General features: G+C 38.7%; 1 protein-coding gene across 1 annotated transcript; it reads right to left on the bottom strand.

The window, feature by feature from the left end:
* Positions 1–10,585: 10,585 nt before the first annotated feature.
* LOC131274537 (endogenous retrovirus group S71 member 1 Env polyprotein-like) lies at positions 10,586–19,028 on the bottom strand. Its single transcript, XM_058281120.2, has 2 exons — positions 18,812–19,028; positions 10,586–13,651 (listed from the first exon to the last, which is right to left on the bottom strand). Exon 2 carries the CDS (start codon positions 13,323–13,325, stop codon positions 12,297–12,299), a length of 1,029 nt encoding a protein of 342 aa, XP_058137103.1. The 5' UTR covers positions 13,326–13,651; positions 18,812–19,028; the 3' UTR covers positions 10,586–12,296.
* Positions 19,029–72,089: the final 53,061 nt, after the last annotated feature.

The raw sequence follows: 72,089 nt of genomic DNA on the forward strand, positions 1-72,089 counted from the left end.
GTGCTTTATTTGAAATTAAGCAGACTTTTTATTTCTTCTTTGTAAATAAAAATATATGATGTAAGCATGGAATGCTTCAATCATACTTTTATCCTTATCACCATGAGACTTAGTGTCACCAGCCATATTTATCTTGATGTTAATGAGAGCAGAATGCTAGAGAAACTCCTGAGTCTCTTCCCAGAGACCTCAACTCAATAATTAAATTTCTTTGTTCAAAATCTATATAAAAGTTGTATGAAAATCCCTCAATAGGGAGGAATATTTGGGATTGTTTAGACCTGTAATCCACCTTCTGATAAAACCACTTTTCCTTCCTAGCCTAGTGTGTCTTCATATTCTGCTGTGCCATGTGATGCTCTGTGGACCATTCTGGTCACCTTCAATTGACAACCAAGATGGACTAGTGTCCTCATGAAAAGCACACTGCTTGATTATCCCCAAGGATTAGATTTTCATGGACTCTCACTCTGTAGCTGCCAGAGTGTTTTATTCTGAGACTTGGAAAATGAGTTTCTTGCCCTGGGTATCTAGCATCCCTAAAGGAAGCCGGGCATGAAGGGAAACATGTTCTTTTCTGTGTGTATTGTGTGTGAGGTTGTACTGTCCTGTTCAGCAGCACAATAGCTCTGGGTGAAGCTGTAAATGGAAATTTGTCATGCTTGGTTTTGTGGAGGTATTACTTATACAGGAGGTGTTACTAACATTGATTACCTAGGCTTCTTGGAACGTGTTTAGCCAAACTATGGAAAGGAGAAATAACCAGAATTTGGAGGGAAAAATAGAGCAACCTAGTAGGCTGCATTATTAAACATTAAGAACAATTTGGGTATGAACTAATGACAAAAAAGAGAATGATCTGTCTTTGTAAATAAATCTGGCCTCAATGTGCATTAGAAGATGAAAAGAAATGATCTGCACAAGGGTCCTTAGAGCAAAATACTGTTCTGCAATTGGATCTCTTCTGAAGAAGGTTAAGTGAATGTGATGAGATTCCTTATATTCAATATTTTATGGAGTTAGTCCAAAATAAAAATGCTGAGAGAGTTTGTTTCAGACACTGTACATTGCCAAGTTAGTCAGGACCTGTATCCCCAACACTTGAAAGTAAAAAATGGAAAGGGTTTACCACACCAACCAGGAAAGGAATTAGTTAATTCAACCTCTAAACCAAAGCAGGAATTAAATAGCTGTAAGGATGACTGAATAAAAGTTAGAAAAACCCTCTCTGGTTCTATCTGCACTGATGAAATTTTATTTCTGATGATGTTTTAGATACCATCGTTTCTAATACATTGATACTTGAGATTGTCACAACTCCAATATCACCTACACTGCCATATAAGAGGGATAGAAATGAGCCTGAATTACCATTAGATCCCCCAAAAATTACCTCCCTACCTTATACCCAGAGGAATGAGACTTTTTTGTCAGGGTGCCTCTACCTTGAAAGAGCAAAGTCAGGGCCAATCCCCTCTTTGACAATTACCTGCAGGATTGGATGAATAAAGACAACCAAGGTGCTATGTATATATCCATTTTCAATTTTCAATAACTGACCTATATAATTGGAAAGATTGAGCCCTACCTACAGAGAGGACACCAGCAAGGTAGAAAATCTTTTTAAATCTATATTTGGATCCACCACAACAAATTGAGCAGATATCCAATCATTACCAAATGTAATTGTAACCTCAGATGAAAGTAAATTTTACTAGAAAAGGATGAAGATCATGCTGAATTTTAGGCAGTAGTAACACTCACAATGCTGCTCATGTCCTGGGGAGTCAGACAGTTCAAATATCTGACCCAAACGGGAATCTAAATGAACAAGGAGGCTGAAATAAACTGGATAATTACAAATCTTGTGTAATTGCTGGGCTCAGGAATATGGTCCGCAATCAGAAACTGAAGGAACAATATCAATATTCAGAATGGAAAATGAACCCCAAAGTGCATAAATCCTAAGAAAACTGTGATACACCTACTATACATAAAGAGAGGATTTTGAGAGCAGCAGAGAAAAGAAATGTATTACTTATGAAGGAATCTAATAAAGCTAAATGCTTTTCCATCTTCAGAAACCATGGAGGTAAGAAGGTACAAAATGATTAAAGTACAAAAAGAAAAAAACACCTGCCAGCCAAGAATTCATTATGTGGAAAACTATCCTTCAGAAATGAAGGTGAGTTTATAGTTTTTACAGACAATCAAAAACAGAGAGTATGTTACCAAGAGACCAAATCTATAAGAGATATCAAAGAATGCATTACAACCTGAAAGGAAAAGACAAGGAAGAGAGCCTTGGACAAGAATGTAGAAATGAACATAAGTAAGAGAAACCAAAAAGGTTAACAGACAGACAATAATAAGATATTACAACAGAAAGCAAAAGGATAAAATGTACAAAATAAGTAATGCTTTTATAGTAGTAAGATTGAATTTTAATGGATTGAACTCAATTAAAAGAGATACACTGGTAGGGTGAGGTATGGGAGTCTTGGATGATGTTATATGTTTGTTTTGTAAGTTCACAGCTATTACTATATATTTATTGTTTATTTATGTTTGTGTATGAGTGATATACTTCAATAAACTTTTTAAAAAACTGTAAAAAAAGAAAGAAAGAAACATCCCCATAAGATCACTCATACATTGGTGGTGGGAATGTCAAATAGGATGGCTGCTCTGGAAAATAGTTTGGCAAGTTCTTTTTAAAAAACCTAAACTTGCAGCTATTGTACGTCCCAGCAATCACACTCTTGGGGAATTTATCCCAGAAAAATTAAAACATATGTTCACATAAAAAACCTGTAAACATGTTGATTGTAGCCTTATTTGTATTAACCAAAAGCTGAAAACAACCTAGATGTCCTTTAAAAGTATAATGGTTAAACAAAGTATACTTGTGTTATATACCTCCATTCTATAGAATACAACTCAATAATAAACTAGAACAAACTATTGATACATGCAATAACTTGGAAGAATCTCCATGGAATTATGCTGAAACAAAAAATGCTATTTCAAAATATCACATACTGTAAGATTCTATTCATATAATATGCTTCAATTTACAGCACATGGAGCTTCCCATTTTAAAAATATAAGATATAAAGAAGTAATACAATTATTAAGGAAAAAATTAAAAACCCAGAATAAAAATGGGAAAGATCTGAATAAACATTTATCATAAAATGAAAAGAAAATAAACACAATCACATGAAAGTGTTCTTAATGTTTCATTTCAGCAATATAAAAATGCAAAACAGTATGATTATCTTGTATCTGGCAAATTTGCAAATATAAGTTTTTCAAAAATAAGTGTGGGAATATGGAATACATGAAACTCTCTTTCTGAGATTGTATACTGCTGCATCCATTTTGTAATGATTTGGCTTAACAAGTAATTAAAGTTGTGCATATTCTATAACCTGGCAAAAAAAATAGAGTGATAGAATTGATTTTTAAAATAAGCCATTCTTGCTTTCTACAGAAGAATCATCTTAGATACCAGGATACAATCAGGCTGAATGTGAAAGGTTGGAATAAGACATTCCATGCTAATATCAATAAAAAAGAGAAGGTGTAGTGATACTAATGTCAGACAAAATAGATTTTAATTGGAAAACTGTTATAAGAGATGTAATATAGTACAATATATTAATAAAAGGAATAATTCATCAAGAAAAATAGCAATAATAAATATTTATCCATCTACCATAGATGCCCAAAATACATGAGGCATATACTAGCAAAATTGAAGGGGGAAATAAATGTCTTTATAATAATTCTTAGACTTTGACACTGACAGTCAGTGTTAGATGGAACATCTGAAAAGGGGATAATCAAGGAAACTGAAAGCTTGCCTAACATGATAAATGAACTAGGCCTAATAGATATATTTTTTTAAAGATTTATTTATTTTATTTAATTTCTCCCCCTCCCCCGGTTGTCTGTTCTTGGTGTTGATTTGCTGCGTCTTGTTTCTTTGTCGGCTTCTGTTGTCCGCTTCTGTTGTCGTCAGTGGCACGGGAAGTGTGGGTGGCGCCATTCCTGGGCAGGCTGCTCTTTCTTTTCACGCAGGGCGGCTTTCCTCACAGGCGCACTCCTTGCGTGTGGGGCTCCCCCACGCGGGGGACACCCTTGCGTGGCACGGCACTCCTTGCGCGCATCAGCACTGCGCATGGCCAGCTCCACACGGGTCAAGGAGGCCCGGGGTTTGAACCGCGGACCTCCCATATGGTAGATGGACGCCCTAACCACTGGGCCGAAGTCCGTTTCCTCTAATAGATATTTATAGAACATTACACTCCAAAACAGGATATATACTCTACTGAAGCACTCATGGATCCCTCTCAAAAATAGATGATATATTGGGCCATAAATCATATCTCCATAAATTTCAAAACATTGAAGTTATACAAAGCACTTTCTCTGATCATAGTGGGAAAATGTTGGGAATGAATAAGAGGTATTAAAAAGGAAAATTCACAGATATATGCACAGTAAACAATATAGTATTAAATAATCAATAGTTTAGAGAAGAAAATGAAAAAGAAATCAGTAAATATTTCAAGACAAATGAAAAGGAGAGCACAACATATCAAAGTTTAGGGGTTCCTGAAAAAGGAATGGTAGGAGAGAAATTTATAGGTTTCAATGCTCACTTAAAAAAAAGAAGTAAGAGCTAAAATAAAAGAACTAACTGCACACCTGGAGAATGAGAAAAAGAATAGGAAATCAATCCCAAAACAAGGAAAGAAATAACAAAAACAAGAGCAGAAATAAATGAAATGGAGAATTAAAAACAATAGAGAAAATTAACAGAACTACAAGTTGTTTCTTGTAAAAGAACAACAAAATCAATAAGCTCTTAGCAAGATTAACAAATAAAAAATAAAATCAGAAATGAGATGGGTGACATTATCCTTGACCCAGCAGAAATAAAAAAGATTATAAGAGGATACTATAAATATCAAAAACTGTATGCCAACCAACTAGACAACATTGAAGAAATGGACGAATTTCTAAAAAACATGAACAAGCCACACTGAATCTAAAAGAAATAGAAAGTGGCCACAGTAGCTGCTGTGGGGAGGGAGAGGGAAAAAGAGATGTGATATGGGGGCACTTTCAGGACTTGGAGTTGTCCTGGGTGGTACTGCAGGGACAGATGCTGGACACTGTATGTCCTACTATGCCCAATGGGCGGACTGGGGGAGAGTGTAAACAATTTACATGTGGTGCAGCAGTGCAGCAATACCATGTGGTGCAGCAGTGCTCCAAAATGTATTCACCAAATGCAATGAATGTGCCTTGATGATGATGAAAATAAATAAATAAAAGAAATACAAGACCTCAACAAACCAAACCAAAACAATTAAATTGAAACAGTCTTCAAAATTATTCCCAAAATGACAGTGGTTGAAAGAGAAGGCCTAAGGACATTTATATTACTAGAAGGAAAGCTAAAAAAATGTAATATGGGATTGTATAAGATCATGAAACCTCATGTAAAATATGAATATGGGTGACATTGCCTATGTAAGACTGTTTTTACAAAATATAAATATAAATAAACTGGAGAGAAGCAAACAATTGCAGTTATGTATGTTGGGGGAAGCACAGACAGATTGAGAGGTGATGAGTTTTGTTGACTTGGTTTTTGTTATTTTAGTTGTGTTATTATCATCAAAATAATGAAAAAGCTCTGGAAGTGATTGGTGTGATGAATGCACAACAGAATTCCATTGATTGTACACTTTGGATAGACTGATATTTTATAAATATGAATCAATAAAGTTCATTTGTTAAAAAAAAAAAGTCCCCAAAATGAAAAGTCCAAGAAAAGATGGCTTCATAGGTGAATTCTACCAATCATTTAAAGGCGATCTAATACAAATATTGCTCAATCATTTAAAGGCGATCTAATACAAATATTGCTCAAATGCTTCCAAAATATTAAGTAGGAAGTAATGCTCCCCAAATCACTCTATGAAGCTAACATTGCCCTAATACCAAGGCTAGGTAAAGATATTATGAATAAAGAAAATTACAGCCCATGTTCTTTAATGAAAATAGATGCAAAAATCCTAAAAATAATTTGCTCACAAAATCCAAAAACACCTGTAAAATATGATATATCATGATCAAGAGGGCTTTATACCAGGTATGTGAGGTGGTTAAACATAAGAAAATCAATCAGTGTAATATACTACAATTGTGGCATTGGTGTGGAGAAAGTGGCCATGGTACCTGCTGGGGGTAGGGAGTGGGAGGAAGAGATGAGATGTGGGGGCATTTTTGAGACTTGGAGTTGTCCTAGGTGATGCTTCAGGGACAGTTACCAGACACTGTATGTCCTCCCATGGCCCACTGGGTGGACTGTGGGAAAGTGTGGGTTATGATGTGGACCACTGACCATGAGGCGCAGCGGTGCTCAGAGATGTATTCACCAAATGCAATGAATGTCTCATGATGATGGAGATTTTTATGGGGGGGAAGAGTGGGGTGAGGGGGGTGGAGGGTATATGGGGACCTCATATTTTTTTAATGTAATATTAAAAAAGGACAAAAAATAAATGTAAAAAGAATTAATGCATTATCTTCTTATTTGTTGCAGAAAAGGCATTTGACAAAATACAGCACCTTTCCTTGATAAAAAACTTCAAAAGTTAGAAATAGGAAATTTTTCAACATGATAAAGTACATATATGAAAAACCCATGGGTAACATGGTACTCAATGATGAAAGACTGAAAGCTTTTCCACAAGAATGCCCATTCTCCCCACTGTTGTTCAATATAGTGCTAGAAGTCCTTGCTAGAGCAATTAGGCAACAAAAAGAAGTAAATAGAATCCAAATATGAAACAAGAAGTAAAATTTCTTTGCAGTTGATATGATCCTATCATTAGAAAGTCCAAAATAATCCAGAACAAAACTACTAGAACTTATAGACAATTTCAGCAAAGGGGCAGGATACAAGATTTATATGCAAAAATCAATAGCTTTCTATGTACTATTAATGAGTAATCTGAGGAGGAAGCCAGAAAAAATTTGATTTACAATATTGATTAAAGAATCAAATATTTAGGAATAAATTTAACCAAGGACATAAAGGATCTGTATTTAGAAAACTATAAAACATTGGTAAGAGAAACTGTGGATGCTCTAACTAAAGGGATATTCTGTGCTCATGGTTTGAAAGACTAAATATCATTAAAATGTCAATTTGATCTGAACTGATCTACAGATTCAGTGCAATCCTAATGAATTTTCCAATATCCTTCTTTGTAGAATTGGAGAAGCCAATTATCAAATTGAGGTACAAATGTAAAGCCCCCAAATAGCCAAAAATATCTTAAAAATAAAAAAAGAATGAAGTTAGGGACTCCCACTTCCAAACTTTATAGCATATTATCTAATTTTCAGTGGTAGAAATATCATGGTACTTGCAGAAAGACAGACAGATTGACCAATGGAATCAAACCAAGGGTACATAAGTAGATCCAAAATCTATGGACTAGTGATTTTTTTACAAGAATGTTGAACACACTCAAATAGGTCATACTTGCCTATTCATTAAATGGTACTGGGATACTGAATATCCATATCTATAAAATGAGGATCCTTATGTCACACCTTATACAAACATTAATACAAAATGGATCAAGGACCTAACTATATTTAAAAAAAGAACTATAAACCTCCTAGAAGAAAATGTAGGGAAACACCTTCAAATTTTGTGGCTAATGATGGTTTCTTGGAATTACACCCAGAGCACAAGCAATAAAGGAAAAACTAGATAAATGGGACCGCCTCAAAATTAAATATTTCTGTTCTTCAAAAGACTTTGTCAAGAAAGTAAAAAGGCAGCCTACTCAATGATAAAAAATCTTGTGAAATGCTATTCTGATGAAGAATTTATCTCCATGCTAAATAAAGAGATCACACAATTTATCAACAAATTGACAAGGAAACCCATTTTAAAAATGGGCAAAATAATTGAACAAAAATTTCTCCAAAGTGGAAATACAAATCGCCAAAAATACATGAAATGATGTTCAACATCACTAGCTACTAGTGGAATGCACATAAAACTCATCTCCCAACATTTAGTATGACTATTACTTAAATAACAGAAGAGTGGTGGTGGAGGGCCCAAACTTGCAGCAGCAGCTCCCCTACTTTCCCCTTTTCCCCTCCCCTTTGCCATTGGGCTCTGCCTGGACCACGTGCTACTCTAACAGCATGCTGCCCATGACTGAGCAAATCCACCTCCAGCTTGGGCTGGTAACTCACTCCTCCCCCTGAAGCCCAAAGGCCAGCTGGGCTACACCACCACCACCCATTGTGCACAATCCCCACATGGATATGCCACCATGCCCCAGCCCAAGGCCCTGCACAACCCTCTGTGCAATGTCGAGATAGGGCCTCTGTCCCTGGGGGACCAGAAGGGAGCCATATGCCCTGCCCTCCCTTGGGTCACTGCCCAACCCACCAGAAGGTGCAACAGCAGTAGGGCTAAGGACCCTGAACCACTGCCACAGGACAATTCTGACTCATTGCATCTTGAAGAGCATCTGTAGAAGAGGAAGAAGGTGGGTTTGAAAACATTTATTAAAAGCTCCTCTTCCCACAGCCAGGAAATGCTTGGAAACCTAAATATGCTACAAAATGATGGGCATTTTAGTAATATCACTATATGTGTCCTGGACAAAATCTTCTGGGCACATGGCTTGCAGTAATTTCTTTTGCTTCAAGCTTGTGGGGCTAGCTGTGGGTGAGAACAAAAATGTGTTGGATTTACATCATGTTTCAGTGACTGGCTTTCTATCCCTTTTAGAATATGCTTACACAGACACTCTGTCAATTAATACAGAAAATGTTATTGGTGTTCTAGCTGTGGCCAGGTACATGTAAATATTTAAAACTGCCAACCCCTGCTCAGAATTCATGAAATCAAGTATTTTATGCAATGCACCCAATAGCCAACCAGAAAAGGGTCTAGATGGTGGACAAGAAAAAATTCCAATGGCAATTCTACTTCCTGAGATGGAAGCATTTTTCCTTTGATTCAGAGTGCAGTGTGGTAGAAAGAAACATTCCTGTTTGCCAAGAGTCCCAGAGAAAGTATAAAAGCTACATAGTTATGTCTCCTTACTTAAAGTCCTGGAAAGTGTAGCAAACAAGTTCTCCCCAGGTATTGAATTCTTTAGCTTCCTACTCAGAAGGTATAAATCAACTAGCTTATTCTTCTTTAGCTTTTCCCTGGACTTTTCCTTTTGGAGTTGATCAAATGATGCAGTCTGAAAAGGTTAAGAAGCAGAAAATATCCAAACTTTAGAATTTTCTGACCCATCTGAAACATGCAGAAGATCAGCTGATTATGTGACTTATAAGAGCACAATAACTACTTTGCCTCTGAATACTGAAAGATGTCTGTGTCAAAGTCAGAAGGTTAAGTGATGAGGAGGTTCATGAGGAAGTGCCCCAGACTGTCAGTGTATCTCATTTTTTACTGAGAGATCAGTAGACAATATTAGGAAGTGAGCAAGGTCAAGAGGACCTTCTCATTAGTCCACAGTCTTCCTCTATAGATGTAATGTTTTCTGTGTTTTTCATGATACAATAAAACCAATTCAGCAAATATTTTTAAGTGCCTATTAGATAGTATGAAATGCAAAGAAGGGTTAAATATGATGACTGGATTTAAAAAAAAATGTTAATAGCCTTATAATTTTTTTTCCATTTACAGAGTGGGAAAGAAAATACAGTTGAACAGCAGCTGATGGGCCAAAAGCATAAGGTATGAATTGTGAATTATTTTCAATGCAAAGAACAAAGAACACCAGTTTAAAAAAAAAGAACAGAAAACTACAAGTGCCACAGAGGATGTGGAGAAATAGGAATATTCCTTCACTGTTGATGGGATTACAAAAAGGTTCAATCTATGTGGAAGATAATCTGGTAGTTCATCAGGAAACAATCTATGTGGAAGATAATCTGGTAGTTCATCAGGAAATGTCATATGATCTAGCAATCCCACTACTAGGAATATATTCAGAAGACCTGAAGCAATGACTTGAACAGATATTTGCATACTGATATTCATATGGCATTATTCACAACTGCTAAAAGAGGGACACAACCTAAGTGTCCTCCAACTGATGAATGGATAAACAAGATGTGGTGTATTCATATGATAGAATATCATTCAGCTCTAAGAAAAAATCAACTGGGAAAGCACATGAAAACATGGAGTAACCTTGAAGATATTATATTGAAAGGTTCAGGGCAGACTCAAAGGGAGGAATATTGCATGGTCTCACTGATATGAATTAAATACAATGTTGCTGAGAGTTGCTATTCCAAGTTAGCAACCCCTGCTGTGGGCTGCTACTCTAAGTTAGCAACCCCTGCTGTGGGCTGCTACTCTAAGTTAGCAACCTACGAGGACCGGGCAGGCTTCCACGGCTCGGTGGTGAGCCCCTAGGCCAACGCGTAGGCCTAGGTTCTCCAGGCGTGGGGGACGCACGGTAAAAACCACGGAGACAGCCTGTGAGAATGAGCTAGTCCAATTTATTGCGGAAATACACTTGATTATATAAGGTCGGGTCAAGGGAGGGGTAGGAATTGGGGCGGGTAAACTACGGGGCGGTAGTGGATAGGCGGAACTGTGCAGGCAGCTATGAAGTAGGCAGTGATTAAGAAAGGGGGCAGATTATGAGTTGGCTAAGTGGACGGGACTGGCGGGAAGGATAGCAATGGCTGGAAAAGGGAGATAACAAAGGCTAGGAGGAGGGGTGAAGGGAGGCAGCAACAATTGCTCCTTTTGTTTTATAAAAAAAAAGGTGTGAGAGAGTAGAGGGATGGGCTGTGGAGGGTGAGAGAAAAAGAGGGCAGGATTGACTGGTGATGGGCAAATGACATATCATTTGGCCAGAATGTATGCATAGCCCTTAGGGTTGGTGCGTGCCGGTGCTAGACGAAATATCTAACATGATGTTGCGCACGCTTTTTTGGGGTGGATAGCGCTGTGGCTGGCTTAACCGCGAAGAATTCTCAGACGTATAGCAATAAAGGGGGGCGGAGGGTGCACCCAAGCCCTTTACGCCGAGGGAAGCGAACCCGTACCGACGGCTAAAGTCAGAGAGCTTCACAGCAAGCAGCTTCACAGGCGGGATGTACAGTGGGAAGGGGGGTGAGGACGTGGTTGAGATTGAGGAATGGAATCAGAGGTAGCAAGACGTTGGTAATGGATTTGAACAAATAAGGAAAATACACTGTCAGCATGATCTTTGGCAAGGCGGATGATTCGTCGAATGGCCCAAGGACCAATGGTGAGACCTAGGATGATGAGCAGAACTGGGGTTAGTAACGGGAGGAGATAGGGGAGGAGGGGCTGCAGAAAGCCCCAGGAACCAGCAGTTTGGGCTCGTTCAAGTCGGCATTGGTTGAGACCTTTTTCAAGTTCTTTTAAGCTGGAGTCTACTAAACCGGTATAGTTGGCATAGACACAGCATTCTTCTCCCAGAGCTGCACATAGGCCACCTTCTTTGAGGAGGAGGAGGTCAAGACCTCGGCGGTTTTGCAGGACAACTTCTGAAAGGGAATTGAGGGAGTCTTTAAGATATTTGACTGCATCTCGGAGGTAGATGATATCAGAGTCTACTGCTTGTCTGAGGTTTTGGAGGGCGGAGGCTTGTGTGGCTAGGGCTGCAACACCAGTGGCAGCTCCAGCTGTAGCTAGGAGGGAAGTGACAGTGAGTACAGCAGTAATAGGTTCACGTTTGTGGAGGTAAATAGCTTCTTGAGTGTGGTCAAAGGCTTCAAAGAAATGTAGAGGAGTGTGATAGATGACTCGAGGCGTGAGGAGGATGAGAGCACACGTTTCTTTGGTCTTGTTAAGTGTGGCAACAGATAAGCATGGGGTAAGTCCGGTGGAAGAGCAGAGCCATTGGGTGGTGTTTAGGGGAACTAAGTATTTGGCAGAGATGTTTGGGGAGGTATAGTTGGTACAGGCAGTAAGGCTAGGAGTGTGGGAAGAACGGGGGTGAATGCATAAACCTTTGGAAGAGATGTGCGTAAAAGTGAGTGGGACATGAGTAGATTGATTCCAATTGCAGGAAGAGGGGGAATCGTCGGTGGAGGAAGTAAAGAGTGGTGAAGGGATAGCAAGTGGATCATAGAGGGGGAGGCTGGGGGAAAGACACAACCAGCAAGAGCGAGTGAGGTTGGGGTGGGAGGCGTTGAGAGAGGAATAGGAGGCGTTTAGGAGTTTGAAGTAGGGACTAGAGGGGATGAGAGGATGTGATTGTATACCTGAAGCGGGGGGGGGAAGTGGGGCTTGTAGAAGGGACGACGGCGGCCGAGGTGGAAGAGATTTTGAGGGGAGTAGATGAGGACGGAAGAAGGTGAACAGTGGGTGAGGGAGGAGGGTTAAGGATGTGGCTGGGACCAATAGCAGAGGGTGGGGCGGAGACAACACGCTTTTGGATTTCAAACAAAGCGCCACGATCATAGTTGCTCATATACAACCGGAGTCCATAGGGGCGAGCGGCCAGCCATGTATCGTCGTTTGGGTTTTTTACTGTCAGCGAAATGAAGTCCCAACGGGAATTGTTGGCTACTTGGAGAGAGAGATACGGGTCTCCGTTGGGGGCGCCGGACCATCCATGGGCCATGGTCACACATCCCCAAGAGGGACAGTAGAAGTGTGATGGGTCATGACAACCTCGAGCACTAGCAGGACAGATGTAAAAACCAGACACAGGGTTAAATTGAGGGCCAAGGAGACGATTGTTTTGAGAAAGCAGGCATGCTGTATTCCCGCCTCGACAGGATGAGGAATGGTGGAAGCCTACTTTTGCTTTTTTGATGTTACTCACTTGGCATTCGGGACGGAAGGAAATTCCAGCAAGAGGGCAGATGTGTGTGAAAAAGGAGGGAGCGACACTAGTAACATTATAAGCGAGAACACGTTTTTCTGGAAATGTCTGCAGGATCCAGTTGAATGGCTGATGGGAGGAGGAGCTTTGGGCAGAGGAGGCTAGAGACAACATGAGAATGAGGAGATGGATGAGGTAGGGGAGGGTAGGGGAACAGGAGGCGGGGGGATGAACAGAGCGGGCTCGTCGGAGGAGCTGGAGAACTTGGCGCTCGATGGGGTCATCATCTTCAAGGGAAAGACGGCTTAGGCGGCGGGCAAAGAAACGTTGTCGACGTCGTTCGCGGCGAGAAAGAGCTGGTGTGGTTCCCATGGACGACGGTGTCGGAGAGGTAGACTCGGGTGAATTTACCTGGGGGCGTATAGTGGTCATGGGAGAAGGACGACGAGAGAGGTGAAAGTGCCAATTAAAAGTAGAAAGGCGACAGCGAGGAGGAGGCGTTGACGGAGGTTCCAATCTGTTGGGGCTGTAGCTGCGAGGCAAACAGCTGAGAAGATTGTTAAGAAAATGAAAATTACAAGAAAGAAGCAGAGTAAGAGTGGGTGCGAGGGGAGCTTGAGGAGCATCTGCACTGAGAGTTCTTTTCTGATGAACTATAAAGCACGTTTTGGTGAAGGTCAGGCACTTTTCAACGGCGGGTTGCGGAGGTAGCAAAGGCTTTTCTTGTGGAGTATGCAGAGTTGGGTCCTTTGAGAGATCTGTAATGACAAAAGAAGGAGAAGAGAGCCCTCATAGAGGAGGGGCAATCAGCAGAAAGAAACTCGGAGAGAGCACTTATTTAAATATAAGCATTTCAGGGAGGGGCTGGTTGGTGCTGAATTTGAGCAAATGGGGCGACATCTGGGCCTCCGCTGTCAATGATGTCTCTCACGGAGGGCATAGGGTACTTATCATTAAGGGGAACCTTGGGGTCGGTGGCAGGCCTGATATAGCGCCCAGGAACCCAGAGTGGTTGTGGCTCAGAGTCTGGGAAGATACAAGCAAAACCTCTCCCCTGTGCTAGCAAGGGAGCCGGGTCCTGCCAAAGATTTGTGGCAGGGTCTTTCCAGTGAACAAGAGGGACTTGCGAGGGTTGCCACATGGGTCCCCAATGTTTGTGGGTTGGGGAAAGTCCCTTGTCATCGAAGGTCAGGAGATTGTGATGAATAAGGCAGGCAGTGATGACGTCAGCAGGGGCTTTATGGGGGGAGGAAGCTCTTTCTTTTTGAATGAGTAGCTTGAGCTGTTGGTGAGTGCGCTCAACAATTCCTTGCCCTTGTGGATTGTAGGGGATGCCAAAATGGTGTGTGATGTGGTACATTTGTACGAAGCTGGCAAAGGTGGCACTGCGATAGGCTGGTCCATTGTCGGTTTTGAGATCCCAGGGAATTCCCATGAATAGAATGGCTTGTCGGAGTGCTTTGATGCAATGTTTAGCGCTCTCTCCTGTGAGGGGCACGGCGTAGCACAGGTGCGAGAAAGTATCAACTGCAACATGAAGATACTTAAGGCGTCCAAAGGCGCTAACGTGTGTGACGTCAAGTTGCCAGCGGGAGTTAGGCCGTAGGCCGCGGGGATTAGCTCCGCGAGGCTGCAAAGGTCCAAGAGGCAGCAAAGGTGCACATGTTTGGCAGGAGCGCACAAGATGTTTGCATGTTTCAATGGGGAGGTCTGGGAAGAGCTTTTGAATGGATTGCGCTGAGAAGTGGAATTGAGAGTGTAGGAGCTTAGCTTGGTTGACAAAGTCTCCCAGTCTTGTTTTGTCAGTGAGGTTTTCTTGAATGGCAACTGGGCATACATGGCGGCCGGATGCTAAAGCGTCGGCGAGGGCATTTCCTTGAACTAGCGGTCCTGGCAGGCCAGAGTGACTTCTGATATGAGCAATGAACCAGGGTTGTTGCCTTTCTTCAAGCAGTCGCTGTACAAAAGCGAGTGCTTGGTCAATAGTTAAGTCACTGGGTAGGAAAGTAGCAAGCGGGAGGCTGCGACACACTTGTAAAGTGTATAAGCTGTCTGTGAAGATGTTAAGAGGCTGGTCCGGGTAGAGATTGAGGACTGCGGCGACAGCTAAAAGTTCACCTGTTTGGACAGAAAAGTCATTAGCAAACACCAATTGTCGTGGCTTAGGTTCTCTTGGCGTATATATGACAGCAGCGAATGCCTTTTTTGAAGCATCGGTGAAAGCAGTGATGGCAAAAGGAATTGGCTTTCTTGTGGGCAGCGGATGGAACGGGTTGGAAAATGCTAATTGAGATACTCCTTGTAGTAGTGGATGATGCGGATAGTGATTGTCAAAAGAGCCACGAAAGAATTCTATTAGGCCTTGCATTTGGGCATTATTCATGATGAGAGAGGTAACTTCTTTTGCATCAAAGGGCCAAACGATGGTGTGTGGCGGGACGCCGTACGTTTGTATGGAGAGAAGTACTAAGTCAGTGGCTAATGTGATCCAAGCCCTTGTAAATGGGCAGATTTTTGGGAGTTTACTTTTTGACGTGTGTAGAAAAAGAAGAGGACCATCTTGCCATAGGAGACCCGTTGGGGTGACTGGTGTTGGCAAAACTAAGGCAAGGATTGGGAGATCGGGAGAGAATCGCTCTAGGCGGCATTGCTGGAGTGCAGCATTTACTTGTTGGATGGCTTCTTTGGCAGCTGGGGTGATGGTGATGGGGCGAACGACTGCAGCGGATGGACTGCACTTAGTCTGCAGGAGCTCGAAAAGGGGTTGCATTTGTGCTGTTGTGATGGGGAGTGCTGATCGAAGCCAATTGATTTGTCCGCAAAGCCGTTGGAGCTCAGTCAGCGTCATGTGATCAGAAACATGGATTTGCAGGCTGGTGGGCCGAATATATTGATGAAAATGAAAGCCTAAGAACTGGAAAGGTGGCTGGGGGTTGACTTTGTCAGGTTGCACTATTAATCCAAGACTTGAGAGGTTTGTCGTAACTGCAGAGAGTAGATCATTGAGAAGTGTTTTAGAACTTGCTGCTAAAAGAAGGTCATCCATATAGTGGATGATGTATGTGTGCTCTGAATGGAACTTAGAGCGTAGCGGCTCAATGGCATGATTGACATAGAGCTGACATATAGTTGGACTGTTCCGCATGCCTTGTGGTAGTACTCACCATTGGAATCGATTGTTGGTGCGTGGGACTGTAAACGCAAATCATGGACAGTCTTGCGGGTGAAGAGGGATAGAGAAAAAGCAGTCTTTGATATCGATGGTGGCTGCATGAAAATGCTGAGGGACTGCAGTGGGATGCGGGCAACCAGGCTGAGGTGATCCCATTGGCTTAATATGTTTGTTAATTTCTCGAAGGTCATGAAGGAGGCGGAACTTGCTCGTGTTCTTTTTATTGATGACGAAGACTGGCGAATTGTAGGGACTGGTAGACGGCTCAATATGCCCTGCTTGTAGCTGTTCTTCGATGAGGGCAGAGAGAGCTTGCAGTTTATGAGTTGGCAAGGGCCACTGCTCGACCCAGATGGGCTCCTCTGTGTCCCATTCCAGAGGGATAGGGTCAGGTCTTGAGATGGGAGCAGTGGCCCCTATAAGGGGGGGTGGTGCAGCTATGAAGGCTTCTGTGGTGATTCGAGCTTTTAGCTGGCTGAGTACATCTCTTCCCCACAGGATGGTTTGGACTGAAGAAAGGACGAGTGGATGAATCTGGCTTTCGTGACCTTCTCGGTCACTCCAATGCAGAGGCTGGGAGGTTTTCCAGGAGGTAGCAGCTCCCGTGGCGCCGATGACTTGAGGGCCGGTTTCGAGGGGCCAATGATTGAAGGCGGTGATTTCAAAGGGAATACAAGAGATTTCAGCACCAGAGTCTAAGAGCCCTTCAAGCCATTGTCCGTTTATTTTAAGCTCTAAGGAAGGTTTTTGGTGACGTTTGATAGGCATTGTCTACATTAAGGTTTTGGAGCTCTCTGGAGGGCCTCTTGGGGGAGGGGCTGAGGCCTGCCCCACTGGAAGTTTAAAGGCTGGGAGATACGTTGCAATGAGCGGCAATCGCGGGCCCAGTGATACCCCTTGCCACAGCGCGGGCATGGTGTGGGGGGGCCTCTTGGTCTGTGCAGTGCTACGGCAGGGCGGGGAGCTGCCTGTTGAGGGCACTCGCGGACAAAATGACCGGGCTGACCGCATCGAAAGCAGGCAGAAGTGGAGGCAGATGACACAGCCATGGCGGAAGCGAAGGCAGAAGTAAGTGCTTTAGTCTGTGGGTCAATATCTCGACAAGCCAATACCCATTCATGTATTGGCTTATCACGGATAGGAAGAATAACGGCCCAGAAGGGTGCAAGGCACCCATCGAGAATGAGTTCTTTTGCTAACACAAACTGAGCATCTTCGTTAGTAATTTTCCGCTGGCATGCTTCTAAAACGCGTGCGACAAATGCTGGAAAGGTTTCTTGCGAGTCTTGAAGCATTTGCGTAAATTTGGTGGACTGCTTGGTAGAAACTAAAGAGAACGATCGCTGGACAAGAGCTTTTACTCGGTGCCAAAACCCTGGATCTATGTTTATATAAGAACGAGGGTCAGCATAGTTGTTAATTCCTGTGTAGGCATCAGCTGGATCTTGGATACCTGCCTGGACATTTTCTACCACTTGCTTATCAACAGCTACTTGATAGTAAGCATGCCATTCAAGGAACTGGCCTGGCGGAAGGATGGAACGGGCTAGAGAAATCCAGTCATAAGGAAGAGCAAGTTGAACCCCTAACTCTTCTATTAATTGTTGGACATATGGGCTACCTATGCCGTCTTCTTTAACAGCTTTGCGAAGAGTTTTAACTTCTTCGGCTGTGAAGGGAAGCCAAGTCTGAGGGCGTTGCTGCGTGGGCAGCGGGTTGAGCGGGTATAGCTGGGGGGCGGGAGAATGTGCTTCGCTAGAAGCAGGTGGGGAGCTGCTGCCATACGGTGGTGGCGAGGGATGAACGGTAGCGGGAAACAGATGAGAGAATGATGGCTTAGCAGCGTCAAGGTGGCAACAAACTGGCGGCGGGATATTTTTGGGCGCTGGACAAGATGGCGGAGCGGCGACATCACTTTTAGGCGCCTGCCAAGATGGCGATGTAGTTACGTCATTTTTGGGCGCTGGCCAAGATGGCGGCGAAGTCACGTCATTTCCGGGGGCCGGCCAAGATGGCGGCGAAGTCACGTCATTTCCGGGGGCCGGCCAAGATGGCGGCGAAGTCACGTCATTTCCGGGGGCCGGCCAAGATGGCGGCGACATTATGTCCGGGGCAGGGCCGGAAGATGACGAGACAGGGAGGGGCGGGTAAAGGTGAGAGGAGGCGCCTTTGTTCCCGCCGGCGGGCTCGGACATAGGTGAAGAAGAAGCCGGAAGTGCGCCATTTTGGGCAGAGGTGGAAGAAAAAGGAGAAAGTCCGCTATTTTGAGGAGCTACTGAAGCGGCTTCTGCGGGCCGTGGGGAGCGCGGGCGGGGAGGTTCGCGCTCGAGAGCAGCGGCGAGCTGGTCAGACAGAGAATTTGGGTCGCCAGGATCATCGGGCTCATAGTCATTGGGTTGCTTAACTGATTTGTCTCGGATGGCTTCTGACGGTGCACCAAGGAGACAGGCGCGTATGGCTACTAGAGCAGGCAGCAGGCCATGCGGAAAAGACCGCTTTTCATGCTCTATGGCGGAGGTGACTCGATCTATGAGTCGAGAGTATGTGTCTGGGCTCCAGAGCTGGCAGGTGGCGAGCCACGGATTAAGAGGGAGTAGCAGGTCCCAATATTTTTGGAGCTGTTTTAGGGAAACGCGGACTCCATTGGTATCAAGCAGGGCGGCTAAAAGCCGAACCTGAGGGGTATGGTGTGAGGAGAGAGAGGTGCCCATAGTGGGAGAAGAAAAGACGGCGATGGGGTCCCTACCTGGAGAGCTGAAATGGTCGCCAGTAGACAGCAGCAGCAGCAGCAGAGAGGGGCCGGAGGGCGGTGGAAGGAAAGGATCCCGGGCGAGCCCCCTGCTGAGTGTTGCTATTCCAAGTTAGCAACCCCTGCTGTGGGCTGCTACTCTAAGTTAGCAACCCCTGCTGTGGGCTGCTACTCTAAGTTAGCAACCTACGAGGACCGGGCGGGCTTCCACGGCTCGGCGGTGAGCCCCTAGGCCAACACGTAGGCCTAGGTTCTCCAGGCGTGGGGGACGCGTGGTAAAAGCCACGGAGACAGCCTGTGAGAATGAGCTAGTCCAATTTATTGTGGAAATACACTTGATTATATAAGGTCAGGTCAAGGGAGGGGTAGGAATTGGGGCGGGTAAACTACGGGGCGGTAGTGGATAGGCGGAACTGTGCAGGCAGCTATGAAGTAGGCAGTGACTAAGAAAGGGGGCAGATTATGAGTTGGCTAAGTGGACGGGACTGGCGGGAAGGATAGCAACGGCTGGAAAAGGGAGATAACAAAGGCTAGGAGGAGGGGTGAAGGGAGGCAGCAACACAATGTGTAGACTTATGGAGTTGGACAACGAAGTGAAGGTTGGTCAGAGATGGAATGGGATAAGGGAGAAAAGATACTGGATGTATGTAGTATGTTTAATAAGGTCAATGTAAATATGTATTGGTTGGAAATGATAGTAACACATAATGAATGTAACAAACACTTTTGGCTTATGGATGTGATTGTGGCTGAAATGAGTAGTCTAAGAAAATTAATGTTGAAGGAGGTGGGGTAAGATGGCATCTGATTGAGTGCATCGTATAATCTCTCCTCCAAAGAAGTGGCTGAGTAGGGTTGAAGTCTGCTGGACCAGGCTGTTTCAGGTGTTTGCAGGGCAGGAGGTGTCTGTACATCAATTTAGTGGGATGGTGACAGAGGAGATTCTTGTAAGAGATAGAATTTTGGGTCTCTTTCATGGAGGTTGGGGTTGTGCCAGGGAGGGACACCTCACCCTGGGGCTGGCAGCCCAGTGGTGGTGATTCCTGGAGGATTTGCTGTACTGGGGAGTTCCCAAGCTCTAAGCGGGCTGTTTCAGGGGCTTGCAGGGTGGGAGGTGTCTGGAAGTCGATTTGGTGAGACAGTGACAGAGGAGATTCTTGTGAGAGGTGGAATTTTGGGTTTCTGACTCAGAGGTCAGAGATTCTGGGTGGAACCCCTGCCCCTAGGGCTGGTGGCCAGGCTGTGGTGACCCTTGGAAACTTTATTGTGTGGGGAATTCAGGGGCTTGCAGGTTTCAGGGGCTGGCAGAGCAGGAGGTGTCTGGATGGCCATTTGGTGAGAGAGTGACAGAGGAGATTCTTGTAGGAGGTGGAGCTTTTGGTTTCTGACATGGAGGTCAGAAGTTCTAGGAGGAACCCTTCCACCTAGGGCTGACAGCCTGTCTGCGATGGCCCCTGAACTCTCTGTAGTACAGCAGTACCCCCAGTAAGCTGTTTCCAGGGCTTGCAGGGCAGGAGGTATCTGGATGTCAATTTGGTGAGATGGTGACAAAGGAGATTCTTGTGAGAGGTGGAATTCTGGGTTTCTGACATGGAGTTCAGAGGTTTTGGGCAGGACCCCTCCCCTGGGGCTGGTGCCCAGTTGCAGGGATCCCTGAAGGTTGTGTTGCACTGTGGTGCTCCCAGGTGCCCTGTTAACTGGATGCATGGTTCCCTGGTCTGTATCCCCTAAACCCTGGTGGCCCATACTCCAGAGACTCACACACATTGAGTCTCCAATATCACAGACTTCCCATCCCTGAATCCACCACACCCTGAGGTCCATCTGAGGTCCTTGATTATTCTAGCCCTTGGTGTTTGTGTTTTTTCTTTTCTTTTCTTTTTTTTTTTTTTTGGTCTTGGTTGCTAATACTGCATTACCTCCTGGTATTTTCTCCCATTTTCTCCCCCAAGGTCCTTTTTCATTTATTTAGTTTTTTCCCTTCTTTTTTTTTTTCTTGCTTGTTTCCCTCCCTTATCTTTGCCCATGCCCTTTTTTCTCCTCTTTTTTTCCTCTCTCTTTTTCTTCTTATTTTCTTTCCTTTTCTTTTCTTTATATAGTAGGTGCTGCAGGGGGTGCTTCACATTTGCTGTTTTTCCTCATCCTCCATTTCCTCTTTTCTGTGTGAATTGATTTTGGCTACCTACAATATTCCCTTTCCCCCACATCTTGCTACCATCCATCATCTACTGTCTCTCTTACATTCCACCTCCCTTTCTTTGGCCCCCAAATTGTCTGACTTTTAATTTCTAATACCTTTGTTCTGTTTTCTGTCTTTTATCCATTCTTGATATATATTGTCTTTCTTTTCTCTTTCCCTCTCTCATGAAAACACTGGCTTTTTAATTCATACAGTATTCCTCCCCATATTCAGTTGACTGTCTCATTATAGGTACTCTACTTACTGCTATAACTCTACACAACTTACATGAGTCTAATATCCATTCTCCCAGATCCCACATTGTTGCGCTGTTAACATTTACTGCCAATACTACATTACACATTTTCTTTCCTTACTCATTTTGCTTTCCCAGGCCCTAATATTTCCCTTCAAAGTGAACATAGCCAGCAACAAGAAAATGGGGTAAGAAGAACAAAGTGACAAAGAGAAGACATAACACTTATGCAAGGACAACTAATTAATCCCCAAGACTAGACAAAGAAGGTAAGGAACTGATTAAACCCATGAAGATAAAATGATGACCATACAACAACAAAAAACTACAAACCAAACCAATAATCAGGAAAACATGGCTGAATCCAATCAACAAACTAAAAACCAGGAAGTAGAGGAGAACATCAGACAAGTAATCAAAGATCTCAAAACATATATTAGAGACCAACTTAATGAAGTAAAGGAAGAGATTAACAATATGAAGAAAACACTTGGGCAGGAAATTGCAGACATATGCAAAAAGATAAAAGATATGATGGAGATGAACACCACAGTTCAAGAAATCAAAAATACACTCTCAGCAAATAGCAACAGATTATAAGAGGCAGAGGAGAGAAGTAGTGACGTGGAAGACAGTACATCTGAAATCAAACAGATAGTAGAACTAATCGATAAAAAGATAAGAGAAAATCCAGCTAGGACTTATGGACCTGAATGACTATGTAAAATGCATAAACATACATATTATAGGCATCCCAGAAGGAGAAGAGAAGGGAAAGGGGACAGAAGGTGTGTTGGAGGAAATAATGGCTGAAAACTTCCCAAATCTACTGAGAGAGATGGATGTACATATCCATGAAGCACAACAAACCCCAAACACCATAAATCCCAACAGACCCACCCCAAGACATACACTTCTCAAATTTTCCAATGCTCAAGGCAAAGAGAAAATTCTAAAAGCAGCAAGAGAAAAGAGAACCATCACATACAAGGGAGGCTCCATAAGATTAAGTGCTGATTTCTCATCTGAAACAATGGAGGCAAGAAGGAAGTGGTATGATGTAGTCAAGGTACTAAAAGAAAAAAATTTCCAACCAAGAATACTCTACCCAGCTAAACTAGCATTCAAAAATGATGAAGAGTTCAAAATATTCACAGATAAACAGAAATTGAAAGAATATGCCAACAAGAACCCTTCCCTTCAAGAAATCCTAAAGGGAGTTCTGCAGGAAGAAAGGAAAAAATAGGAGAGGCAGAGATGGAGGAGAGTGTAAGAGCAACAAATAAGACAAAAAGAGAAGGAAAAAAACAAAATATGACAGACCCAAGTACAAACAAAATATGGCTAACATAAATAATTCCTTGAAAGTAATAACACTGAATGTCAACAGATTAAACTCACCTATCAAAAGATTCAGACTGGGAGATTGGATAAGGAAATATGACCCATCTATATGCTGTCTACAAGAGACACATCTTAAACTCAGGGATTCATGGAGTTTGAAAGTGAATGGTTGGAAAACAATCTTACAAGCAAACAATAACCGAAAAAAGGCAGGAGTAGCTATATTAATACCAGACAAAATAGACTTTAAATGGAAAACAATTGTGAGAGACAAAGAAGGATACTACATAACAGTGAAAGGGACAATCTTTCAAGAAGAATGACCAATCATAAATATTTATGCTCCTAGGATGGGCAACTCCAAAACGTGAGGAAAACACTGGAAAAACTAAGTGAAAGAATAGATGCCTCTACAATTATAGTGGGAGGCTTTAATACACCACTATCACCTTTGGACAGAACATGTCAAAAGAGAATCAATAAAGAAACAAAAACTTTGAACAGTATATATTAGAGGAGCTGGATAAAATATATACATAGAGAACATTATACCTGAATACAGCAGAACATACATTTTTCTCAAATGCACATAGAACATTTGCCAAGATAGACCATATGCTAGGCCACAAAGACTCAATTAATTCAGAAAGATTGAAATCATCCAAAATAATATCTCTGACCAAAGTGGAGTGAAGCTGGAAATCTGCAATGGCCAAAGGCCCAGATTTCACACCAAAATATGTAAATTAAACAGCACACTCTTAGAAAAACAGTGGGTCAAAGAGAAAATCTAAAAAGAAATTAATAACTACCTTGAATCTAATGAAAATGACAACACAACATACCAAAACTTATGGGATGCAGCAAAAGCAGTACCAAGAGGGAAATTTATAGCCATAAATTAATACATCAAAAAAAGAAGAAAGAGCAAAAATTGAAGAACTGCACATGTGGAGGAATTAGTAAAGAAAACAACAAAGTAATCCCACAGGGAGAAGAAAGAAAAAATAACACAAAGATAAGAGCAGAACTAAATGAAATAGAAAATAAGAAAGCACTTGAAAAAATAAACAAAACCAAGAGCTGGTTCTTTAAGAAGATTAATAAAATTGACAAACCCTTAGTGAGACTAACAAAGAAAAAAAGAGAGAAGATGCAAATACACAAAATAAGAAATGAGAAAGGCGATATCACCACTGACCCCACAGAAATAAAGACTATCATGAGAGGGCACTCTGAAAAACTATATTCCAACAAAAATGAGAATTCAGAGGAAATGGACAAATTCCTAGAAACACATAAGCAGCCTATATTGACAAAAGAAGAAATTGATGATCTCAACAAACCAATCACAAGTAAAGAGGTAGAATCAGTCATTAAAAACCTCCCAACTAAGGAGAGCACAGGGCCAGATGGCTTCACAGGTGAATTCTACAAAAATTCCAGAAAGAACACCAATCCTGCTGAAACTCTACCAAAAAATCAAAACAAAGGAACATTACCAAACTCATTCTATGATGCCAAAATTACCCTTATACCAAAGCCAAACAAAGACACCACAAGAAAGGAAAATTACAGACCCATTTCTCTAATGAACCTAGATGCTAAAATCCTCAACAAAATACTTGCTAACTGTATTCAACAACACATTAAATGACTTATACACCATGACCTAGTGGGATTCATTCAGGGTATGCAAGGATGGTTCAACGTAAGAAAATTAATCAATGTAATACACCACATAAACAGATTGAAGGGAAAACATCACATGATTTTATCTATAGGTGCAGAAAAAGCATTTGACAAAATACAACACCCTTTCTTGATAAAAACACAGCAAAAGATTGGAATTCAAGGAAATTTTTGAACATAATAAAGAGGATATATGAAAAACCCACAACCAACATCATTTACAATGGTGAAATCTTGAAAGCCTTCCCTCTAAGGTCAGGAACAAGACAAGGATGCCCACTCTCACCCCTTCTATTTAACATTGGCTTAGAAGTGCTTGCTCAAGTACTGAGGCAAGAACCAGATATAAAAGGCATTCAAATTGGAAAGGAAGAATTCAAAATTTCATTATTTGGAGATGACATGATCCTGTTCATAGAAAATCCTAAGAGGTCTACAACAAAGCTTCTAGAACTCATAAATTAGTTTAGTAAAGTCACAGGTTTTAAGATCAATGCACAAAAATCAGTAGCATATCTGTACACCAATAATGAGCAAGCTCAGGAGGAAATCAAGAAACAAATACCATTTACAATAGTCAATAAAAAAACCAAATACCTAGGAATAAATTTAACTTAGGATGTAAAAAAGTTATACACAAAGAACTACACAAGACCGTTCAAGGAAATCAAAGAAGACCTAAATAAATGGAAGAATATTCCCTGTTCTTGGATAGGAAGACTAAATATTATTAAGATGCCTATCCTACCAAAACTGATCTACACATTCAATGCAATCCCAATAAAAATCAACACAGCATTCTTTAAGGAACTAGAAAAATTAGCTATGAAATTTATTTGGAAAGGAAAGAGGCCCCGAATAGCCAAAGACATACTGAAAAAGAAAAACCAAATTGCAGTATTCATACTACCCGACTTCAAAACATACTACAAAGCTACAGTAGTGAAAACAGCATGGTATTGGCACAAGGAGAGACACACAGACCAATGGAACTGAATTGAGAATTCTGATATAGATCCCCATATATAGTCATATAATATTCGATAAAGCCACCAAACCCTCTCAACTGGGAGAGAATGGCCTATTCAACAAATGGTGCCTGGAGAACTGAATACCCATAGGTAAAAGAATGAAAGAGGATTACCATCTCATACCTTATTAAAAAACCCTCACGAGTTAGATCAAAGACCTAAATATAAGAGCCAAGACCATAAAGACTTTGGAAAGCAGTGTAGGGAAGCATATACAAGATCTTGTCATAGGAAATGGCTTCATGAACTTCACACCAAAAGCACGAGCAGCAAAAGAATAACTAGATAAATGGGACTTCCTCAAAATTAAAGCCTTCTGCACCTCAAAGGAGTTTGTCAAGAAGAGGAAAAGAGAGCCTACACTATAGGAGAAAATACGTTGGAGATTTGGACCTGAAGGGTATCAGGAATGAAAGAAAGAGAAAACGAGTGAAACAATGAGAGAAAGAAAGAGAGAGAGCTGGGATCAGGGTGTCTGTGAGTAATGACTCCTCAGACCACTTTATTTTTCACATGTGACATTATATATACTCAAACTATTGAGATAACAAGCATTGTCACTACACATTAACAAGACTCATAAAGAACTTATCTCAAAGTACAAAGATTTAGTATTCCTTTCAAACTACAAAGTTTGTTTGCTCATATTTCTCCCTGCCCCAGACAACTATATCCTGCTGCCTTGAAAGCCTTAATTGCTGCATTCCTATGTTAAAAGCCTAGCCATGGAAACAGCACATCTCCCTTTGCAAGACCACTGTGCCTCAGTTTCTAACATTTCCCCCTTTTTGTTTTAGTCAAGGTGACTGTGCCTGTCTTAGGTTGCCCTCCTTTTGAGACTTACCCATCATTGACTACCAGCCAAGCTCTTCGACTTGGGGAAATTATTGAAGTGCCTTTGCTAGCACCAGATTATTTGCATGTCTCATGGCTGTTACGCTTGCAAATTTCTTCAAAAGCACTGTCCGGCACAGGTGAAAATCATGAGCAACAGAATAAATATGATTAGCCCTATTCCTAAAGCTGACAGGAAATGCTGTGATTTCCACCAATTAACTGGGTTAAATTTTGTAATATGTGAAATCATATTTGAGAAAATATCCTTATCATTAGCTACATGAATTTCATTTTGAGGCATTTCTAATATTTTTCTTTGTAATTCAATTATTTCCAAAGAGATATTACTTTTATGGCCTAATAAATGATTCTCAATTTTTTCCCATTCTATGTCAGCTTATAGGCAAGAGGAGTAATACAAAATTGCTTTCATTCCAATCACATTTCAATCCCCTTAAGTTTAAATTATACAATTGATTTCCAATATGTAAAACAGCTGATTCTAAATCATTAACTCGATTATTTAAAGCTACCACAGCAGTAACAGCAACTGTAATGATTTCAGTCAGTCCCAAAATGCTTATAATAAGCAGCCCAATAAAGAGTCTAGTCCATTTTAAGGATTCTTGTACCATATGTAGCAATAACTGACTTTCAGGAGATGAGTGCCAAATCTGCATCATTCTCACAGGTATCCAGATGCCTTTCTTCTTCTGGCCACCGCTATTGTTTCTCCATCCTGCAACACACTTTCTGACAGACATGTATACAAGGCACCATTTTCATAAAGCAATGAGTCATTCTTAATAGTTATCTTACCATTTATGAAAACAAATGGGTCTCTAACACAGGCTTTAACATGATATATTTAATTAAGGGTCAAATACTGTTTTGTCTTATATTTCCCAACCATTCATAAGTAGGTGCAATCCCAAGAAATATTTTCTATAAATTCTTTTGTAGGTTATGACTATGAGTGTCCATTAGCCCAAGGGGCCGATATCCATTTTCCTTTGTAATGTTAACAGTTCCTGCCACAATAGCATAAGGAGAGGGCACGCAGGCCCAAAGTCCATAGGCAGACACAAGCTGCAAGTTCACAGTTTCAGGATTTGTAAAGTTAATGTGATGCATGGCAGCAATTGCCACAGATCTCAGTGAAGTATTAACCTCCAGCCATATTTCCACTTTTCCCCCTTTTTGTTTTACTAAAGTAATGAATACAGTTCGGGTAGATTTTTGTTGTATTATTCCCCAGAGCATTTGAATTGTCCATCTTAGGGCTCATTCCTCTCAAGAGCAGAAGGGATTTGATGTCACAGTCATTGGAGTAAGCATGAAGGAAGTTATGGGGAATATCTCTGAGCTGATGGCAAGTAACAGGCAGCCAGAACTGCTGGGCTAGGCACCACAAGGTTTGGTACTCACGATGTTTGTTTTTTCAGTGGAGCTACTTTGCTTTTTCTCAGGTTTCAGTGGTAGGGCCCTGGATCTTCACAAAAGCATCTGTGTTAGTTCTAAAAGGGATGTTAGTGGGGTGGGCAGGGGCATGACAGTCACCTGTTACTACTAGCATGTATCCCAGATGGTTTTTCATAGATCTGAGGGTGATTTACAACAGTTCATTATTTCTGTCTTCCTTTTAGTATTTGCAATCCACCCCTGGATAGGGATGGCAGTCTTCAGAGTGACCAGACACTATTGGATTAAATCTTTCACTTTTAGCAGGACCTCCTATGCTGCACACAATTGCTTTTTTATATTGTACTTTTGGCCTTCTTCCAGAATTGTGATTAAGACCCAAGGGGTACATGTTTACATTTGCCTTTGCCACAAACTCCACCCAAAGCCAATATTGGTGCTTGCCACATCCAATTCATAGGCTAAGTTAAGGTCCACAATTTAATTTTCTTTTATTATTATTTAAAGCTGCTTGCTGGAGGTTTTCCTACTTCTGTGAAGGACTTTTCTCAATTAATACATATAATGGCTTTAATATTTGAGCTAAATGAGGGATGAAAGATTTTTAGTATTTTAACAATATTACAAATTCTGTTAACATGAGAAAACATTGTACTTTATTAATTACAGCAGAAAGTATAGTTTTATCTTACCCACATAAACAACATTTAAGAATTTGATAGAGCAGCAGGGACTTTGCATCTTGTTCCAATTGTTTGCCTCGTTTAGGCTCTTAAGATATTATTGTGTCTGATGTTTCTTTTAATTCATGCCAGGAGAGATGGTTGGGCTCTGCACATAGCCCTGAAAAGCACTGCAAAATTCCATTGTTGGCTTTTCCACAGATAGGGGAATGCAGGCTGGCTTGACCTGTCTAAGGAGACACTAAAGAAAGCCTTAGCAAGTTTTAAAACAAAGCGATAGTGACACAACTGAACATTAACTTCTTGCAACAAACTAGCAGTATTTGGGACTGCTGCATACTACAATGTTGTTATTTTAATTTATGATAAGATGTTGTTTCTGTGACACATGCCTTTTTATAATAATTAAAACCATAATTAACCACATTGTACTTCTGTTTAATATTATGCTGAAATATTGGTAAATTTATACACTGTTAAGTATTTATAGGAGCATTTTACTCATACAACTTCAATTAACAGAGGGTTAAAGAAAAAAAACCTGTTAATTTTATAACACTTTTAAACACCTTCCATTTGACTTACAACATATTAAATGAACTTAACTATTTAATTTTTTTTTCATGGTAAAAGAACAAATCTCTTGTAATTAGTTTGGAATAAAAGGCTACTTTTCAGGATTTGATTTTGAGAAAGCAGGTTTGAAAGTTATGTTCCTTTAAAAGAGATGTTGTACAATTTGAGAGAGGTTCAATTATTTGCGTATAGAGAAGCCAGGACTCACAAACTTTTAACCTTCTTTAATATTTAAGTTTTTCATCCTTCATTTTATCCTGTGAAGAAAAATAAACTATTCATTTCTATCTAGGCAAGAACAACTTTTTATGAAAAGACTTATAGTAATTTTGTTACTCAAGACTTACAATTTTTATCATTGTAGAGATCTTACTAACATTTAAACTTAAGTATTAATATAAGCACTTATTTAATTTTTGGCCATTTGAATAGAGCTCTTTAAAAGTTTTTATTAATTTATATTACCATCCAGAGGTATCAAAATATACACTGACATTGAACAAACAGAAAAACACAAAACAATTACAACACATCAACAGAAACATACAGTTTACAATTAACTCATAATTCTTACTTTCTTACTTTTTTGGTATAGCTGTTTTCAAGTTCCCCACTATTTTACATGGTAGATTTTACTGTATTTAATATTTCTTCTGGAATCCATGTTGTCTGTAACATGCAAGCTTGTATTTGGAAACATTTTTACTAGTTATCAGCAATCAGTTAAGATAACTTGAGCTACATAAATGTAGTTAAGCTCTTATTTAGCAGTTTAGATAGACTGTTAACACACATTTTTGGATTACTACTCTGTAAGACTATACTGAGACTTGAAGTCCAGGAGTAAACTACTGATTTAAAACTGAAAATTCCTTTTTAAACCCTGATAAAAATTTTGTACTAATTTTATTATCTTGGTTAAATAGGCCCAATCAGAATCAGAATGGAAGCAAAACATAATACCAATGTTGCTATGTTTTTCTCTTTTTCCAGTGGCTTAACTTATTAACTCCCACTAGCCCACAGCTACATTGTCATGTAGACAGCAGGGGGTTTGCAGAGTTGCTGCCAGAATTGTTTCCTTATCTTAGGTAACACTTTAACAGAGAGTTTTCTTACAAGCCTGATTTCACTAACAAAGACTTTATTTAGTATTTTTGCCCGTTTTAAATCTTTCAGTAGTTTAAAAGGTTTTGCCTCAGGATGAAGCTCGACACCCCCTTGCAGATTATTTGTATCTGGTGGTATCACATGTAATGTTATGGGGAAAGCAGAAAATAACTGTTTAACATAAGGCAAAGCATCGGCAATATCTGAAAAGATTTCTAACTTAGACTCAGTAACAGAAGGTAATTCAGTAGGTGCAGAGGGTTGTATTGGATACACAGAAGGTATTTCATTAGGACACTTCACTGAGCTTTTGTTGATGAAAGGGTTAATATCAGGATGAGAGAAAAAACCTGACAGTTCCCCATTCACCTCAAGCTCCTGTTCTTGTTCCAATTTAATATCTTTCATTTCAAATTTACTTATGGGCTAGAAAATATAATAATTTCATCTTTCCTTCTTCAGACTGTAAAGGATCTAAGGCTGCCACTATCTGGTGGCATAAGGCCCATACTGATAATGGAATGAATTCCCTTTTTTGACATGCTCTTCATAAAGCTTTCATTACACGTTTCCACTGTTATGAATTTAAAACATTACACCCCTGAGGCTGAAACCAACCACAATACTTTTGTATTAAAGCAAACAATTCTATTAACTCATAACTTTAAAGGCGCCCCGCTAGCTTTCAACAAAGTTTTTAACACTTGCAAATATGCTTCCACACGTCCCATTTGATTACCCATTACCCTGATGACTTCACAGAAATGTTACCTACTTACTTTGTTATAGATCAGTGATATTCCCAGACTCGGACTTTGAATATAGTTCCAACTGAGAGCTTTATTAGCCCCACAGCGACTGTTTCATTCATCTGCAGAGGAGAGAGCAGCCCCAAGTCTCAGGGAAGGGGTGGTTTTATAGCTTTTTAGGAAGGGGGGCATTTACTAATAAGCGAGCAAGCAAGCAGGCACAGAGGCAGAACACTGTGGTTAGCTGAAGATAGCATATCTATGACTTTTTTTCTTTTTGAAAGACTTCTTCTTGTAAGCAGCCCCATATTATTTATTGGCACTCTCCTTACAGGCCGTCCTGTTATTTATTGGCACTCTCTTTACACACGGTCTTAATCATTTATCTATTTGAAGACACTTGCAATTCCTACCTCCCAATGTACTTCTATTCCTGTTTTCCCAATGTGGTCTTACCCTTACATTTCTCTTTTTGGTAATTCAAATCTTTGAATTTCTTCATGGGTAGGCACTAAATGGTAGGGGGCATTTAAAATTATAAGTTTAACAGTTTGGAATTTTTTTGTACTGATTATATATGGGCTGCAAGTAAGCAGTACAAGGAGGATAAATGGGCTTTTTTATATATTCGGTGACCTGGTTCTGGTACTTTTAACAAGCTGAAGAGCTCCCTGCCTTTAAGCCCCAGATAGTTATAAACCTGGGGGATTATATTTATTAGGACACAGAGATGGTTGGAGTCAGGGAGAATACAAAGGTTTAGACCCGAGATGCAGGCAAACCAAGTTCCTGGAGGAGGGGCAATCAATATTCAGGATTTGTTTGAATTTGTCCAGTTTGTAGTTGCATGGTGTTTATAGGAATCAGCAGAAGTTTAGAAGTTTTTATTCTGGACAGCAGAATCTTGGGGCAGGGTTCCCTGCAGTCATCTTGGGGCCACCAGCGCTCACGTGGATTTTTAGTCAGGCTCCAGATCCATCCATTGATTTTGTTTTAGCTTTAAAGAGTTTACACCTTTAATCTTACCGGGATGCCGAAGGGAGATGATTTCTTTTCTGTAACTGCTTCCTGCTGGCCATGGGCTGTAGTAATTGCCTAACAAGGTGTAAAACTCTTATTTTATTTTAACTGGAGGAAGATGGATCTGGCACTCTGTACAAAGTTGGATGAAGTTTTCATATGGCTAATAACATGTTTACTCTGAAAGAAACAAACTTAATTAGAGATTTAAAATACTCATTTTTAAAAGAGGACATTGGATTACAGGGTTAGACAAGGTTAGGTGCTTATAGGTGGCACCCTTTTTAAAAGCTGGTGGGAACAGTATATATATATATATTTTTAAGTTATTTATTTTCAGAGAGAAATTGCAATAGATACTTAGCTTTGTTTGAAGACACATTTCAAGATGTTTAATGATTGGCACTCATATGCTCTGTCAGATGTTCTTGGTGAAATGGCACCCCTTGGGCAACTGGTTTCATTCAGGATTAGTATACCAAGTTGGAAATTTTCTTAGTTTTTAGCTGTGGGAGTGATCAAAACTACAGAATAAAGGTTTTTTACATTTTGGTTTTAATTGTACAATTTCTAGTAATTTTGACTTGTTTAATAGGTGACTTATTATTAGCAAGCAAGCTTCATGTTTGCTACACAGCACAGTAGAATTGTAAGTTGACTGAACCTGGCTGAGACTGCCATTTTGTTTCATAGACATGTTTATTAACTGTTTAGAAAATGAATTTATTAGGAATCTAACATGTCTAATATATTTTTGCACTTGATCTAAAATAGAAAAGATAATGTTATAATTATTAGGCATATATTTAGTATAGGATGAAAGTACAGCATGTAATATTAATTAATGTATTACTTAATACAAAGGATTCAGAGTTGTAATTAATAGTTTTAAGTTTTAGGTTTGTAATACTTTACATGTTATCCTTCCATGAGAGCAGGCTATAATGCCAACTGTGTTTAAGTTTTACTTACAGTATTCTGGTATCATGGCTCCACTTAACATGTTCTTTACACAGTGAGTAAGTCACAGCATCATTGATCCTAGAGAGAGTTTCCAGTATTTTACTGGCCTGGTGCATAGTGCTCTCTGGAACTATGGAATAGTGCCACTCTGGAGGCAATATCTGTTGTACACTTGGTTGTACCAAGTCATCACTGGCTGCTGCAGGAGCTTAAAACTGCAACGTAGTTTCCACTGACTTCAGGAGCAAAACCAGAGGCTGATAAAGCAAAATTTTTTAAATTGAGGGGTCAGTGACCAGCCTAGCCAATAACTCACATGGAGAGACAACCTGGAATGTATTCAAGGCCTGGTTTGAATGCACAAAAGAGTGACAATATTAAAGTCTATTCCTTTTTTTAATATATTTTTAAACACTTTAATGCAACACATTATATATTAAATGACTGTTTACATATTCAATTTTACTATGAGGATAACAGTAGGTATTGTACTTTAGTAATAGAAGGAAAAACTATTTTTCATTGTTAAAATGAAAACAGAAGATTCTCAATAGAATCAAGATAATTTTTTATTACTATTTATTTAAATATGCACTTTGCGTGGCTTTCAGACAGGTTTTATTATTACAAAGTTATTCTTTGCAACTAATATTAATCCAAGTTTTAGTTAACAATGACTTTTAGAACTATAATTATTTAAACATTTTCAGCTTGGAAGATGTTCTACAAACTTTTTATAATTGACTATAACCACACTGACCAATTACCTTATATTTCAATAAACTTATTAAATTATAATTATTAACTAAAGAAATTTATCTTATTTATTTAAGAGAGTACATTTACAGGTTTTTTCTTTAGCTTAATTTTATTAACATAAACTTAAATTTTTATTACTCAAAAGACCCTGTACATACAATGTCAATTTATTTAATGGGCACTTCATAAACTAAGGGAGAGTACACTCAAGCTAAACAAAATTGAAACCACTATAGTGTATGCAATGAATGTTTTTTTCCTTTACAGGAAGTTAAAACTTCTTTTTTTGTTTAAGTTATGAAAATGAATAATTTTCAAAAGCATACACACTACTGGGCTTTAAAACACATTATATAATTGCTTAATTTTTTAAATTATCTCAGAAAGATTTTTCCATAGTTTTTATGGACTTTTTTACTTGTTGGAAACTGAGGCATGGTGGTTTCTCAAAGGGAGAGGTGCTGTTTTTATGGCTACCCTTTTAACATAGGAATGCAGCAAGTAAGCTTTTCAAGTTAACAGGATAGAGCTGTCCAGGGCAGGGAGAAATATGAGTAAACACACTGTGTAGTTTGAAAGGAATACTGAATGTTTGTACTTTGAGGTAAGTTCTTCAATTTACGAGTCTTGTTAATGTGTAGTTACACTGCTTGTCATCTCTATAGTTTGAGTATATATAATGCCACATGTAGAAAACAAAGTTGAGGAGTTATTACTTGCAGATTCCTTGTTCCCAGCTCGTTGGTTTTTTTTTTTTTTGTTTCCTCTCCCCCTTTTTTTCTTTTTTACATTCCTGATACCCTTCAGGTCCAAATTTTTAATATTTACTTACTGAAATTTATTAACAGAACTATTAATTACTTTTATTTTATGGCAGTCAAAAGGTCCAAAATGGGAAATTACAGGGCAAACTGATTTTTAATGTTTTAGTTTAATAGATAAGTTTAATATGTTACACTAAGTCCTGCCCTTAAAACTCTTGCAGAGAGGAGGCTCTTTTTAATAGTTTTTATAATTAGATTTTTATAAGACTTTTTTCATCTTGCTCAGTTTAATTTGGGCTCCAAGAATATTTATTCACATATATAACTGCAAATTTAATTTTTTATAATTTGAACAGAGTCTTTAAGAATTCTCACTTGTTAACTTGATACTATCATCCTGAGGTATGAAGACATACATGGAGCAAACGGGCAGACACAAATAGAGTTAGATACAGGAACACAATTTATTGATGTTACTTATAATTTGCATTACTTTATATACTGTTTAGCTTAATTTGGGTTTTAGAAATATTTATTATTTATATAAGTGCCTTTTTAACTCCAATAACCTGAGCAGATAAGCAGGCATGAATAGTTTGTTACAAAAACATAATTTTACTTAAAACTTTCATCTTTTTTAAAAAAGTGTGACTGCAAAACATTTTAAAGATTCCTGAAACTTTTAAAATTTGAACTATGACTGCAGTTTTGCACAAGAATTTTGTTTTTTACTAATGGCTTGTAACTAAAATGTTTCTAATGCTTTAGCACTATTTTTTTGTTTGTTTCAGAACTTTACACTTAATTTGAACCCAGCAAAATGTCGGATAATAAGACTAATTTTATGTATATTTACTGAGGCTATTTGAAGCTTCAGGGAGACAGACTGGTTTCTCTCATGAATTGCTACTCTTAGGAACACTGACAGTTAAAGCAGGAGACTTTTTTATTCCTCTCAGTCCTTGTGTGGAGAAGTAGGAGCTTGTGACCACCCCCACCCAAGAGGAAAATTCCACAGCCCCCTAACTGCATATATCTCACTTCTGTAACAAGCTTGCTCGACTGTAAAACCTTATCTCAAGGCCTCCTGTAGAAAGTGTCACCAGCCCCTAGACCAACCTGACTCAGACCCTTATAAATAACAAACTCCCCAACCATTTATCTCCCCTGATAGAATTCCCAGTGCTTGATTAACCACAAACACCTGCTTCTGTACATGCTTGCCTGCTGAGCTATTGCCCCTGCCCTGAACCTAAAAGCCTATATAAGCAAACTCCCCCCCCCCCCATGACGCGGGGCTGCTCTCCCTTCTGCTTAGGATGAGGCAGTCGCCATGCAGCTAATAAAGCTCTCAATTGGAACTTTATTCAGAGTCTGAGTCTGTTCAATATCGCTAATCTATAACATTTGAAGGCCCCAGTGAGATAGATCGACAAGATCCCCCACTCCAGCGGGGTTGATCTCCTCAGACTCAGGGAGAGAGGTACATTCCGAGGACAGACTGGCAGTCTAGGGGAAGTCCTTGGAGGGATGTTCCTCTGCCCCAGACGCCACCCAGCCCTGGAAACTGTCTCCACCTAAATTCTATCTGGAGAGCATCAGGAGTTCCTGGGCCCAGGATCAGCAAACAGGGCGTCCTTCAGTAAGTCTGTTTTCAGGAAAACCTCTGCAGAGTCTGTGGATTGTAGGTAAGTGGATCTGCTGGATGCAGCAAATAGATCCCACCCACCAGTCAGAGTGAGACGTCGCTCTTGACTCCAGTTCAGGTTGTCTGGTTTGTCTCTTCATCTGTCTTAATTGTTGTCTTTTTGTATTTCTGTTCCGTGTAATTTGTTAAGAATTAAGTCAATTGTAAACTGTTTCTGCTAATGTGTTGTAAATTGTTTTGTATTTATCTATTTGTTCAATATCAGTGTGTATTTTGATAACTGGATGGTGATATAAATTAATGAATAAAGATTTTTAGGAGAGCTCTATTCAAATGGCCAAATATTAAATAAGCGCTTATATTAATACATAAGTTTGAATGTTAATGGGATTTCTACAATGACAAAAATTGTAAGTCTTAACAAAATTCCTGTCTTCATTAAAAAATAGTTCTTTCCTAAATTAAAATGAATAGTTTATTTTTCCTCACAGAATAAAATGAAGGATGTAAAAAATGAATATTAAAGAAAGTTAAAAATTTGTGGAAATGCTAACTGAAATGTAATGTTTTTCAAAAGGGTGTGTTTTGCCCTAAAACAGGGTGGCTAATTTTTATAAACTCATGAACTTAAATGCATGTGGTGAATTGTAGAAGATATTGTGGTAATTTTAAGTAAGAAAATGTGTTCTGTGAAAATAAAATTTGTCTTAAAGTGATGTGGGCTATGGGTAGGAGGCTCTTTGTCTCTTCAGAGATAACCTTAACCTAGTCTGTCTTGACTTGTGGGTGTGGGATGGTAAGAGGCTGTGACGTGGGCTATGGGTGGGAGGCTCTTTGTCTCTTCAGAGATAACCAAAGTTGTTTGACTTGTGGGTGTGGAACAGTAAGAGGCTGCAGTCCTGCCTTTAGTGACAATGGCAACAACTCCAGTCCCAGGAAACAGTTTAACAATGCAAAGTCTATAAACTTTTAAGTATTTAGGGGAAATGCAAACAAAATATGCTAAAAGCTTATCTAGAATGTCTGGAGTCCATGCTAAAAGCTTACCTAAGATGTGGAAGATATATATGCTAATTCAAGCCTTTTGAGAACCGAAAGGAAGGGACCATTTGGCCTTTCCTCTCTATATAAAAGAAATTTAAAAATCTTGTTCGGGGCTTGGGATTGAAACAGAAAGCTCCTGAGTCCAGCCGGCCATCAATAAACCATTTTTCCTTCTCAAAAGCATTCCTGAGTCCTGGCCTCTCTATACACAAATAATTGAACCTCTCTCAAATTCTGCAACAGCTGCAGTCCTGCTCTTGGTGACCATGGCAACGACTCCATTCCCAGGAGGCAATTTAGCAATGCAGACTCCATACGCACCAGTCAGTCCAGGGAAACTCTGATGGTGGTAATATCAAAACTTAAGGGAACTTGGACTTGGCCTCGAATAAAAAATATAATATAGCCTGTGCATAAATTCAAAATCATCTAATTCTATATCCAAGTGTGCCTAGTCTCTAGAAATCCAGTTAAGTAATATTTTTATTACTTTGAATTGTTCAGAAAAGATATAAGACTGAATGTGTATTCAAAGTTGCATCCAGACAGAATGTGGGCAAGATGCTAATTCAAGCTCACCTGAAGTGTGAGCGATATGTTCATTCAAAACCTACCTGGTACTCAGGCAAAGACTTAACTAACAAAGAAAGTAGTTTGCTTTGATTAAAAGCACCATTTGACTCCCCACCCTGTATAAAAAGAACTTAAAAATCTTGTTCAGGGCTCAGGTTTGAAACAGAAAGCACCTGAGTCTCGCCAGCCATCAATAAACCATTTTTTCCTTCTCAAAATCATTCCTGAGTCCTGGCCTTTCTGTACACAAATAATTGAACTTCTCTCAAATTCTACAACAAAAGTAGTATAATTATAGTCTATATAGTTATAAATAATTATAAGAAGCTTAATGAAGCATTGTTTAAATTAAAGTGTTTAAATGGCTAAATCCAGAAGGTCACTATTAAAAACTGAATTAATAATAAAAAAAGGTAATTTTATAACAGGAGGGCTTGTCAGTGGCCAGCCTTCCCTGCCAACTTGCTTCTGGGAGACTGCTTGTGGTATTGCATGCTACTAAGTTTAAAGTGAGGAAAAGTTTAATGTAAATGGTAATTATATGTTATAAGAGGTTTGCCTGGTAACTTGTGTATGTGGGATGTGTGGAATGTGTTATATTGTTGGGGAAATGGGAGGAGATTTTGTCCTGAAATGAGATGATTGATTATTGGGAACAGTGAAGTGTGGGACAAAGCCTGGGTGAATGCTGAAAGTGTAGAAAGTTTGTGAAAGGGAAATTTTTGTAATTAAGGTTGAGTGAAATTTGGTGGGTCTGTCCATAGAGTTTTGAAGAGTTTAGTATCAAGTAGTATACTGATATAAGGTTGGAAATTTTGTTCTTTCTCAAAATCTCTCAAGTCATCAGTCTATTTTGGTAAAAGTTTTCTGAATAATCAGTATACAAAGAAAATCTGTTTTATCAAAATAGCTTCTTATGCTTTAACCTCATCATTTCCTCAGTGTTTGAAGAAGAAAAGGTCTTATCTCTTTTAAAGGAACAAAATTTTTAAACTTGCTTTCTCAAAATCAAATCCTGAAAAGTAGCTTTTTATTTCAAACTAATTGCAAGAGATTTGTTCTTTTACCTTAAAAGAAAAATCAAAGTAATAGTTGAGTTCATTTAATATGGTAAAAGCCAAATGAAATGTGTTTAAAAGTGTTATAAAATTAACAGGTTTTTTCTTTAACCCTCTGTTAAAGTTGTATGAGTAAAAGGTTCAAATGAATACTTAAGAGTGTATAAATTTACCAATATTCCAGCATAATATTAAACAGAAGTACAATGTGGTTAGTTATGGTTTTAATTATTATAAAAAAGTATGTGTCACAGAAACAACCTCTTATCATAAATTAAAATAATAACACTGTAGTAAGCAGCAGTCCAAATATTGCTAGTTTGTTGCAAAAAAGTTAATGTCCGGCTGCATCGCTATCACTTTGTTTTAAAACTTGCTAAAACTTTCTTTAGTGTCTTCTTGGACAGGTCAAGCCAGCCTGCATTCCTCTATCTGTGAGAAACCCAATAATGAAATTTGCAGTGCTTTTCGGAGCTATGTGCATAGCCCAACCATCTCTTCTGGCATGGTAATAATAATCTGGCTGTGTAGAAAAAATCTGTGGCTAAAACCCTACTGATAATGTTACTAACCAGAAATCCTTTTTTCAAAATTAAAGGAAGCATCAGAGACAGTAATATCTTATCTTAAAAGCCTGAACTACGCAAACAATTAGAACAAGCTGCAAAGTACCTGCTGCTCTATCAAATTCTTAAGTGTTGTTTGGTTGAGTAAAATAAAACTATACTTTCTGCTGTAATTGATAAAGTACAGTGTTTTCTCATATTAATAGAATTTGTAATATTATTAAAATACTAAAAATCTTTCATCCTTCATTTAGCTCAAATATTGAAGCCATTGTTTGTATTAATTGGGAAAAAATCCTTCATAAAAGTGGGAAAACCTCCTGCAAGCTGCTTTAAATGATAGAAAGAAAGTAAATTGTGGGTATTAAGTTAGCCTATGAATTAAATGTAGCAAGCACCAATATTTGGTTTGAGTGGAGTTTGTGGCAAAGGAAAAATTCTAAACAAGTACCCCTTGGGTTTTAATCACAATTCTAGAAAAAAGCCAAAAGTACAATGTAAAAAAGCAATTATGTGCAGCATAAGAGGTCCTGCTAAAAGTGAAAGATTTAACCCAATAGTGTCTGGTCACTCTGAAAACTGCCCCAGGGGTGGATTGCAGGCACTGAAAGCAAAACAGAAATAGTAAACTGTTGTAAATCACTCTAAAATCTATGAAAAAACATCCAGGATGCCTGCTAGTAGTAACAAGTGACTGTCTATCATGTCCCTGCCCGCCCCACTAACATTCCTTTTAAAACTGTTAATGCAGATGCCTTTATAAAGATCCAGGGCCCTACCGCTGAAACCTGGAAAAAGGCAGGGTGGCTCCACTGAAAAAAACAGGCATCATGAGTGCCGAACCTTGTGGTGCCTAGCCCAGGAGTTTCAGCTGCCTGTTACTCGCCAACGCCAATTGCTCTTGAGAAGAATGAGCCCTCAGATAACCTGTGGCAATTGCTGCCATGCATCACAGTGGCTTTGCAGATTCTGGAATTGTGAGCTTGCAGCTTGTGTCTTCCTGTGGGCTTTGGGCCTGTGTGCTCTCTCCTTATGCTATTGTAGCAGGAACTGTTAACATTGCAATGAAAGGTAAATACTGGCCCCTTCAACTAATAGCACTCATAATCATGACCTGCAAAAGAGTTTGTGGAAAATATTTTTTGGAATTGCCCCTCCGTATGAATGGCTGAAAATATAAATATAAAAAAATATAAATAAAACAGAATAGTATTTAACCCTTAAACATATCATTTTAAAGCTTGTGCTAAAGATCCATGTGTTTTCATGACTCGTAAAGTAACTATTAAGAATAACTCATTGTTTTATGAAAATGATGCCTTGTATACATGTCTACCAGAAAGTGTGTTGCAGGATGGAGAAATAATGACATCTAGAAGAAGAAAAGGAATCTGGATACCTGTGAGATTGATGCGGATTTCGCAGTCATCTCCATCATCAGTTATTGCTACATATGGTACAAGAATTCTTAAAATGGACTAAATGCTTTATTAGACTGCTTATTGTAAGCATTTTGAGACCGATTAGAATCATTACAGCTGCTGCTACTGCTATGGTAACTTTACGTTAAAGTACAGACTCAACAATACATGGCATGATTAGCATAAAATGCTAGTTATTTATGGCATAGCCAATATCACATTGATAAAGTTAAATAATTGAGTTAATGAATTAGAATTGGCTGTTTTGCATATTGAAGATCAATTGTATAGTTTAAACTTGTTAAAAAAATTGAACTGTAATTGGAATGAAATTTTCTGCATAACTCTGCATGTAATTCATCAGATATAGTATAGAAAGAGTTGGGAATCATTTGTTTGGCCATGAAAGTAGAATTTCTCTGGAAATGGTGGAGAATTACCAAGAAAAATATTTAAAAAGTCTCAAAATCAAATTCATGTAGCCAATGGCAAGAATATTTTCTCAGATGTGATTTCACATATTGCAGGGTTTAACCCAGTCAATTAGTGGGGGTCACAGCATTTCCTGTCAGTTTTGAAAATAGGGCTGATTGTGTTTGTTCTGTTGCTCATAATTTTCACCTGTGCTGGATGGTGCTTTCAGAAAAAATTGCAAAGAATAACAGCATGGGACATGTAAGTGATCTGGTGCTGGCTAAAGCACTTCAGTAACTTCCCCAAGTCGAAGAGCTTGGCCAGTAGCCAATGACAGGTAAGACTCTCAAAGGAGGGCAACCTAAGACAGGCATGGTCACATCGACTAAAACAAAAAGGGGGAAATGTTAAAAACTGAGGCATAGTGGCCCATACATTACTGTTGTAGAATTTAAGAGAGGTTCAATTATTTGTATATAGAGGGGCCAGGACTCAGGAATGATTTTGAGAAGGAAAAACCGTTTATTGATGGCCAGCCAGACTCAGGAGCTTTCTCTTTCAATCCCGAGACCGGAACAAGATTTTCAAATTTCTTTTATACAGAGAGGAAAGGCCAAATGGTTCCTTTGTTTCAGTTCTCAATAGGCTTGAATTAGCATATATATCTTCCACATCTTAGGTAAGTTTTTAGCATGGACTCCAGACATTCTAGATAAGCTTTTAGCATATTTGGTTTGCATTTCTCCTAAATACTTAAAGTTTATAGACCTTGCATTGTTAAACTGTTTCCTGGGACTGGAGTTGTTGCCATGGTCACTAAGGGCAGGACTGCAGCCTCTTACTGTTCCACACCCACAAGTCAAACAGCTTAGGTTATCTCTGAAGAGACAAAGAGCCTCCCACCCATAGCCCACATCATTTCCTCTCTGAAAAAACTGAAAGAGAATATCTTAAAACATCGAGTCTTGAGCACCACTGGTACAAGAGGGCCCCAATCCTAGTTCCCCTTCTAATTGGGCTGAGCATTGCTGGGTCAACTGTGGTAAGATCAGCAGCTCTCATAAAAAGTCACTCTGATGTCAGCCAATTGTCAGCCCTAGTTACCCAGGACCTCAAGAACCTTGAATATCAAATTTCACATTTAAAAGAGGCACTTGATTCCTTAGCTGAGGCAGTTTTCCAGAACGGGTGGGGACTGGACGTATTATTCCTCAAACAAGGAGGCCTCTGTTTAGCTTTAGGAGAAACTTGTTGTTTTTATGCTAACCACTCTGGCATCATTAAAGAAAGCTTAAACTTAGTCTGGAAACAATTAAAAAAATGAGAAAAGGCTCAGTCAGCCACCAAAAGAATTGGTATGAAAGTTTATTCAATTGGTCCCCATAGCTTACAACCCTTATCACTGCCCTTTCAGGCCCCTTACTCCTCCTATTATTGCTGTTAAACTGTGGCCCACTCATAATCAATCATTTAGTTTGATTTATCCGAGAGAGAGTGCAAACCATTAAGCTCTTAATCCTGAACACCTCATTCCAAAGCTTGCCTATGCAGGACACTGGAGAGTAATCAAATTCAAGGGTTTGAATCTCCCCAAAAGAGAAGTAGGGAATGTGGAGAAGTAGGAGCTTGTGACCACCCCCACCCAAGAGGAAAATTCCACAACCCCCTAACTGCATATATCTCACTTCTGTAACAAGCTTGCTCTACTGTAAAACCTTATCTCAAGGCCTCCTGTAGAAAGTGTCATCAGCCCCTAGGCCAACCTGACTCAGACCCTTATAAATAACAAAAACTCCCCAACGATTTATCTCCCGATAGAATTCCCAGCGCTTGATTAACTGCAAACACCTGCTTCTGTACATGCTTGCTTGCTGAGCTATTGCCCCCTGCCCTGAACCTAAAAGCCCATATAAGTAAACTCCCCCTGCAACTTGGGGCTGCTCTCCCCTCTGCGTAGGATGAGACAGTCACTGCATGGCTAATAAAGTTCTCAGTTGGAACTTTATTCAGAGTCTGAGTCTGGTCGATATCGCTAATCTATAACACTTGAAGATAATAAAATTCCAGGGGTCATTTAATTCTTAGTTACAGTTTTTATTAATTTTTAAACTTGTTAATTTCATAACACTTTTAAACACTTTTCATTTGACTTATAACATGTTAAATGAACTTAACTATTACTTTAATTAATTTTTTAAGGTAAAGGAACAAATCTCTTGCAGTTAGTTTGAAGCTGTTTTTCAGGATCTGATTTTTAGAAAGCAGGTTTGAACATTATTTTTCTTTAAAAGAGATAAGACTCTTTTTTCTTTAAACACTGAGGAAATGATGAGGTTAAAAGCACAAGATGTCATCTTGATAAAACATTTTTTTCTATATTGATTATTCAGGAAACTCTTACCAGAACAGATTAATGACTTGAGAGACTTTGAGAAAGAAAACAGTTTTAACTTTGCATCAGTACACTATTTCATACCGAACTTTTTAAAACTTTATAGACAGACCCATTAAATCTTACTCAATTTTTTTTAATTGACTTTGTAATAATATTACATTAAAAATATATATGTGAGGTCCCATTCAACCCCACCCCCCCACCCCGCCTCTCCCCCCCCCCCCCAGCAACACTCATTCCCATCATCATGACACATCCATTGGATTTGGGAAGTACATCTTTGGGCACCTCTGCACCTCATAGTCAGTGGTCCACATCATGGCCCATACTCTCCTCCATTCCATCCAGTAGGCCCTGTGAGGATTTACAATGTCCGGTGATTGCCTCTGAAGCACCATCCAGGGCAGCTCCATGTCCCAAAGACGCCTCCACCTCTCATCTCTTCCTGCCTTTCCCCATACCCATCAGCTACCATGTCCACTTTTCCCAATCCAATGCCACCTCTTCTATGTGGACATTGGATTGGTTGTGTCCATTGCACCTCTATGTCAAGAGGAGGCTCAGATTCCACATGGATGCTGGATGCAATCCTCCCACTTTCAGTTGTAATCACTCTAGGCTCCATGGTGTGGTGGTTGTCCTTCTTCAACTCCATCTTAGCTGAGTGTGGTAAGTCCAATAAATCAGATTGTAGGTGCTGGAGTCTGTTGAGGCTCAGGACCTGGCTATCACATTGTCAGTCCAGAGATTCAAATCCCCTAAATATATCTTAAACCCCAACATTAACTGCACCTCCAGCACATTAGCGTGAAAGTCTTATGAAGGAAAATCCCATCTGAGTCCAGATTCATCACACATAAACACCATTTCCAAAGAGGGGCCATCTGACCTGGTAGTTAACCCCATCGGCCATGACCATAACTCCCATGGGTCTCTTTAGCCCTCAAAGGAATCAATATCTGGGGGTTGCATCTGCTTTATCTGTCTCTCTGACTCTGCTCAGTTGTGCATGAGGGCAATCCTTCTGCCAGCCTCCAGACTCTTTTTTAGAAACTCGTAGCCATATAAACTCATTTCTCCTTTCCATTTCCCCCTTACTTTAGGTCAAACAGCATTTTAAAGTCATGTTATTTTATGTAGACAGGGATATTGTGCTGATCCGCATTGAACCTTCCATTTAAGGTCATTTTCCAGTTGCATCATCAGTTGGTAGTTGATAGTGGTCCCTCGGTGCCAGGGAGGCTCATCCCCGGGTTTCATGTCCCACGCTGGGGGGAAGGCATTGCATTTACATGGTGAGTTTGGCTTCGAGACTGGCCACATTTGAGTAACATGAAGGCTGACAGGAGGAAATTCCCAGGCACAATGTTGCTCTAGGCCTTGTTCTTATTTTAGGCTTATCAGCTCACAAGCATAGTCATTAGCATCAGGGGCTCACTGTTGAACCCTCACTCCCTCCCGGTCCCCGCCGCTGTACCTGGGAGACTGTTGCTGCTCCCCTAGGGACCACGACAGGGCACCACTGGCCAGGAACCCAGTACCCCCCCTGCTGTGGTTTTTAATTGTTGCCACTATGAGTATATCCAAACATTACCATGCACCCTGGACATATGTTCTGTACAGCTCCCTGTCAGCCATTTATCACCTGTCATTGGCATCCCATACCAGTATCCCTCCATTGTCATTGTTGAAGAAACACTCTGTGATCCAGAACTCCCCGAAATTTGAAGCCCAATATAATGTCATGGTCCCTTACTAGGGAATGGCATATAGCGATGGGTTTAAAGGTTAGATAAAGAACTTGGATAAAGTTAGAAAAAGAACTTAGATAAAGAATGTTGACTTGAAAAAATTCTACATTCTATCTTTTTCTTTTTTTTTTTTTTTCCCCTAATTATTCAGCTTCTCTTCACAGGAGTCCTAGACCACAGCAATGCATATATATAATATACAGCACTCCCATACATCCACCACAAAACCTTTTTCCTTCCACAGCGATACTCTTACACCCTATTCACATCATATTTACTTAACGTGGTGTACAGAGTCTGAGACATTAGCTTTCTAACAAGGTGACATCTGTGCTTACATTATGGTGCATACTTTAGGATACACAGTTCTTTACATTCTTAGTTATCCTATGTTTTACATTATGGTTTACATTATCAGTCTGTCATCTCCTATATGTTATGGTGTAATATTACATGTTTTATATCCATCCTTGTGTACTCTCAAGAAACTCCTCTCTTACCCCCCATTTACCTTGGTTCCACACATTTAACGTCCATTTTCCCTTCCATCTTGGTGCCCACAGTGACAGCCAACCTCCGTTTCCTGAGGAGCCACTTCCAGAGATAGATGGAATAGTGTTCAGGGCCTAACTTGCTCAACTGCCCCAATGCCCTGGGAGCCACCCTTTCTCTCGAGGGATACAGTTCCCTCTATTTGATGGCATTAGTCTTACTCAATTTTAATCAGAAGAATTTCTCTTCCACAAACCTTTTACACTTTCAGTATTCATTCAGGTTTTGTCCCACACTCTACTCTTTCCAATAATCAATCATTTTATCTTAGGACAAAATCATCTCGTTTCTTTAAAAATAAAAACACATTCCATATATCCCACATACTAAGTTACCAGGCAAACTTTTTACAACATATAATTGCCATTAACACTAAACAAGCTTGTTAAAATAATGAACTTTTCTTCACTTCAAACACTTAGCAGCATGTAATACCAGAAACAGTTTTTTAGAAGCAAGGTGGCAGGGGAGGCTGGCCACCAACAAATTTCCCTGTTATAAAATTACCTTTTATTAGTAGTATTATTAATTCAGGTTTTGTTTAATAAAGACTTTTTGGAATTAGCCATTTACATACCTTAATTTAAACAATGCTTTGTTAAACTTTTTATAATTATTTATAATTTTAAGACAAATTTTATCTTCACAGAACACATTTCCTTACTTAAAGTTATTACCATACCTTCTACAAATTGCCACATGCATCAGAGTTCCAAGAGTTCATGAAAATCAGCCGTCTTACTTTAGGACAAAACACATCCTTCCAGAAAAAAACATTAAATTTCAGTCAGCATTTCCACAAACTTTTAATTTTTTTAATATTCATTTAAGTTTTACATCCTTCATTTTATCCTGTGAAGAAAAATATTCATTTAATTTAGACAAGAACTATTTTTTAATGAAAAGACATAGTAATTTTGTTAAGACTTACAATTTTTGTTATTGTAGAAATCCGATTAACATTCAAACTTATGTATTAATATAAGCGCTTATTTTATATTTGGCCATTTGAATAGAGCTCTTTTTTAAAAATTTTTATTCATTAATTTATATCACCATCCAGAGGTATCAAAATATGTACACTGACATTGAATGGGCAAACACAAAACAGTTACAACACATTAGCAGAAACATACAGTTTACAATTGACTCATAATTTTTCACTAATAGCACAGAACAGAAATACAAAAAGACAATTAAGACAGATGAAAAGACAAACCAGATAACCTGAACTGAAGTCAAAAGAGACGTCTCGCTCTGATCAGTGGGTGGGATCTATTTGCTGCGTCCAGCAGATCCACTTACCCACATTCCACAGACTCTGCAGAGGTTTTCCAGAATAACTTGAACCAAAGTCAAGAGCAATGTCTCGCTCTGACTGGTGGGAGGGATCTATTTGCTGCATCCAGCAGATCCACTTACCCACATTCCACAGACTCTGCAGAGGTTTTTCAGAAAACAGATTCACCAAGGGACGAACCATTTGCTAATCCTGGGCCCAGGAACTCCTGATGCTCTCTAGATAGAATTTAGGTGGAGACAAGTTCCAGGGCTGGGTAGTGTTTGGGGCAGAGGAATGTCCCTCTGAGGCCTTCCAGTCCATCCCTGGAATGTATCTGTCTCCCTGAGTCTAAGGAGATCAACCCTGCTGGAGTGGGGGATCTCATTGATCAATCTTGCTGGGGCCTCCAAATGTTACAGACCAGTGATATTGACCAGACTCAGACTTTGAATATAGTTCCAACTGAGAGCTTTATTAGCCGCATGGCGACTGTCTCATTCCTCTGCAGAGGAGAGAGCAACCCCAAGTCTCAAGGAAGGGGTGGTTTTATAGCTTTTTAGGAAGGGGGGCATTTACTAATAAGCGAGCAAGCAAGCAGGCACAGAAGCAGAACACTGCAGCTAGCTGAAGATAACGTATCTATGTCTTTTTTTCTTTTTGAAAGGCTTCTTCTTGTAAGCAGTCCCATATTATTTATTGGCACTCTCCTTACAGGCCATCCTGTTATTTATTGGCACTCTCCTTATAGGCCGTCCTGTTATTTATTGGCACTCTGTTTACAGCCTGTCTTAAGTCATTTATCTGTTTGAAGGCACTTGCAATTCCCACCTCCCAATGTAGTTCTATTCCTATTTTCCCAATGTGGCCTTACCCTTACAACTTAATCTTGAAGACTCCAGTCACTCTGCTTTGGACTTCAGACACGACCCTCCATGAGGTCTTTTCCACAGTTCCCGATACTGATTTGGAAGACTCATTAACTTCTTCAGGGCCCACATTGGGTACCATATGTTGGAGATTTGAACCCAAAGGGTATCAGGAATGAAAGAGAGAAAAAGAGAGTGAAACAGAGAGAAAGAAAGAGCTGGGATCAGGAGGTCTGCAAGTAATGACTCCTCAGACCACTTTATTTTCTACATGTGGCATTATATATACTCAAACTATAGAGATAACAAGCAGTGTAACTACACATTAACAAGACTCATAAATTAAAAAACTTATCTCAAAGTACAAAGATTTAGTATTCCTTTAAAACTACAAAGTGTGTTTGCTCTTATTTCTCCCTGCCCCAGACAGCTCTATCCTGCTGACTCAAAAGGCTTAATTGCTGCATTCCTATGTTAAAATCATAGCCATGGAAACAGCACATCTCCCTTTGAGAGACCACCATGCTTCAGTTTCCAAAAATATTTGGGAACCATATATCGGATAGGAGATTTATAACCTGCGTATATAAAGAACTCCTATATCTTGAAAATAAAAAGATAAACAACCCATTTAAAAAATGGAAAAAAGATTTAAACAAAGACATCTCTCCAAAGAAGAAATACAAATGGCTAAAAGGCACATGAAAAAATGCTTCAAATCTCTAGTTATCAGGGAATTGCAAATCAAAACTACAATGAGATACCATCTTACTCCCATAAGATTGGCAGCTATGAAAAAAACAGAAGACTACAAATGCTGGAGAGGATGTGGAGGAATGGGAACACTCATCCACTGCTGGTGGGAATGCAGAAGGATCCACCATTCTGGAGGACAGTTTGGTGGTTTCTCAAAAAAATAGCCATAGATTTTCCATATGACCCAGCAATTCCACTACTGGGTATATACCCAGTAGAATTGAAAACAAGGACACAAACCAATATATGCCCACCAATGTTCATAGCAGCATTGTTCACTATTGCCAAAAGCTGGAATCAACCCAAATGCCCATCAACTGATGAATGGATAAATAAACTGTGGTATATACATACAATGGAACACTACTCGGCTTTAAGAACAAATACACTACAAACACACGTGATAACATGGATAAATCTTGAGAACCTTATGTTGAGTGAAGCAACCCATGCATTGAAGGTCAAATACTACATGGCCTCAATGATATGAAATAAGTAAACCAAGCTGCCTCAGAGAGCTAGAGGCTAGATGATAGGCTTACAGGAAATTGGGGGGTAGAGGAAGGATGTAAGTGGACACCTACATGGGTGAAATATATGATAAGCAGGAGGTAAGTATTTGTACAAGGAAGGGATAAAATGGGGGCACAGGGTTAACTTTGGGTGGGGCATTGTGGGTTTAAGGGGGACTAGGGATGGGAGGATGGGTAATATTGCCCAAGAAATTGGGAGGAGGGTGGGGCAACATACGAACATAAGAGATTGTCAGGTATTTGGTTGAGAGTATAATGCCGAGAAAACCTTTTCAAAAATATTGTAAGGAAAGTTACCTGTTTAAGATGCTTAAAGGGGATCATTTGATGCAAGACAGGCTCCTAGGGAATATCTGAATGCTCATTTTGCCATAGTGGGTTATTTCTTTGGATAGAGACCCATATAATGAGAGTGAAGGTATACCCACATCCTGGGGAGGACTGATGCCATCAAATAGAGGGAACTGTATCTCTCAAGAGAAATGGTGGCTCCCAGGGCATTAGGGCAGTTGAGCATGTCAAGCCCTCAACACTGTTGCAAGTATATCTGAACATGGTCCTTCAAGCAATGAAGATTGACTGTCACTGTGGGCCCTAAGGGGAGGGGGAAAGAGGTATTGAATAGATGGAACCAATGTAACTGTGTGGGTAATAAAAGTGTTTCATAAGAGTATGCAAGATGGATATAAGACATGTAAAATTACACCAAAAATATGTAGGGGCTGATAGGCTAAAATGTAAATCATAAAGTAAAACATAAGATAACTAAAAATTTAGAAAATTGTATAGTCTAAAATATAAACCACAATGTAAACACCAGTGTTACTTTGCTTGAAAGCTATTGCCTCAATACCTATACATCAGTTTCAGTAAATATAGTATGAATATGTAAAAAGATTATTGCTGTGGAAGGAAAAAGGTTTTATGTTGGATATGTGGGTGTACTGTCTACTGTATATAGGAATGTGATCTAAAATTCTTGTGAAGCTAAGCTTAATAATTAGAAAAAAGAAAAGAAAAAGATGGGATGCAGATACTGAGGAAAAGATGGAAGTAGTTGCCTTGCCAATTTGCATACATGGCAACACTTATTGCAGTGATGGAAGGCAAAACATCAAAAGCAAAGCTTTTGCATTTTTAAATTTTTTGATACCCCAATTTACTATAATTTTTCCAAATTAATATGTATTCTATATCTAAACTTTAAACTCATCACAACATTCCATTTTACTATTAATGGAACCTGGCAATATATTGGGCTTCACTTCTCAGGAAATTTTGGATCACAGAGAGGTTCAATAAGGGCAGTGGAGGAATACTGGTGTGCGATGTTATGGACAGGGGATACATGTTTGGCAGGGAGTTCTACAGGGCATATAACCAGGGTACATAAAAATGTTTGGATATTTTCATAGTAGATACAATTAAAAACAACAAATGAGGGAGTGCTGAGTTCCTAGCCAGGGGAGTTCTATCACAGTCCCTAAAGGAACAACAACAATCCCTCAAATCCAATGGCAAAGACCAAAAAAGAATGAAGGTCCAACAATGAGCCCTTGATACTAATGACTATGCTTGTGAGACTGTGCACCTGAAATAAGAACAAGGCCTAGAGCTTCAGGGTGCCTAAGAGTTACCTCCTGAGAGCTTCCATGTTGCTCAAAGGTGGCCATTCTCAAAGCCAAATACAGCATGTAAATGCATTGCCTTGCCCCCAGCATGGGACATGACTCCCGGGGATGAGCCTCCCTGACACCGAGGGATTACTACGAAGTAGCAGCTGATCATGTAACTAGAAAATGACCTGGAATAAAAGAGTCAACTCGGACCAGCAGAATATCTCAGTCTACATATAATACCAGTAGTTAAAAATGCTTTTTCACCTGAATCAAGGAGGAAATGGAAAGGACAAATGAGTTGATATGGCTATCAGTCTCCAAAAAGAGCTGGGAGGTTATCAGAGGGGTTGCCCTTATGCACACCTCAGCAGATCCCAGAGACAGATAAAGTAGTTACAACCCCAGGTATTGGTTCTTCTGAGGACTACAGAGACCCACAGATTCTATGGTCATGGCAGATGGAGTTCAGTGCCATGTCAGTTGGCCCTACTTTGGAGTTTGTGTTTCTGTGTGATGGAGCTGGACTCAGATGTGATCTTTTTTCAGAAGCCTCTCCTGTTACTTTTACCAGAACTGTAGTTGGTGTGGGGTTTAATATATACCCAGGGGATCTGAATGTATGGACTGACCATATGATAGCCAGGCCCTGAGCCTCAACAGACTTCAGTTCCTACACTCTGTTTATTGGGCTTACCCCACTCAGCTAACATGGAGGTGAAGAAGGTCAACCACCACACCAGGGAGCCAAGAGTGCCTACAACTGAAAGCAGGAGGATTGCATCCAGCATTCATGTGGAATCTAAGCCCCCTCTTGATATAGATGTGGAGTGGACACAACCATTCCAAGGTAGACAGGATGGAGGAATAGAGTATGGATTAGAGTGGACTTACTGATATTCTATTCATGAACTATTGTGATTAGTAATAAAAGAAAATGTGGCATTGGTGTGGAGAAAGTGGCCATGGTGGCTGCTGGGGGTATGGAGTGGGAGGAAGAAATGAGATGTAGGGGCATTTTTGGGACTTGGAGTTGTCCTGGGTGGTGCTGCAGGGACTGTTAGCAGACATTGTATGTCCTCCCATGGCCCACTGTGTGGAACGTGGGAGAGTGTGTGCTATGATGTGGACCATTGACCATGAGGTGCAGTGGTGCTCAGAAATGTATGTATTCACTGAATGCAATGAATGTCTCATTATGATGGAGCAGATTGTTGCTATGGGGGGAGGAGTGGGGTGAGGGGGTGGGGAGTATATGGGGATCTCATATTTTTTGAATGTAATATTAAAAAAACAAAGACAAAAAACAAAATTCAGAAAAAGATTAATGTTAGCTGGAGAATAGATGGAGGAAAATGTTGGGAATGTATAGGATTGATTTTGGAAGTAGATGAGGATTGTACTTAATATAAATACGGGAATGTTCTACTTCAAGGTGTTAAGAATGTGGTGGTACATGGGAAAAATATAACTATTTTATGGACTATTGTTAATATTTTAATGTTTTTGTAGCAAAAGCAAAGTTGGTACTATATTAATTCTAAAGGTAAAAAAAGAATAGGGGATTAGGTTTTGTGAGGTATGAATATTACTAAGCCTTTTTTCTCTTCTTTTTTTATTAATAAGGAGACCTGTTCTATGTCATTTAATGAGTCTGTGCCCACCTATGTATTTTTCTGAACTCTAGGGGAACAACGGAGTTAGTAGTTGTAACTGAGGAGCTATACGTGCTTGAGAAAGAAAAAAAAGTTCCTCAGTTGGGATCTAATCAGACCTTGCATGTCAGATTTTAATATGTCCTTCTTTCCAGTTCTGAAACCTGGCACACAAGAGTAGATATTTGTGTAAGCCTTAAGAGCTGTTAATCCAGTGGTAGAAGACATCCACCCAATACTGCCTAATCCACATACACTCCTTGTCAGTACCTTAGATCCTTAAGCTTGGTTCACTATTTTAGAACTGAAAGATGCTTTTTGCTGAATACCTTTACAGAAAGAATCACAAATGCTTTTTGTTTTTGAATGGGAGGATCCCAATACTGGACTAAAACAATATTGTTGGACTGTATTGCCACAAGTATTCAAAAATGCCCCAACTCTTTTTGGGCAGATACTAAGAACTTACAAAGAATATGCCTCCAAGAAAACATTTCCTTCAGAGTGCTGATGATATACTCAAAGCTAGCAAATCCCATGAAGCCTCAAATCAAAACACAATAATAATGCTAAAAAGGCTAGCAGACAAATATAAAGTACTTGAAAAGAAAGCTCAAATATTTTGCCACTTTTGATCAATGGATCAAATAAATTTCAGAATGAAGAAATGCGGCCTAAATGCAGTGATCGGATGTTTCTTTGGTTACAGCTCAGTTTTACAGCTTGAGTTCACAGTGTTGCAGCTTGAGTGTTAGCCTGGTTGGGGTGCATATGGAAGTGCTCTCAGTGTTACAGCTCAGGCCTGGCCAAAGTGATGATGGAAATGCACCCAGCGCAAAGATGAAGTACGCCCAGTCCTTTGGGGCTGTGTTAGATACAGGTTCACTGTGCAGCTACCCTGGGCATGGAACCTTAAGTTTCAATACTCTGGTTAGTTATTGGGTTCTGCTTGGGAGCTTTGGCTGGGGTTTGGAAGCTAGATTAACATTTTATGTTAATAGGGTATGTTAGCTGGGAGGCATAATATTGGGTGATTACTAATTAGGTGAATGGCTTTAATATAGCCCATGCATAAATTCAAAATTGTCTTAATCTGTACTAAGTGTGCCTCATCTCCAGAAATCCAAATAATATAGGCCCTGCAAGCTTTGAATGTTCAGAAAGGATGTAAGACTGAATGTGTATTCAAAGTTGCATCCGGACAGAACGTGGGGGAGATTTTAATTCAAGCTCACCTGAAATGTGGTGGGTATGCTAATTCGAGCTCACCTGAAATGTGGCAGGGTATTTTAATTCAAAACCTATCTGTTACTCGGACACTTAACTAACAAGGAAAGTCATTTTCTTTCATAAAAGCACCATTTAACTCCCCACCCTTATATCTTTTCTGTATAAAAGGGAACCCAAATTCTATTTGGGGCTTAGTTTTTATTAGGACAGGAGTACAGCGAGTCTGGCCGTTCAAAATAAATCAACTTCCTTTTCAGAGTTCTCATGTCCTGGCCTTCAATACCACATACACCCAACTTCTATAGTGTTGCAGAAGTTGAAAGAGGTTCAATTATTTGAGTATATAAAGGCCAGGACTCAGGAATGATTTTGAGAAGGAAAAATGGTTTATTGATGGCCAGTCAGATTCGGGAGCTTTCTGTTTCAAACCTGAGCCCTGAACAAGAATTTTGAGTTCCTTTTATACAGAGAGGAAGGGTCAAATTGTTCTTTGTTTCAGTGCTCAATAGGCTTGAATTAGCATATATCGTCCACATCCTAGGTAAGCTTTTAGCATAGACCTTATACATTCTAGATAAGCTTTTAGCACATTTGAATTGCATTTTCCCTGAATATTTAAAGTTTATAGAGTTTGCATTGCTAAACTGTTTCCTGGGACTGGAGTCGTTGCCATGGTCACCAAGGGCAGGACTGCAGCCTCTGACCGTCCTACACCCACAAGTCACAGGCAGCTTAGGTTATCTACAAAGAGATGAAGAGCCTCCCAACCATAGCCCACATCAATATTAGTAGGTGAAGACCCACATAATGAGAGGGAAGTGTTGGACTGCCATACTGGGAAGTCATGCTATGATCTCAAATAGAGGGACAGGAGTCTCTGGAGAGCATAGGCAATGCCTATAGGGGAAGACAGACCAGCATGTCAAACACTAAATATTGTTGCAAGTAACTATGAATCGTGTTCCTCAAGAGGAGAAGTTTGGTTGTGCCATTGGTCTCAAGGGGAGGAGGAGGGAGTAATAGAAGAGATGAATATGGGACATCTGGGGGTGATGGAATTGTACTACATGATCTTGCAGTGATGGATACAGGTAACATCAAATTTCATTAAAATTTATAAAAAGGGCATGGTCCAAAATTAAACCATAATGTAAATCACTGACCATGGTTAGTAACAATATATTAATATTTGTACATCAATTGTAACAAATGTATGATCCACAGGTAAAATATTAATAGGGGAAAAGGGGGAGGGGGGAGATATGTTTATGAGAAACCCCTAAATATGTACATGACTTTTCTGTAACCTAAAACTTCTTTGATGACAATGTGGAAAAAATAAGACACTGGGAGTATAAATGGTGGAAAACGTCTCTGTACATACAACACAACAGACCTTACAGTGATGAAAGACAATGTCAAAAATTTTTAAATATTGTTTCATTATTTTTTATTATTCCATGTTTTTTATTTCTTATATTTTATTTATTTTAAAATTATCATTAATTCTGTATTAGTCAACCAAAAGGGTGCTGATGCAAAATACCAGGAGCATGTTGGCTTTTATAAAGGGTATTTATTTGGGGTAGGAGCTTAGAGATACCAGGTGGCATAGGTTACTTTGCTCACCAAAGTCTACTTCCACATGTTGGAGCAAGACAGCTGCCAACATCTGCCAAGGTTCAAGCTTCCTAGGTTCCTGTCTTCCAAGGCCTTGCTTTTCTCTGGGCTCAGGGTTCCTTTCTTCCAAGGGCTTCCTTCTTCTTGGTTCAGAGTTCCTCTGTCCCTGTGGCTTGCTTCTCTTTCTTCTGTGTGCTTTCTGAGGTTCCAGCTTAAGACTTCAGCATCAAACTTCAACCTCAAAACTCTAACATTAAATACCCTCCAACTCTGTCCTTTGCCATGCCTTTTATCAGTGCCCAACCCACCAAGTGTAGGGACTCAATACCCTACTGACATAGCTCAATCAAAGCCCTAATCATAGTTTAATCATGCCCAGGTATAGGCCAGTTTACAAACATAATCCAATATCTATTTTTGGAATTCATAACTATATCAAACTGCTACACTCCACTCACTGAATTCCAAAAAGACACTGCAATATTAAAACAGACCTTAAATCAGTAAAAAATGCAAGCACTAAATCACATCACAATCAATTTAAAGAAATACACTTTGTCTTTGGGCAAAGTCCCATCTGGATGCAGATGTCTGAAACTTACAAAAACAATTTATCTGCTTCCAATATGCAAATGGACAAAGGATAAACCTTTTCATTACAATATGGAGAAATTGGGAGGGAAACATGAGTCATGGGTCCTCTAGATTTTAGTAATCCTGCAGGGCATCCTCCAAACAATTTCAAAGTCTGAAAGTCATTCTTAAAAAGATGGTCTCTTCTCCTTGGGGTGTTATAGGAACCCACCCCTTCCACAGGCTTGCCCAATGGCCATTTTCTTGGTTCCATCTTCATCAAGCATCTGGGTGCTGCCCTACCTCCAGAACTTACCCTGTGAGAGCCCTGGGGTGATTGCCACACCTTATCCAATCCCTGAGTTAGTGTCTTAACCCTCCTAGCACAGTGACATGAGGACAACATTCCCCCTAACTTTTGGCATACAGGTTCAACCCTCTCAGAGCAATGAGTTGACCGCCTGGCCTTCCCTAACCTTCAGCATGCAGGTTCAACCCTCTCAGAGCTATGAGTTGACCACCTGGGCTTCCTTGATCCATGGGGGACAGATGCACCCCTCTCAGACCTATGCGGTGCTGATCTTAACTGTCCAAATCCTCGAGGAATGTTTTCTACCCTCTCTGTACCTTGGGGCGTCAAAACTCTATCAGAACATTGGACAGGAACATCCACCTTCTTCATCTGGTGGAGCAAACTTATCCTCTCTGTACACATGGGTGGGGTTTCACTATTGGTCCAAGGTGATGTCTTAATTCCAGATCTCAGCTTCCATGGTTTTCCTCTTGAAGTTGTTTCCCCATCAATTTTTCCTTTTCATGTCCTTTTTATTCCAGGCTGACAGTGGTTTTGTTCATACAGCTCTCTCAAAAATCTGTTGGTTTAGCATGCAGGAAGCATGGATCCAAGCCATCAGACAGTAAAACTTTCCACAAGTCTTTCTGACATAACTGCATCTTCAATCCTGATTTACAAGTTCCAAGTTTAGTTAAGTCCTCCAATGGGGCACTTTCACCTGGGACCTTGATTTCGAGGCTTGGAATTTCCAAAATCTGTTTCTGTTTCCTTTGCACTCAACAAATCAGTCCTCAGAATATCTCCCACATCTAGCATTTGACTATAAGCTGCAAGCAGAAACCAAACTGCATTCTGCAAGTTCACTTGGAAATTTCTTCAGCTAAATGCCAATGCTCACCATTTTCAAATTTTGCCTTCCATAAAACACCAGGAGTTAATCTTGCTAAGTTCTCTGCAACTTTAAAACATGTATTGCCTTTCCTCCAGTTTCCAATAGTTTCATCATTTACTTCTAAGGCATCATTGAAAGTCTATTTAGCATCCATATTGCTATCAACAGTCTTTTCAAAGCACTGTAGGTCTTTTCTTCCAAACAGCTCATAATTCCTCAAAAAATACCCCTTACCCATTTATAAAACTGTTCCAGCATTTTGGTAATTGTGAAAGCACTTCCCCACTCCTTGGTATCAAATTCTCTATTAGTCAGCAGAAAGGGTGCTGATGTAAAATACCAGAAGCCTGTTGGCTATTATAAAGTGTATTTATTTGGGGTAGGAGCTTACAGATACCAGGCAGCATAGGTTATTGCCTCCACCAAAGTCTACTTTCACCTATGGAGCAAATTAGTTGCTAACATCTGCCAGAGTTCAGGCTTCCTGAGTTCCTGTCTTCCCAGGTCTTGCTTTTCTCTGGGCTCAGGGTTCCTCTGTTCCCAGGACTTGCTTCTTTCTTGGCTCAGTGTTCCTCTCTTCCTGGAGCTTGCTTCTCTTTCCTCTATGTGCTTAACTTCCTGGGGTTCCAGCTTAAGACTTCAGCAATAAACTCCAACATCAAAACTCCAATGTTAAACACGCTTCAACTCTTTCCTTTGCCATGTCTTTTATCAGTGAGTCACCACCCACCAACTGGTGGGGACTCAACATCCTACTGACACGGCCCAAAGTACTAACCATAATTTAATCATGCCCAGGTACAGGTCAGTTTACAAACATAATCCAATACCTATTTTTGGAACCCATAACTATATCAAACTGTTACAATTACTTTTCTTATTAATTGTATTTGATTATTTTGTTGGCTTTATTTTTTAAGAAGTTTTGGATCATAGAAGGATTACAACTATGTTGGGGAGGATCACTGGTGTGAGGTGTCATTGATGGGAGAGATAAGGAACGGGTTCACCTATAAAGCATATAAATGTGTTCAAATTTTCATGGGGCATGGTCATAGTGGGTGGAGATTTACACAATAAATGAAAAAATATTGAATTCCCATCCTGGGGAGTTCTGCCACATTCTCTAAAGGAACAGCAAGAATCCCGAGTATGGCTAGGGGCAGTGACAAGTGAAGGAGGATGGTTCATTTATGGGCCCATGATATTGATGACTGTACTTAGGAACTTTTACTTTTGAAATTGTAACTTAGCTTAGTATTATAGGGTGCCGAAGAATTACCTCTTGAAAGCCTCCTTGTTGCTCAAATGTGGCCTCTTTTTAAGCTGAACTTAACATATAAATGCATTACCTTCACCCCAGATTGGGACACTACTACAGGGATGAGCCTTCCTGGCACCTAGGGTTTACTACCAAGCACCAACAAGCAATGCAACTGGAAAAAGACCTTGACCAAATGGGATAAAATGTATAGACAAAGGAGTTTATATGGCTAAGAAATTTCCAAGTGTCAGGAGGATACTAATGAAGGATGTTGATAATGTGGGAAAATGTGGAAGGGATAGGTAATGGGTCAAATGGGACTCTCTTATATTTTTTATGTAATATTTATGTAATCTAAGTACCTTTTAAAAACAAAATATATATATATATTTTAAAAAACACTTAGAAAAATTGGTGTAGACGGAAATTTCCTCAACATAATGGACATTTATGAAAAACACATACCAATGGAGACAGCCTTAAAGCTTTTCTCCTAAGACAAGTAATGACAAAAGGATACTTGTTTTTATCATTGCTATTCAATATTATACTGAAAGTTTTACCCAGAAGCATTAAACAAGAAGAAATAAAAATAATCCTGTACCTACCATGAAAAAAATAAAATGAAGGGTAGCAAATGTAGCTCAATAATTGTACTTTTGCTTCCCATGTATCAGGTCCTGAGTTCAATACTCAGTATCTCCTAAAATAAATATATAAGCAAATAAATAAGTAAAGTGAAGATGAAGAAATATGAATACTTATGATTGACATTACTTTTGTGATAAAAATGAAACTGGCTAGTGTTATGGAGCATGGAGGAGGGGAATGTTAGGGCAGAGACCACATAGTAGTCTCTAGAACATTTTACTCTTACTAACGCTAAGATAAAATGGGAAGCCTGTTGTATAATTTCATTTTTGTAAGTCAAAAGTTAAAGTATCTATTATAGAGTACTATGCAATTTTTTGGTTTTCTAACAAAGAATTAGAATTTATATTTGAATGAAATTGAAGGATTTTACTTTTATTTTATTATTATTATATATATAATATTATTTTATCATATTATTATTTTATTATTTATTGAATGGATTTGGCAAAGTACAACAAGAGTGACTGCTATTTGGTATATTTTCTTTTGGGGACAATTACAATGTTCTAAAAAAGATTATGGTGCTAAGTGCACAATTCTGTAAATACACAAAAACCCTTGTACACTTAAATTTTTAATTTTTGGACATGCTAATTATATATAAATAAAGCAGTTAAGATTTCAAAAAAATTTAGTGGATTTTAAATTCTGAATATGGTTACAAATATCACTAGAAAAACACTCTGGTATATACAAACCTATACTGATATGCATATGAAAATAATTTTCCTTTTATTTAAAATATGCAATTATGCTTATGATTATCTGCACATTTAATGTAGACATTTCCTATATTGCACCATGCACTCTAAGGGCATAGATCTCAAAAGCACCAGCATAGTGAAATCTCTTGGAAACTTTAACAAATTCTAATGCTGGGTTTCTAGCATTAGAGATCATGATTTAACTGTTCCCATGTGTGACCTGGGTGTTGAGAGTTTGAAAACTCTAGGTATGATTCTTATTAATATCAAAGTTGAGAATGTATTCTCTAGGAACAAATTCTCTGACCCCAAACAAGACGTTGGTACTTATAGTGAGTGACAGGTGGATCTGCAGCATTAGCATATCTGGGAAGATAGTAGAAAAGGAAAATGAAAAACCCTATCCAAGACCAATGGAATTAAAAGACACTACTAATGGGAAGTAGATGTGGCACAACTGACAGAGCATCTGCCTACCATATGGAGGGTCCAGGGCTTGGTACCCAGGGCCTCCTGATCCATGTGGTGAGCTGGCCCATGCACAGTGCTGCTGTGTGCAAAGAGTGCCATGCTACACAGGGGCACCCCCATGCAGGGGAGCCCCCCATGTAAGGAGTGTGCCCCACAAGGACAGCCACCCTGCATGAACAAAGCACAGCCCACCCAAGAGTGGCACCACACACAAGGATTGCTGACACAGCAAGATGACACAACAAAAAAGAGACACAATTTCCTAGTGCCACCTGAAAATACAAGTGGACACAGAAGAACACGCAGCAAATGGACACAGAGCAGACAATGAGTGAGGAGGGGAGAGAAATAAATCAAATAAATCTTTTAAAAAAAGGCACTACTGGTAATGTTGGACTATCTTCTGCCATTTTGTTATTTGGCCTTTGTGAGTGTTATATATTTTTGTGGCCCTTGATTCTTCCATTAATGCCAACTTCCATATTTATTTGATTTTCTGTATTGAACCTTTTGGTCATCTCTATCTGGATATATTTTTCATATATTTTCCTTGTGGTTATATATAATGATAATATTTCTTTTGATATTTTATAACTATTCCTGTTTTTAATTATTTTTCAGGCCCTGAAGCTCTTTATGTGCCCAGGGTCTTCCCACTCATGTCTTTTTTTTTAAATTAATTTACTTATTTCTCTCCCCTTCCCCCCCCAACCCGATTGTCTGTTCTCTGTGTCTATTTGCTGCTCTACTCATGTCTTCTCTATGAGAACTGTGTAGTTTGAGTCCTAAGATATTTTATCAATTTAGAAAATTGTGCATGCAAGTTGAACAGAATTGTATATAAAGAGTTGAATATTGATTATAATATACCAATCATAGACAATAGTCCTATTCTTAGAAAGGGAATGGGCACTGTTCAAAATCTTCCAAGGTCTCTAAATAGTATCATACATCTCCATGTCATTGATTCTTGGAAGGAATAATTCTACTAACATCAAAACATCACAGGATGAATTGAGAAAATGACAGATTTTATGGCTGCATTTCCATCTTCAATATTAGAAAATATTTTATTAAAATAACTAAAAATAGATGCCATAATTTAAACTAAGTAATCCAGCAAATATTCATCATAAATTTGATAGGAAACACAAAAATTATTTTGGTAAAATGGAAAAGGGAATCCTTTGAAATAATCTAATAGGTCCCTAAAGGACTTAGGACAAAAATATACTTTTTAAACTTGTCTACAAATAAATGACTTCCTGATGAAAATTTACTGTCATTGCTGTTAATAAAATTCTATATTAAATGATTTTTATATGGAAAACAAGGAGTGTAAGTATTTATAAATTTATACAGTTAGGAGTACATATTCTTTTATTACCCCACCATTACCAATCTCAGTTTGGGTTTCTGTGAAAGGGTTTGGGTCACTGAACATTGATAGTTTTTATTCAATCATCCTTGAAACTGACTCAGTTTATGTATATGGGTAGCCCCCATGTACATCCACATTAATGCCCAACATTCCTTGGTTGGTTACTTCTTCATAAGTCTTAAATTACTTCCCTCATGAGTGGTTTCTATCAATATTAATCCCAACACTTGGGCTTTAATAATAACAAATGCCCAAATCAGTGTCTATCATTCTGTCATCATTTCTGAACCTCTTCATACACTAAACTTTGGTAGTGAAAGATAAAACAGACAAGCTAGACTCCTGACCACTTGGAGTTCATTGTGTAGTGGAGGATGTAGTCAAGAAGTATATTTTACAGTGGTACAGACTTAGGTAGAGCACAGAGGTTCTGTTAAGCTTTAGACAGGCACTAGTATTGGACTTGAATATTCAAGGGAGTTTTCAAAATTGTTATATTTAGGTCAGAATTGGAAAGAAAGCCATCTTGCAATAAAGGACTTCAGCAATAAAGGACTTCATAGATAAGTCACTAATGAACTTTTAGAGGAAAGAAACTCCTATGTTGCCTCACAAATCCTAAAGCAATGGAAATGAACACTATAAACTACTTTGACCCTGTAAGATATATACAAGTCATGTCAAACAACAGTAGCATAATGTACATTCTTTTCAAGTGTACCTGGGATATTCTACAGGGTAGGCCATATATCTGGGCACAAAAATGTCTAAAAATTTTAAAAAATTAAATATATTCTTGAACAATAATTGAATAAAAATAAAATTCAATTCCAGAAAGAAACCTGGAAAGTGCACAAATACACAAAAATCAACATTTTTGAGCAACCAATGATTCAAAAAAATCATGAGGAAATTAAAAAATACTTTGAGATAAACTAAAACCATGACAATATACTAAAACTTATGGGATGAAATTAAAGGCATGTTCTGAGGATAATTTATACATATAAACAGTTACTTTTAATAAGAAAAACTTTAATTCAGTAACCAAGAACTTAACCTTGTAACTTGAGGAACTATGGAAAGAAAAGCAAACTAAGCCCAATGTTATGAGAAGGAAGGAAATAATAAGGATTAAAATGAACATGCATAAAATAGAGAAGAGAGGAAATAATACAGAAAAATCAACAAAACCAAAAGTTGGTTCTCTGACAATGAAATTGCCAAAACTTTAGCTACAGTGACAAGGAAAAGAAAAACATGAATAACTAAAGTTAGAAATGAAATTGTATATAACTATTGACTATAGAAATTAAAAGACTGTAAGATGATACTATGAACAACTGAACACCAAAAAAATTATAAAAGTCATGCTTTATTTTTAAACCTGATTCAGAACCTAGCTGACTAAATCACATCTTCCAATTTTGGGGTTCTGGTGAAGTCTCCAAATAGTAAATGTGAGCAGGCCTCATTTACTTATACTTTTATAAGTCCTGACAATATTCAGAATTTTTTATACCAAAAAACTCTCTTCCATTTTATTGTATCAACTTTTGCCTCACCATTCTCACTGCCAGTTTTTGACTACTTTTTTATTAATTTTTCTTTCAAATCTATTTCATTACTTTTAATTACATTGTTCAAGGTTCTAGGTCTTTACTTTTCAATACTGTAAGCAATAACCATGTATGACTATTAAATTTGATTAAATAACACTAAAAATTCAGTGCTAGTGCTAAAATTCAGCACTAGCCAAATGTTATGCCCAATAACTGTATGTGGCTATCAGCTACTGTAATGGAGGGTGCAGATATAGAACACTATCTTCATTGCAGAAATAACAATAGGCACAGATATTTCTTCTATTTTTTCCAGTTATAAATGATTTATTTTTTTCTTCTCTATTAATTCCCTTCCATATATGTATACTCCAGTAATGGTTACTTTTATTTCTTTTAACTTTTTATGGTAGGTACTTACATCGTTTATGTATTTTAATTTATATAAGTATTTGACCTAATACAAGATCAATAATTATCTCAGGAATATTGGTCTAGGTTTGTGACTCTGGTAATATGTAATATATTCAACAATTAGTATTATTTTTCCTAATGTATGTTTATTATGTGTGCCAAGGTTATTTAGAAGAATTTTCACCCTTATTTTCAGTTAATAGATTATATTTTTCATGTTTTTATTTTCCATTATTTTCTGGATTTATTTTCTTTTGAATAGGGAATATTGTTCATCCCTTTCAAAGTTTTGAGGTTTGCAACCATCCTATTACATGAAACATTAATATCATGGGTCCATGAGTTCTTTAAAGGTAGTTTTTTTTTTTCTTTTGGTGTGTAGTTCCTTAATGTATACTTTGTTGAATAATTGTGGAAATTATTCTACTTTTGAGAAAGTATTAAGGAATTTTATTGTTAAAATAAGAAGAGATACAGGCCTAAATGATGTTAAATAGAGTACATTGGACTGAGATGTAGCCCCCCATGCTAAGCCCCATGTCAGAAAACCTAAGCTTACCTAAGTTCCTATCTCTGTAAGCTCTTCTGTTCCAGATACTGAATCTTGGGAACAACCAATCATAAAGCAACAGCTCCCTTCTTCTATAGCTTAGTTCCTCATAGTCAAGGTTAAGCCAAGGTAGGAAAACTATCCTGTGCCAATCAATAAGATTATTTTCCTTAAGACTAACTTATTCTGCCTATAGAATGCTTATTGCTCTCACTCTTCAGAGCCCCTTCCATTTTATGGCTTGTATGTTATCAGATTCATGAAGCGCTTTAAAAACTGTGAGAGACAAAAAGTTCATTTCCTTTGGATTTGTGGTGGTTTTACTTTTGGCAATTTTGTATATGAGGACAGGATCCAGTAGTGATTGCTAATAACACTGGAGGCAAGAAGACAGACAAAACGGCCTGTTGAATCCTTTGTGTTTTCTCTACTCTCCACCATTTCCAAGGTTCAATGATTGAGTCCCTTTCAGATCTGACCTCCACTATTTTTGCATTTGAGCTCTCTGATTTGTTAGCTCTCAATCCAAAGGTTAGTGGGTCAATCTTATTGATGAGAGTCCAAATTTTGAGCCTGGACTGAGTTCCTAGCCTTTTGGTACATCACTTTCATATCAGCAACAATTGGTTTCTTTGTCCTGTACACAAGATAAGAAGTAAAATGATAAAGGGGGGTCCTCATATTTATCTGAAAACTTTGATTCCCTACACTCTGGCATATTACATATTCAAAGTTTATGGGGCTGGAAGCTGTGCCAATCTAACAAATAGGCAAAATCTCATGAAAGACAACCTGGAATTTCAGGGCCTGTTCTAGGGCTCATCTAATTAGACAAAATTACTCATCACTCCAGAAGAAGAGCTCTAAAATTAAACAGCTGAATGGAATGTCCACTTTAATTAGTACTCAGAGTTTACTTAGATATCACAAGACTTGGCAATAGTTTCATTAAAGGATTCTTTGCAAAAGGCAAATGAGAATGTATAAGCTCATAGAATTTCTATAGTTCTTTATTTCTATGATTTTGCATTTGACAAATGGATAACTTATTTTTAATTGAAGTTATAAGCTCTCTATTTGCGTCCATCTGTATATTTGATGTATGATACTTTCCTACCTCTAACTGGTATTACCAAATTAACTTCTGAAATTCCTTCAAAGGATCTCTGTTCAAGTTGGCAGATAGATAAAATAAGCACTTAAACATATAAATTAATTCTCCAATTGTTCCAGAAATTAAGGAAAATAAACTAATAATATTCTCAGTGAAAACAGAGTATTCATAGAAATGAATCCAAATATTTGAAGAAAATCAAAGTTTTCACAATTCCAGTAAAAACTAGGCAAAGGAGACTGATTTAATATTATTAGTTAAATAAAAATAACTATATCTTTGGAATTACCAATACAAGTATAATTAAGGATAATTTTATTCTATTTGGGTTTGTTCTTCCTAAATTTATAGTTTTCGAATCAAATAATCAAGCATTATATCTACTATATCCTTATGATCAAAAGTGTAAATTGTGTTCAGAAGGATGTTGAGTTAAAGACAGTCTGCAAGAGCTTTTTATAACTTAAATATGTAAGGTATGCAGGATGCATTTTGTTAAAAGAAAGGAGAAGAGTTGTGCCTTAAGGTAAAATGACACGTTGTTACAAAATGAGAAACAATAATATGTAGGGCAATCCTGAATATAGAAAGTTGCAGAAAGTTTGCGGTAAAGAGATTTTATTTGTCATGGTCAAGTGGGGACCTCATATTTTTTAATGTAACATTTAAAAGAAAATAAAAGAAGAAAAACAAAAAACAAACAAAAAAGAATAGGTTTATAAGATTTTTAAGAGTTTTCTTATCAGACAGTGTCTCCATGCAAAAGTATTCAGTTTTCTTTCTGTTAAAATGACAAAGTATTCTTGGATAATTCACCAGCTCTTAATAAGAATTTTAAAAAGGCTGTTCTAAAATATCTGAGCAACTTGCTTAGAAAGCAAAGATTTTGTATTTTATCCAAAAAAAATCCTGTGCTTTATATTGATCTTTCCCTTTATTGTTTAAGAGAACAAGTCTTCTTACTTTTGAAATAATTTTTTTACCATCATGCTACATCTTCTCCTCACTTTTAAAATCTTTTGTTGTCACTTTAATTAGGTAACTAAATATTTCACATGGTCCTGTTTAATAAAATGTTAAAATTTGGCAACTTTTGACATGTTCCTTACAAAAATTGAACCATAAGTGATACCTTCTTGAACTCAAACTCTTGGGATTTTCCAGAGGCCCAATGGAAAATGACAAAAGGATTTTTTTCTTTCACATTGTAAAAAGAGAAGTGTTAAAACCAGTTTTATTTGTTATGCTAGTTGCATAGGACGTGTTATCAAATTAAAAAGGATTTTGTAATTTTCTGTTGGCTAAATGTATAAGATAAATTGTTAATATATACATTTTAGAAATTATATGAAGTTCTTAGTGTCTTGTCAATAACCTTGATGTCCAAGAGCTGTCCAAGTACTGATATATCTGATATTGGACAACAGGATTACTACTCCTAAATTCAGTTCTTAAAATAATATTTCTTGAACGCTCATCTGATTATTCACTTTTGTACAATAGCAATAAATTAACTATGGACATTTTAGGACTTTTCATCATCTACAAATAAATTTTTGCTCAGATGCATCCATGAAAACACAATCAACTACAGGCCAGTGTGTTATGAATAAAAAAGATTGTCTCAGAGACCTACAGAAAGGGCTATGTCAACCTCTCTGGGGCACAAAATTCTAATGACATTTTAAAAATAACTATGAGAGCATATGACTATACTGAGTCAAGATATCCAGAATTTTAGTGAAGAAGTTGATAGGTTCATGAGATTGATAACAGATCACAAGAAAGAAGGATTAATTGCCTAAGGCTAAATGAACTGATAAAGAATGATTACAGTTTTGTTTGGATTATTGCTAATATTTTATGTTCTATTTTCTAGATACAAGGGATTAAGCTATGTATAATTCATGAAACATGCATATTTTATTCTTTCTTTATGCTGACCCCACCAGATTTTGAAAACTCTTATGGAATATTCTATTTATGGCCTTATGTAATACATAATAATAATTGTATTATGGTAATACAAATATTTGCATCGTTATATCAGGGTCTGTCCTCCTTGTTAACAGGAAATAATTGGAGTTAATGGTTATATAACCAAGTCTTAGGAATGTTAACTCAAGGACACAGAGGAAATTGCAAATCTATCACTTTTTAGAGTCTGCACCTTGATGCAGTTGCCTGTGCTAATCCAAATCGAGTTAAAGCTATAGCAGAAGCTGCTGAATTAGTTAAAGCCTCAGCAAACTAAACTGAATATAACTAATATTTTTCCTTCATAAAACTGTCGTATGAGATCCTTTTACTTTACCTCTTGACCCTCACCTAAAATGCTGCAATGCTCTTAACCCTGCTACTCTGCTACATTTATATGAATGAAGGTGTTCCCTTGACTGTAAACTGGTAACTTCAAAATTAACAACTCCATTAATGCTCTTATGATCAATCCAGATGTCATTTTGTTGTTAATGCTTCTTATGCTAGAAATTTTCATGATACACTCCAAGCTGGCTATGTGGTTACCACTTACTGACTGAATAACGTAGACTTCCATTATTTTCTTCTGCCAAAGAGGAGGAAGTCTATGTTCTTATTCAAACCTGCCTTCCATGTGAAGGAAATTTTAACGTCTGTAGTGATAACAGATATGCCTTTGCTTCAATTCATGACTTCAGCATGCAATGGAAACTAAGAGGTTCCTAACTTTTCTGGAATGCTGGTTGAAACTTGAGGACAATTATCTCCTTTCTGCCATTTTATTCCCAACTATGGTTGCCATCACTAAGACAGCTACATGTATAAAAAGAACCGAGCCTGAATATTTCTTAAAATGTTCTTACACTCTTTCATGTGAAAACAGCCACTACTGAAAGATCTGTTAATATAAACTTAAATTAAAGCCATCTGTGAACTCATTGAACAACATGGCCTTCCCTGGGCCAAAATTTTACTTTTTGCCCTCATGTGCAATCATACCATTCCCTTTGGTGAATACAAATTCTTCCCATATGAGATAGTTACTGGCAGACCTGTCCTTGTGAATAAAATTGAGGACTGATAACTTGTTGTCACATTGTGATATAACACAATTTGTAAATCCTAAAGACCTTATGTCAAAGATTATCTTCAATGGGTAAAGGACACCTTTCCTGTCCCACATGACACACACCCCATTAATCATATTCTGACACCAGGATAATGGGTCTACTGGAAATGACACAGACAAAAGGCAGCCCAGATCTTCATTAAAATGAACCCTGCTAATTGCTACTAATTTCTCACAATGCATCTTAATGACAGGGTATTGAGTCATAGGTCCACATCACTCAACTAAAAAAGGTTCCATCAGACTCCTGGACTTGTTCTAAGTCTGCAAACTTTAAAATAAACTAGCCTGGAAGTGAAGTAGACAATGTAATGTGGTAGACTACTTATTCCCAAGTGCTCACATAAATGAGATCTCAAAAAGACTTTAAATAACACTTATAATGCATGTTTTCCTATCCTTTATCCTTGCACTGGCCTGGAAAGACAATACCATTTTATGCTTCTCCAAGGACATTTCAAAAGGAAGTAACATCACAGGCTGTTGGATTTGTCACCACAAACCCTGATCTATGCACATCTCAAGGGTTCTCATTGTCCTACCCATACCAAATTTCTTTCTTGTCCAAAATAAACTATTAGGGCATTAGCCTAACCATCACATGTCTCTTTGGATCAAGCTGCATATTTGTTTTATATTAAATATGAATACTAGACCCAAGGTCCCCTTTACTCTGCTTTAAGCTTTCTTGGACCTATAACCTTGTAGCTAAGAATTAATAATTATAACAAAAGTTTATGGTTACTGAATTGTTATATAAATGCATTTTTCCTTTTTTTAGTATAATATAGAATAACCAAAAAAAAAAATACCTGAAATTAATTAATTTGGCTAGCTCAGCCTCACCCTTATTTATGGTTATTTGAAACTTGGCTTTCCTTTGTGTATACTTACTGCTGTGATGGTTATTCTAGTCTGACCTTACATTTGTTTAGTTATTTCAAATCTAGGCTCACTTGTGTAAGCTTACTATTTGGATGGTTATTATAGTCTGACCTTTGATTTGTTTATGGCTATTTGAAAACTAAACTCACACTTGTGCACATTTATACGGTGTGATGGTAGCCACTCCACCCACCTCTGTTTGAACCCATAAAAACTCTAAACTCCTCAAAATCTGGAAGGCAGATTTTTGGGCCTTTGCACCAATGACCTCTTTGTTAGACTAGCAAAGAAATTCTTCTCTTTTAGAACACCAGTGTCTCAGGAATTGGTCTTTAAAGAGCCAAAGAATAATTTCTGTGGCATTCCACCATCTACCACTTAGTCCCTCTGAGAAATCTACCACCAAGCATGGGGACCTCTCACCAACAAAATTGTAAGCATTGTTAGATTTTCATCCAGGAATTGCTGTAGCATGGCTAACTGACAGATGAGTGCTAACTACCCATGGCTACCAGCTACACTAAGGTTGTAATAGCATTTTTACAACAAAAAAATCTTTTTAAATAAAACCTTAACATTTTGGGTCTTTTCTTTCATTTTATGTGCTTTTTTAATGAATTTTTATATTAGGACATTTTATGTGATAACTGCCCAAAAAGTACTAAGAAATAAACATCCATGTTATACCATATATTAGTATTGTATGGGGAAGGGGGGAAAGGGTTTGATGTTGGGTATATGGGAGTTCCCTATATTATCTATGTGACTTTACTGTGTCCTAAAACTTTTTTGAAGACATAAAAAAAAGAGGATGTAGACACTGAGGAAGTAATGGAAGAGAATGCCTTGCTACTATACATATAAGACAACACATATTACAGTGATGAAATGCAAAACACCAAAAATTTTTTTATATTTTTCATTAATGCCCCAATTTATTTTCTACTTTATTTTAGTTTTTCTAAATTATTATGTATTCTATTTCTAATCTTTAAACATATCATTACTATTGCATTTTCTTATTAATTTAATTTGGCAATATATTAGACTTCATCTTTGAATAAGTTTTGGAATAGAGGGGTTCATCTATGGCAGGGGAGGAGCACTGATGTGGGGTGTCATTGAAGGGGTGGGAGAGTGTTCTCCAGGGCATGAATATAGATTATACAGATATGTTCAGATGCTCACTGGGTATTGACATACATGGTAGAGTATCACATGACAACTGAGGGAGTGCTGAGTTCCCATTCTGGGAAACGCCATTGCACTCCCCAATGGAGTAGCAACAGTCCCCCAAGTACAAGGGCAAAGACCAGAGAAGGGGATGGTCCAATGATGGGCCCTTGATACTGATGACTATGCTTATGAACCCATGTGCTTGAGTTTTCAACTTGGCCTAGAGTTGCAGGGTGCCTAAGAGTTACTTCCAGAGAACCTCCGTGTTGCTCAAATGTGGCCACCCTCCAAGTCAAACTCAGCATGCACTTGCATTACCTTCCCCACAGCATGGGCCATAACTCCTGGGGGTGAGCCTCCCTCTTGCCAAGCGATTATTACTAAGTACCAGCTGGTGATGCAACTAGAAAAAGTCCTGAAATAAAAGGGGGACACAGTAAAGACAAATGAGTTTATATGACTGAGAGGCTTCAAAATGAGTTGGAAGGTCACTTATGCACAGCTCAGTAGAATCTCAGAGATAGCCAAAGAAGATACAACCCCAGGTACTGGTGCTCCTGAGAACTATGAAGACACACAGGCCCTACGGTCATGACAGATGGCTCTGGAGTTCAGTGCCTTGCCAGTGGGCCCTACTTTGGAATTAGTGCTCTTGTGTGTGATGGAGTTGGACTCAGATGTGACCTCTCTATGCATGCCTATTCTGTCACTCTTACTGAACCTGTGGTTGGTGCTGGGAATAGCATATGCTCAGGAGGCTTGAATCTCTGGACTGCCCATGTGTCAGCTAGGCCCTGAGCCTCAGCAGAGTAGCAACACTTATTCTCTTGTTCAATTGGCTTACCCAGGTCTGCTGATAGGGTGGTGAGGATGGCCAACCACCACACCAGGGAACCAAGATAGTCTACAGCTGCAAGCAGAATTCCATCCATCAGCCATGTAGCATCTAAACCCCCTCTCAATTTAGAGGTGGAATGGACATCACTATCCAGTGTCCTCAGGATGGAGGGATAAAATATGGATTAGAGTGGACTTACTGGTATTCTACTATAGAATTATTGTGACTCTAGCAATGCAAGCCATTATATCATTGATGTGAAGATGGTGGCCATGGGAGTTGCTGAAGACAGGAAGAGGGAAAAAGAGATGTGATACTGGGGCATTTTCAGGACTTGGCATTGTCTTGGATTGTACTGCAGGGACAGTACATTATATATCCTGCCATAACTCACTGAATGGACTTGGAGAGAGTGTAAACTACAACATAGACTATAATCCATGCTGTGTAGCAATGCTCCAAAATGTACTCATCAAATGTGATGAATATACCACACTAATGAAAGAAGTTGTCAATGTGGGAGGACTGGGGGTTGTGGGGAGTGGGGAATATGGGAACCTCATATTTTTTATTGTAACATTTTGTGTGATTTATGTATCATTAAAATAAAAAGATAATAACAAATAATAATTTTAAAAAAGAAATATTACTCTTTGGTTAAAAAAACAATAAAGTGAATTGGGAAGAAAGAGCCTGCTTTTACACAGTATCAACCACACTATAGACACAACTGGTCTAGATGATTAAACACATCATAGAAGAGCATGAAAACTGTACTAAAATAGTCCATACGTTTCTATGAACTACAAGTAACAATGCATGTCCACTTTCATGTTTAAGGTACTGGATCTGTAAAACATTCATGACTCAAGTAAATTTTGGTCAGCTCCTCATTTATACTCTGAGTACCACAGAACCTTGGATGCAAAGGACAAGTGACAGCATTCCTAGTAATGGGTCTATAAACAAGATCACTTTGGCTGTACTGACATTGTTCTGCCAGGCAACATTTTTATTGTGGAAATTTT

This window comes from Dasypus novemcinctus, chromosome 19 (genome assembly GCF_030445035.2).
Source record: "Dasypus novemcinctus isolate mDasNov1 chromosome 19, mDasNov1.1.hap2, whole genome shotgun sequence".
Lineage (NCBI taxonomy): Eukaryota > Metazoa > Chordata > Mammalia > Cingulata > Dasypodidae > Dasypus > Dasypus novemcinctus.

What these genes read in the sequence shown, in the direction of transcription:
- LOC131274537 (XM_058281120.2), bottom strand. Translation starts at nt 13,325, where the DNA reads ATGACCACTATACGCCCCCAGGTAAATTCACCCGAGTCTACCTCTCCG.